Source organism: Sander vitreus, chromosome 10 (assembly GCF_031162955.1).
Source record: "Sander vitreus isolate 19-12246 chromosome 10, sanVit1, whole genome shotgun sequence".
NCBI lineage: Eukaryota > Metazoa > Chordata > Actinopteri > Perciformes > Percidae > Sander > Sander vitreus.
In genome coordinates this window covers 25080792-25152880 of record NC_135864.1, presented here as the reverse complement: position 1 = coordinate 25152880, position 72089 = coordinate 25080792, and the positions used below count along the sequence as shown (strand labels likewise).

The 72089-nt window shown below is 41.4% G+C and overlaps 1 pseudogene; it reads left to right on the top strand.

The window, feature by feature from the left end:
• The first annotated feature begins 53996 nt into the window (after window positions 1-53996).
• On the top strand, window positions 53997-54634 carry LOC144524262 (uncharacterized; annotated as a pseudogene).
• Window positions 54635-72089: the final 17455 nt, after the last annotated feature.

Here is a 72089-nt window from a genome sequence, read left to right as displayed (position 1 = left end):
ATTTTAAACTATAACGCCAGTACACCATGTTAAGTTAATGCAAAATATTAAGAAGTTATGTAAAATGATATTCAAGAACATTTGATATGAAATCATACCCAATAGGTATAGTAAGGAGATAACATAGGCACAGGCTATTGCTAACTAAAAAGCTAGTTAAAAGGGTAGTTCAGAATTTTGGACTTAGGACCTCATTTCCAAGTTAGCCAGTGTGTTATTTATCAGTGGAGACCGTTTTCAACACGTTTCATCCAGTCCTTCCAGTTACAGAGTTCGCTGGTGCTAGGCTAGCGCAAGTCAACAGTATCTGCTAGCCTGCCACTAAAAGCAGTCTTACCCACTCCACAGTACACCCGAGGCAAATAAATTATAACGGCAGACTATTGATGTAAATGTCTGTTGAGAGAATAATGTTCAAAATAAAACTACCCCTGCATTGCGTTGCAATAGTTATACTTTGTTCCCTGTAGTTGGTAGCATAGGCTACAGCAGCGGCGGAGTGATATTACCTAGGCTACTGAGAAAGCCAGTTTCCATGACTTTTTTCATGGTTGATGCACATGTTGTATAACGTTAATGGTCGCCGAATATAACCACAAAATGGCGTTAACTGTTATCTACATCACAAGAGAAATGGACAAATCAGTCATATAAAAAAGTTATTCAGTAAATCGCTTTGGACAAAAGCATCTGCTTTGGCCTGTTAAATAACTGATAGATAATAGATGGACAATAACAAATGTCACCAATAACATCTATATCTAATGGTTGCCCTTTTCATTTTTCTTTCCTCATAGGTTCAAATACTAACGTAGCTGCACTTCAAGCTACACCATGCCTAACAACAAAGGTAAGCCATGTAGCTATAGTATAATTTAGATTAAAGTCGAATATAGAAATCAACACATTGACTGTAAGCGAGAATAACATTATAAATTAACCTTGTTTAATACCTATATTGTCATATTATTATTTCAATGAACAGATAAGAGCAATTCATTTGTGTTTTATTGTATATCTGCATAGACTTTTTCTGTTTTGTTCGGATAGAGAAAACTCAATGGCTCGAGACAAGTTACTTGTGCGTCTTAACATATGTGTACTGACATTGACAAAACACTGTTCTGATTGTGATTACTGTATGCTATTAACAGGTCCAGTGATTTGGATCATGGGCAGCAGTTACATTCGTCGTGGGTAGGAGAGGCCAGAGAGAACATGGGGGCCAATCTTGGCCTAGTGGCCAAGGTTTACTAGTTTGGCTCGGGTGGACTTCGATGGCACGGACTCTTTCCTTTCTTCTACCGGTCCCTTAGAGGAAGAGCAGCCCCGGATGTCCTGCTGATTCACTGCGGCGGGAATGACTTGGGATGCAGGAAGAGCATCGATCTCGTCGCAGCGATGAAGCAGGATCTGCAACATCTCCATCGGCGTTTCCCTCAGATGATCATCGTGCTGTCTGTCACCCAGAGACGTCGGTGGAGATCGGGCCTTCCGGGGAATATTGACAAGTCCTGTAAATGGGTGAACAGTGTCATGGCTACCTTTGTCTTGGGAATGCAGGGGGGTATCGTGCATCACCCGCAAATTTAATTTAACAAGCCTCAACTGTTTCTTAGGGACGAAGTTCATTTAGCCACTAGGGGTAATAATATTTTTTTTAAATAATTTAGCTGAAGGCCAGTAGGGGTGATGCTGGATTAAACCTCTCAACATGTTTTAAACATGAAACAGTTGAAGAATGTTATGGTGCTAATGCTTTTGGGGTTGTGTATGTGCCTTCTGTCTTTAGTTTAATACATTATCACATTGGTAGACAACACTGTTCAATAGTCACTGCTCTTTCTCTTCTCCCCATTCCACTGTTTTTAGTGTTTCTGGGTCTGGGTTTTCTGGGTTTTGGTCTTTTATCACTATACCCGATGTTTTTAAAGATTTTCCAGATGTTTTTGTCCCTTTTTTTTCTCGACGTTTTTGAAGCTCTTTTCAACGTTTCATCAATAATTTTTCTTTAAATGCTATAAAATTGAATAAAACATCCAAATTCAATGAAAGTAGTGAACTGATCATTTATTTAACTTGTGAAGAGCGTTGTATGGAACCATCCACGTTATTTCTTTTTGACAATTTGAAAGAAAACCCAAATTTCTGATATAAAAACTTTTTGAAAATGGGTCAAATTTGACCGGAGAACAACAGGAGGGTTAATATTATTACTTTTTTTTTTTTTTTTATTGTTTTTATTTCTGTTTTTGGCTGACACTGGTTGTACACCAATCAAGTTTCAATAAAGCAAAATGTATTAACCAAATGATTCAATATTTATTATCAAAACACACAGTAGACACTTCAAGTAGACATGCTTTGACAGAAATGAAAAAAGAAGTGGCTAGAATCGACTTTAAAATATACTGTTTGATTGGAATTGTTTGAGTAGCCTAGTCTGTAGTTCTTAGTAACGTTAAACATTTAACCATATAACATTCCAACATAATTGTGAGTTGAATTGTGAGCTTGGTGTTAAAGCATGTAAGTTAGGCTAATAAATCACGGTCAAAACACTTGAACAGAAAGTTTTTCTTTATTTCACATTAGGTTATGTAGGCTAGGACATGTTGTAGATTACTTCCGACCATGATGAAAGGGATCACATTCATCTTCAAGCGTAGATCTCTAAATAAATAAATAACGTTAACCGTGATTGACATTGACATGAGTTTTTTCCATTGCCTGTATAATTTCCCCATCCCCCGTGAATATAGGTATATCTCATTACCCCTACTTAATTATTTAACAACATATACTTTTCTTAAAATACCCTAGTTTTCGTGGATAAATGTTACTTAATATGAATCAATATGAATATGAAGGGTCAATAGACTTAATATGAGTTCACCTTTGGTTACATCTGAAAAGCAAAATAAAATACAATCAAGTGCTGTATGAGGTCCCAAATAATCATAGAAGTATGGTAGACAAAATATTAAAGGGGAGCAAGTTACTTACAGACGTACTAGTTAAACTTATGTAATGATGGTAGTAAGGCCAAGAAAGAACACCATATTTTTTCGTACTTCTCTGGGTTCCTCCTCACGCTGAATAAGATTTTGAGCTTCACGCCATGCAGAGAAAGAGTTCAAAACAATAGGGTTCTTAGGAATATTTAAGAGTGTTTTCTTAGAGGTTAGGAAAGGAAGAGACTTCAGCGGAACATGTTTTAATTGGTGTTGTTCAATAAGAAGCCATCTTGCCACACGTTTGTCCCTGTGTAGCCAGCACCATACTGAGCGAAACTGAGCTGCAAGGTAATAGCCTCTAAAGTTGGGATGATTTAACCCTCCTTTAGAGTATGGAGCCTGAAGAGTTGATAGTTTGACTCTGGGGGGGGGGGGGTTTACCTTTCCAAAGAAAGTAAAGATTTATTTAGGTCATCAACGAAAGGTTTGGGTATTTTAAATGGGATGCATTGGAAAAGATATAAGAATTTGGGCAGGATACACATCTTAATTAAATAAACTCTGCCAATTAGTGATAGCGGAAGGTCCCTCCAGTCAGTGAGCACCCGACCACTTCCATGCACACGAGGTACACCACTGTTTGGAGCCGGACGCTGTGCAGCTGCAGAGGACCTCTCACAGTTGCTCTCCTTGCCGAGAACCTCCTGCCCACCCACCGCTCTGGAAGGAATGGAGAACAAACCATTTCATTACTTGTTTGACCCAACACACACACTTCACAATAAAACTGTAAAAATCTGTTTAACCTTGTTCCTCTGTGGTCTCGGTGTCTCCCTCCTTTTCCGACACAATCCCACACACGCTGGCGTCACCAATTGTGGCACTGATTTTGCCATCTATCGCAAGTGTACAGTGGTGTGAAAAAAGTGTTTGCCCCTTCCTCATTTCCTGTTCCTTTGCATGTTTGTCACACTTAAGTGTTTGGAACATCAAACCAACTTAAACAATAGTCAAGGACAACACAAGTAAACACAAAATGCAATTTGTAAATGAAGGTGTTAATTATTAAAGGTGAAAAAAATCCAAACCATCATGGCCCTGTGTGAAAAAAGTGATTGCCCCTCAAACCTAATAACTGGTTGGGCCACCCTTAGCAGCAACAACTGCAACCAAGCGTTTGCGATAACGTGCAATGAGGCTTTTACAGCGTCCCTGGAGGAATTTTGGCCCACTCATCTTTTGCAGAATTGTCCTAATTCAGTTACATTAGAGGGTTTTTCGAGCATGAACGGCCTTTTTAAGGTCATACCACAACATCTCAATAGGATTCAGGTCAGGACTTTGGCTAGGCCACTCCAAAGTCTTCATTTAGTTTTTCTTCAGCCATTCGGTGGTGGACTTGCTGGTGTGTTTAGGATCATTGTCCTGCTGCAGAACCCAAGTTCGTTTCAGCTTGAGTACACGAACAGATGGTCGAACATTCTCCTTCAGGATCTCTTGGTAGACAGCAGAATTCATAGTTCCTTTTTATCACGGCAAGTCTTCCAGGTCCTGAAGCAGCAAAACAGCCCCAGACCATCACACTACCACCACCATATTTTACAGTTGGTATAATGTTCTTTTTATGAAATGCAGTGTTCCTTCTACGCCAGATATACTTGGACACACACCTTCCAAAGAGTTCCACTTTTTGTCTCATCGGTCCACAGAATGTTGTCCCAAAAGTCTTGGGGATCATCAAGATGTGTTCTGGAGAAATTGAGACAAGCTTTGATGTTCTTTTTGCTCAGCAGTGGTTTTCTCCTTGGAACTCTGCCATGCAGGCCATTTTTGCCCAGTCTTTTCCTGATGGTGGAGGCATGAACGCTGACCTTAACTGAGGCAAGTGAGGCCTGCAGTTCTTTGGACGTTGTTGTGGGGTCTTTGTGACCTCTTGATGAGTCGTCGCTGCGCTCTTGGGGGTAATTTTGAGCGGCCGGCCACTCCTGGGAAGGTTCACCACTGTTCCATGTCTTCGCCATTTGTGGATAATGGCTCTCACTGTGGTTCGCTGGATTCCCAAAGCTTTGGAAATGGCTTTATAACCCTTTCCAGACTGATAGATCTCAATTACTTTCTTTCTCAATTGTTCCTGAATTTCTTTGGGTCTCGGCATAATGTGTAGCTTTTAAGGATCTTCTGGTGGACCTTACTGTGTCAAGCAGCTCCTATTTAAGTGATGCCTTGATTGTGAACAGGTGTGGCAATAATCAGGCCTGGGTGTGGCTAGAGAAATTGAACTCAGGTGTGGACAACCACAGTTATAGTATGTTTTAACAAGGGGGGCAATCACTTTTTTCACACAGGGCCATGATGGTTTGGATTTTTTTTCTCCTTTAATAATAAACACCTTCATTTACAAATTGCATTTTGTGTTTACTTGTGTTGTCCTTGACTTTTGTTTAAATTGGTTTGATGTTCGAAACACTTAAGTGTGACAAACATGCAAAGGAACAGGAAATGAGGAAGGGGGCAAACACTTTTTCACACCACTGTACTTGGGCCCCCACCAGCTGCAGCCACACTGGCGGTGGGAGGACCGTTTCCTCTTTGCCTCCACCTTGACTGAATGAATGAGAACAAATTAAATACATGTTGGTAAAGGAGTAAAATGATTAGCCTACTAATTTACCTTCAGATCAGACCAATTTTTCTTGGGTTCTGACAGCAACATGTTGCCACTCGCATTGCTTTTTTTTATTGGTGATCCCGCTGCTGTGGCCACCAAATAATGTGTTTTTTCGGGCCTCCACTTACCCTACATGTATTTCAATCTCATTGTCTGAGAAGTTGCGCTTTTTCGCTCCATTGTTCCGACCTCTCAATAACCCGAAAAATTCCCTTTGGTCCTACAGCCCACTAGTCCAACGTCCCTTTGGTGGCAATATTACGAATCCCACTATGGTCACGCCAAGACCCGCCCTACGAAGCAGCTCGATTGGTTGGGGTTAAGCATTTGACCTTGAGTGGTTAAGGTTGGGATAGCCGATTGGTCAGGGGATAGGACCTGTACAAATGGGGTTACGTTACCTTGCGTAAGCATGGACGCCTGGCCAATAAATGTTATTGAAGGGCGGGTCTTGACATGGCCATAGTGGAATTCGTAATACGTTAGACTAGTGGGCTGTAGGACCAAAGGGAATTTTTTCGGGTTATTTAGAGGTCGGAACAATGGAGCGTCAGAGAAATGACATGGCACCGTGGCACATGCTGTCGCCCGCTGGCTAACGTTAGCTGTTTTTCATCGGAGGACTGACGTTTTCTTTGTAAACTCGTAAATGTTAATTTGTTTACTAATGGGTGAGCTGGCTGTTGTATGACTGGCTGCGGCTCATAGCTCAGATTGCACGCAACAGGGCATTTAGTCATCTCCCTGTCCCACCCAGTCTCAATCACTAGCATGACACTCGGCCACATAAAAAACAGCCAGTCCCCACATGGATACATCGCCAGTGCACCGAGGGAATTTTCAATCTATGGAATGAGGACTACCGACGAGGAAGGAACCTATTTGGGTACACTGGTTTATGATGAAGACGGCGCAGCATTTCAGACCTTTAAACTGCCTAATCCAGACAAAGGAGTCTTCCGATATGTGAAGCTACAGAGTGACAGCAACTGGGGAAACATGGACTACACCTGCCTGTACAGCTTCAGGGTTCAGGATACAATAGTTTAAGTTGAAGATAAATCAACCGCAAAACACCTGAATTCGCCCGAATTTAGCTTTGTGTAATAATTCATTGGATTGACCATTCTTGCAGGAAGTGAGAACAGCTGGGATGTATCAATCCGTGAGCTCTTTGGGAGTCGGGAGCGGTTTTCAATAGGTGAGGCGCACTTCCCCTGGGGGGCGCCAAAGAGCCACAGGGGAGGCGCAACACGCGAAGAAAAAAATAACTCTGTATGCAGCTCTGTTGATATCAGTAATTGTGCGTGTGTGTATTAGCTTTAATATGCGTCGTTTCCTTGTCCCAAGTCAACAGAAGTCAGCATTAAGGGAGGAGACAGGACCCAGCAAAAAAAAACGTAGGAAATATGATCCCGAGTACTTTAAGTTAGGTTTCACCTGGTCGGAGTCTGAGGCTGCACCTCTGACGCAGTGTGTGGTCTGCAAGGAGGTGCTAGAGACCATGCAAACTTCGGCGTCACATTGAAACTAAGCACAGGATTTTAGTGAACAAGCCACTAAGGCTATGAAAGTCCTAATCCCCTTCACCTCCACCTATTTGTGTGAGTGTGGGTTTTCCGCGCAGACCCTGATTAAAAACAAATTCCGATCAAGGCTGCAGGTGGAGGACGATTGGAGTTTATTTCTCTCTGCAGTGCAGCCCCGCATCGAACACCTCTGCGCATCAAAAGCGCGGCCTCATTGTTCCCACTGATATGGACGATTAAATTGAAACTCAAAGTTGTGACGTCTTGAATGCATCAATTGGCTGGACCATAGGGTCGATGCCGCTCTTGTAGTGCAAATGACTTGAATGGCGCATTTTGTTTGTTGTTTAAATCTGAGGTTTTATGTGGCTGGAATCGTTAAAAAAATGTTATGAAAATATGTGAATCTGTTCTGATAACATGCCTTCAATGCAGATGACTGTTAAATGCAGACGCGGCGTCAGCTGATTTTGCCGGGGCTTTAGCCTCGAATGTTTTGAGTGTAGCCCCGATTGCATTTTGGAAAGTTGACTTTAGTGTCCACTCTCTCTGTAAAAATAGAGGTGAGCAGCGCGCCTTCCGTGGTCTGTGCAGCTTCAGGTTTATAAAGGATGCGCTCTGCTGTGGGCATGCTGCGGCAGATGTGACGCGTTTGTGCTCTGTGTATTTCTGCCGTAGTTTTGATTTTCCACCTCCGATGTAGAGCAGCGTACAGCCACTTCTAAACTTTGCGTCATTCAGAGACCAGACCAGAGTCTCAAACAGGGCTCTGTGTCTGTCAGAAGGTCTGAGATCTACCGTAGCCTATCAGCAGAGCAATCACACAGCAGACTATGGTGCAGGTAGATTATTTTCTGAAATATAGTGACTGTATTCTTGTAATAGCCTATAATCACTTTATTTTTCCCAAAATATCATGACTCCTCCAAATCACAGAGAACACAGATATACTGTATTTTGAATGTGCACAAAGTTTTGAACATGAGCAGAAATCGTGATCAAACATCTGAAATATTACAGTCCAGGGGTTTGTTAATTCATTAAAATGAATTCATGTATCATTGAGGTGAATAATTGTCATATGCACATTTAAGGAGGTTACTTCCCCAACAAAAGACGCAAAACAGGAGGGAAGAGTAAATGATGCCTAGGCTACATGTGTGCTGACTCAGATATAATTAGAAAAGTCGATCTACATACACATATAAATAGTTGAAAGCAATACAGAAAGCCTGAGAGCCTTACTGCAAAGGATTCCATTATGTTTTTATTTTTTGAATTGTCCCCTATTCACTGTTTCCTTTTACATAAAGATATTTTCAGCATAAATTGATTCAGAAAAAGGTAGAAATAGGCGCATAAAAATTCACCAGAATGCAGGAAATTAAGTTTGTAACGCTGTCTTTTTTTTAAAATTTATTTATTTGTTTTTTTATGTAAAGTTAGTACAACATTACGGAGCTAACGTTACGTACCGAGTAAAGTTAGTACAAGGGGGAGTGACGGGCTGCGGCTGGAAATCCTAAGGACGGGAAATAGTTTTAACATGATTTTAAAATCGACATCCACCGAGCCAAAGTGCTTATGTTAACATTAGTTAGCTCGTTCTTGTTTTCTAACTGCGTCGTGAGGTATAGTTAACGTTAGCTTAGCTGGGAGCTTCATGGAGACATCTAATGTTAATGTCAGCTGCCCTACAGCTGTCAGAGTTGGCTTCGACTTCATATATTACTTTCTAAGGTGCTGTATTCTCAGTAACGTGACAATCTGCAAGAAACAAGTTGCTTATAAATCACTAAAATAGTAGTGACAGCACCATTTGGCTTGGTTATTAATGCAGTTAGCATTGTTTGTTACCTAGTTTATGACAAATTGTTTCGGCTGTGCTTTCTAACATGATGTCATTGTGCTAACCGAGCACCGTTAGCCGTTACAACAACAATGCCGCTTTACTACACTTGTTAGATAATGTTTCATTACAGAGTTCTCTGTTGATTTGTGTTTGTCGCTGTGTGCTGTTAGAAGTCCCTCTAGTGGACAGAATGTGTAACAACAACCACATGCTTGTAGTGGCATTGACAATGCATAACCCTGAGCAGTGTAGTACATATTATTTAACAGGCTGCAATTGAGCATTACATATTCGAGTATTAAAAAAAATATCAAATGGAATTCGAATGGTATTATAGAGGAAGATTGACAGCTCTAGTTACTATCACTCACCAGCAACTTACCCTCCCAACTTCACCTCTAAACATACAGCTTTCCTGAAAACCCACAAAGCCAAGGCAAGTGTTTTGAAGTTGACACAGTCCCCTTTTATTTGTCAGTGGACCACTGACTCAACGCCTACATCTTATTCTGTGGTTTCCTCTGTCCCTTTATCTTCTCGTGGCCAACAGATGTGAACCAACTCACCCATGAAGTGCTATCACCAACTGCAAATGAGCAGAATAAACCGGGCTAATCAGGGCTGCAGGGGTGACAGGCCATTAACCCAAAAAAGAAAAAGGAAAAAAAAAAGATATGATGAAAACCTGTCGTTCCATCTCTCACACTTGACCTCTCTTTCATCTAGTCTTTCCCCCCTTTCATTTCGCCACACATCCATCCGTCCTTTCATCTTTCTATCCCTCTGTTGCTGCTAGAAGGAGGGTGCCGGGGGGAGTTTTTATCCAGAATCCACAATCACCTCTGCACCTGAGGGGAGCTGTTATGTCTGTGTGTGTGTGTGTGTGTGTGTGTGTGTGTGTGTGTGTGTGTGTGCTGTTTTCTGTTATTTTACCCTCCATTTAGCTATTTCTTCCCAATTTTTCATCACAGGGGTTTCGCTCAGTAATCAGCCTGCGGTCGGATAAGGCTGTGATAAGCTCAATGGAGAAATCACATAATAGATCTGAAATTTTTTTGGCCGGTTTGGAGGTAATTACCAGATCTTACCTTTTAATTCTTCTGGCAGCTCCCTGTGATCTGTGGAAATGAGGAGGAATGTAGCGTGAACCTGTTTTAATTGGTTTTTAGATGAGTTTCACATGAACTGTGAAATTGTAGTAATCAACAGAAAGGACAGCATCTAGATGGATTTCAGCCAGTGCAGCGCTGCTCATTCTTTTTAAGTCTAAAGGAGAACAGTTTATGTTTGTCTGATAAACAGGTGAACATGTGCAGGGATCTATTTTTTAAAACGTACAATCTACTACGCTACACCAGAGATCTTCAACAGGGGGTCCGCGACCCTTAAGCTTTGGGTACATTGAACACAACAGTGCTGATCCATTTGTCCGTGCAACGCTTCTGTCGCGCCGCGCTCCACTTTATTCCTATGGGTGACGTCAAGCAACTTTAACGCGCCCCGCGAAGCATCCCGGAAGGCGGTGCTGCATTTGAAAAAATGCTGCGCGTCAAGAAGCTGACCGATGCCCATCTTTATGCAAATGAATCCATTGAACGCGACGCGACTATCCAGTAGAAGTAGACGAAAATCTTTCAAACTAACCTTTGTCGATCTGAAATGAAGACAGATTCAGCAACTGTATGGCCTATTTCTCGCTTAAAATGTTTTCAGAAACACGTTTCGGTGAACTATTTTCGTAAAATATGAGATCGTATTCTGTACGAGCCGCCATGACAGTCGGTTGAAATTCTCGAGCAGCCAGACCCACGTGACGCGTTTGTCCAACATGGATGCATTACGTCTTCAGTTTGTTTTGGAGCCGGCACAGCGCTGTGAAACGTCAATCTACTGTGAGCTGTTATCAGAGGACGCAGGTGAGTGAAACAAGAAATAAAAACAGAAACTCTCAAAATGAAACTGCGCTCATTGACAATCATTAAGTGTATACCGATAGTTTAATTTAAAAGAAGTATAGACACTTTATGATCCATTTCTGTGTAAAAGGGCTGCACACACCTCGCATAAACAATATAAAGTCCTATTTTTACGGTTGTAGCGCATAGCATACGCACCACTTACGCGTGCAATGTAGCCGGCTCGTTAGGGGTTCCTCAGAGTTACTGCAGGGGGGGCTTTTTTTTTAAGTGAAAATGTCTGAAAATATACATTAATATGAATCCAACATATTATTAGCAATGGTAAATTGGCCTATCCGTGAAAAAACATTTAATTTACACAACATTGATGATGCTTAATAGGTAAGGTAGCCACTATGGTAGCCATCCACAGATAGTTAAGCTTAAAGGAACACGGCGACTTATTGGGACTTTAGCTTATTCACCGTAACCCCCAGTTAGATAAGTTGATACATACCCTTCTCATCTCCGTGCGTGTTGTAACCCCAGCACTAGCTTAGCCTAGCACAGATCCTGGAGGTAACCGGTTCCAACTAGCCTACTGCTCTGAATAAGTGACAAAATAACGCCAACATGTTCCTGTTTACATGTTATGATTTGTATAGTCACAGGGTGTACAAATAACAAGGTCACTATGCTTTTACTATCTAGCAATTGATGACTCTATTACTCCAACTCTGAGTGAACTCCAGGAGAAATCTCTGCTCCTCACCACAGGGCTTCAGGTGCTGCTAGCAAATCACTCCGCCCAAGTAGCAGAAGTAGCAGTGCTTCGCCTTTCTGAGAATATAGTTCCCAGTTTGTATACGGTTAGAAGATGGCTGTATCTCATTTGACCTTGTTATTTGTACACGCTGTGACTATACAAATCACAACATGTAAATAGGAAAATGTTGACGTTATTTTCTCACTTATTCAGAGCAGTAGGCAAGTTGGAACCGATTACCTCCAGGATCTGTGGTAGGCTAAGCTAGCGCTGGGGGCATCAGACAGAGTTACAACACGCATGGAGATGAGAAGGGTACGTATGGACTTATCTAACTGGGGGTTACGGTGAATAAGCTAAAGTCCCAATAAGTCGGCGTGTGCCTTCCACATTTTTTTTATTAATGCTCGTCCGTTACATTCAAGCCATTGCCAAATGAGTTGCTACTAGTGGTGGGCGGATCAACCCAAATATCGATAATATCGATACCAAAGTTGGTATTGATATTGATCAGTACAAGTGTAATGAGATCGATACTTTAGTTTCAGTTTCTCTCCAGTATGCACCGCTGCGGTTTCATCAAAGAGGCGACCTGGCTGTCTGTGTAAGTGCCGCTGCTTTCAAGTACCGCTCCTGTCACAGCGCGGAGCAGGCACACTTTGCTCCTCCTCCCCCCCCCTCTGGTGATTTGATGTTGTACCTTCACGTGACTCAGCGGCAAACAAGCTGGGTAGTAGGGGGTCACAGCTCTGTCTCTTTCAGCTAAAGGGTCCTTGGCCTAAAAAACATTGAAGATTTCTGCACTACAACTTCAGAGTAAAACATTGTACTATTCATTTCACTACATTTATTTGACGGCTACTAGAAACTACAGCTATAAGGTTTTATTTTTGATCTTTCTATTCATTTATTTTATCAGTTCATTTGTCAGGGACAATACATATAGGCCTTGTTACTAAACTTGGTACTAAAGTGCAACCGATGCAATGTATGTGGGACTTCTAGTCGTAGGCTAAGAGCTCCTGCACACTGCCTGCGTGTCAGCTGCGTGGCGTGTCCGTTTTTATTTCAGCTCCCATGTTAACAGGTTAGAGCTTGCACACTGCCTGTGTGACACGCATCTCTCAGGCCCAGCTCGAGCCACACCGAAAACGCGTGCATGCTAGAAATAGAACCAACGCCTATTTTTCACGCGACACGCAAGCGTGTTGAAAGCGTTTCTATTCAAAATAGAATACAAAAAAGATGTTTATATGTCATTTAATAAATGGAATTTTAATGTTTGAAAGTCTCTAGGTTTTGACGTAAATGCAGATATAAATGTAATTTAAAAAAATAAATAATTATCGAGTTTCAAATATTGCACCTGTCAAAACAGAACGAAATATTCTGTAGCCTATTCTTCCGTCAATACTGCTGACGTTGTCTTTGCTGTAATCAAATCAGTCTATATTTATGTTTAACATGAAGTATACTACTGCTTGAGTGCAGGGGAAATGGGAAACATACATGTTTACAGACCAGGCTAGCAGCAGCAGCGCCACGTCAGACGTTTCTGGTGTGCAAAGACATAGAAAACGCCACGCAGCCGCCACGCAACTGACACACCACGCTCACGCCACACAGGCAGTGTGCAGTGGGTCTAATTTGCTGTCCTTGTCCCTGGTTAGGCTTTTAGAAATGACACAAGGTAAAACACTATAAAATAGAAATAAATACATACAAACTAACATTTTAAGCGGACAAAACAGGCAGTCACAGGGGAATAATTTACAGGAGGGATGGGTTACAACCCCCCAACAATGGCTTGTGCAACCCACCCCAAAAACGTATTATAATTTCCCTAACACAAATAAAGACATTTGCACCATAACTTGATGCAGAAAGGACACCGATTTCTGCAGAAAAACTCACCAGAAGGCAGACAATTAAGTGTTTGATGTTCAAAATTTAAATTTTGCTCAAACCCCCCTCCCCCCAATGTTGAACCCAAAGTAACGCCCTTGAGTAAAAGAAAACATGGACCAGCAGCCACGTACAGTACAAGCATAAAGACGAAAAATACAGCAGACTGAGCAACCTAGATGGTTAAAAGCTGACAATTAAAGCAAACAGTCACAGAAATGCATACAAAAACCAACAGTAAAACCAACACAGACAGGCCGACTTATGTAACTAAGGATAAGAAGTAAAGACATTTACTAAAATAACAAGTCATTTATGTTGTGCATTCTATTTTACAGACTAAAGAAAGCTTTTCAGTTTTATAGCCTATTGTGACCTGTTGCCTCTGTTGAAAGTGTTTGTTCAGTGTGGAGGTGGGCGTCGTCTGCAATCAGCTGCAGGGGAGACAGGTGTGGAGATAGCTCATGAGAGCAGTGCCAGGTGAGTTAATTGACTCAGCTGATTCTTGTTGGTCTAATTACTCTCTCCCTTGATCTGCAGTAGCGTGCTGGAACTTCAGATGTCTGCCACACACCACAGAGAGAAGGAAGTGGCGCTGGGACATTGTGTTTATTGGGTCCCTGTTAAAATTGTTATTAATGGGGGCGCCTGGGTAGCTCACCTGGTAGAGAGCGCGCACATATAGAGAGGCTCAGTCCTCAACGCAGCAGCCACAGGTTCGATTCAGACCTGCGGCCCTTTGCTTCATGTCATTCCCCCTCTCTCTCCCCTTTCATGTCTAAGCTGTCCTGTCACAAATAAAGACCTACAATGGCAAACAAGTTATCTTTTTTTTTTATTTATTTTTTTATTAGTGAATAATATGCCGTGGCTATGGTTTATGCAAAGGGTAGTCTCGCTATGCAGCTAGCAGCTAGCAGGGCGAGCTAGCTAGCGGCAGGATAGAGACCGGCTGGTGAATTTAAACAATGTCTGAGTTGAAAACGCATTTTGTGTCTGTTAAGAGGCACAAATGCACTCTAAAACTTGCCCCGACAACTGCCGTTTTAGCTCAGTGGAAGCTCATAGAGGTAGCTGTAGCTACTCCGTGTTGACCGCATCGATTCGGCTCGTTTTTTTTTCTATCGACTGTACTTGCATATTTATATTAACGTAAAAATTGGTCAGAATTCTCCTTTTACGTATTGTTTGAGCACTGGTATCGTAAAAAAAATCCAAACGATACCCAACCCCCCTTCACTGTGAATGTTCCCACTTGGTGAGCAGTTACACAGAGCCAACCCGCCAAGCATCTCCATGAAATCTGCTCCTCGGTGTGAACCGGGTGTTTTGTCAATATTAGATGGTTGGGGGGTGCTGGCCTTGGCATCATAGCGGGAATTACTCCTAGCTCTGGCACAGCTTTTATTGAATTGTTTACCCTGAGCAAGAGAGAGAGAGGGTTGGAGGCATGACTGTGTGGGTGTTTGATGCCCTCCATCTTTCTCTGTCAGCGTGGCTTCTCCTCTGTATCTAATCCTGCCAGGGTACCAGCTGCTCCCAGAATGGCATCTCCTAAGGCACAAGACACTACCTCTCAAACTACCCCCCTCTCAGCCAGCCATCCACCCGCCTGCTCTCTCGTGGGTGTCCCCGTGGCCAGGCTGCGGCCACTGAAGCCAAGTTCACACTGTTGGAATGATTGCAGTGACAGCGGTGTTTTTCTGCCCGTCCGCAGGGACTCGTTCTTATCTGCTCTGATTCACTGAGCCGCCGCCATCGACTGGACATCTGACAGGCTGACAGTCAAACAGGCAGATTGACTGACTGATTTAAATGGACAGCTCACAAGAGGACAGAACACGCGATACAGCATTCTTTACAGTGTCTTAAGCCGTGTAAATTGGAATCCCTTCATCTTTCTATGAAAAAGTAAAGTAATATCCCTAAAGTCACTTGACACTAGGGTTTAAAAATACACGTCCAAACTATTTCCTATTACCAGAGAAATATAAAAATGGGAAAAAAAAACTAATAACATTCTAGGCGTAAACCAAATGTAGGTCAGCGCAAATTCTTTCAGGAAGACCTAACGAATAATCAGTCTCTCCTAGCGCGAATCAGGTGCTCTCCTTCTGATAATCCAATCAGGAACGGCCAAAGATTCCATAGGCCAATCACAGCGTCACAACACTGTTTTAAAAGCACTTTCTCTCCCTGTGCTATCAGCTGTCATTTCAGAAAGGTGTTGTCAGTCGGACGGCTGTATGGCGCTCGTTCCCTTGCTGTTTTGTACCGTGCTCTGCTGTCTCGCTATGTCGGATCTCGAGTCTGATCCCGCATCGGACCCAGGTCCGGATCTCTTCTCATTGCCGGCGGCAAATCCAGCTTCTTTGGACGGCGTCCACAGGAGCTCTCGCCTGGCCTCTCTGCCCGTTCCCCTTTCGGCCGGCACGGCGTCAGAAAGGATCATCCTGCAGCTTCGGGATCGAGGTATCCGGGCTTATCTTCTCCGGAGCTCCGCGAGCTGGCTGCTCAGGTCGGATGCATCTCGCCGGTTCCCCCGCCTCCTGCTCCCGAGGCGGCTTGCGGTCGGATGCGGTCTGCGAAGGCGGATGCCCCTCCTCGTGCTCCGCCGAAGAGGCGCGGTGCGGGTTCCCTGCGGCCACGCCGAGTGGGTCATCTGACACGGCTCTGATTCTCGGTTCTCTTCAATCCCTGGCCGGCTCTCTTCAGTCCATGGACGCAAGGCTGCAGTCCATCGAACGCTCGCCCGCTTTCCTCGGGTCCTCAACCGCCGCCACCACTGTGGCCTCCATGTCTCTGCCGGCGCACGGTTTTTCTCAGCCGGCCCCTACAGCCCCCGGAAAAGTAGACTTCTCCCTGGCCACCTCTGCTCCGGCCCCGTTCATTGGTAGGCCATATATTCCCGCTGCTGCCAACATTTCTGGGTGCTTGTGGGCGAAATTCCTGCATTCCTTGCTTCGTGCATTTTCAACCACGTTTCCGAGGCCTTGTGCTGGATCCTGCTTAACAGGGTGAGGGTGCCCTCGGTGCAGGAGCGAGATGGAGAGACGGAGGACACTGTGTCCAGTAAGTGTCCCTAGATGACGGGTGCGGCTCCGATTTGCGTTTCTGGTCTCACCTTTTGGAGCATTGGAATGGGGTTTCCTTCTGTTATGAGTTGGTGCATTCTTCTGACTCTCTGCGGTTTTTCACCGACGCTGCCCCTTCCGCGGGTTTTGGGGGATTTTTTCAGGACCAGTGGTTCGGAGGCCACTGGCCTCCCAATTTTTCCCAGTCCGATTCTTCAGCCGTGCATGAGATCTACCCCATTGCCATAGCCCGCCGCGTCTGGGGGCATCACTGGAAGCGCAAACGCATCTCAGTCATGTGTGATAACCAAGCAGTTGTCAGTATAATCAATAGAGGGCGCTCATCGTGTAGCAAAATCATGCCGTTCATGAGAAGCATCACATGGTCCGCGGTTATGAATAATTTCATCATCACCGCCCGTCATGTCCACAGGCATATTAACAATGTAGCTGATGCGCTGTCTCGTTTTCATTTTCAGACCTTTAGAAGCCTCTGCCCATCAGCCAGCCCCGTCCCGGTAGAGCTTCCCTCTCTCCAAGAGCTAGCGCTGCATTAAGTCTAAACCCCTTGCAACATTATCTAGATTCTTCTAGGATTTACATGAGGAAAGGTCTAGCGGCTTCCACTCTTAAAACCTATGATTTTGCCTGGCAACCACGGCGGCCAATCAAGGAATGTCTCGGGCCTCGCTGTAAAGGCTGGGTCGGTGGTCTTCTTCGGCTTACTCTGCATACATTCGTCCTGACGTTGACGTCGTCCTCACTAATCAACGATCCCTAAAGCCATAATCCGGTAAGCTTGGTATAACCTGTGGCGGTGTTTTTATTGGGCCACGGGTGGCATGTCTCACATCCATGAGCAATCCCGTTCATCACCGGCGGAGATGCCGCGTATGCCGCTCCTATGTGCCATACCGGCCTGAGTTGCCGTACCGGCGGAGATGCCGTGTTTTACCGGCCTGAGTCGCCGATGACCGAAATACGGGCAGTATTTCGCATGCTGTTTCGGTACGGATCACTGTTTTTGCTTGTTTCAGATCCGTGCCACACAGAGGTAAGCCAAATATTTTATAAATAAAATCGTATTTAATTTTCGTCTGTACTATTTCCTTCATGTTCCAATTTCAGTCACGTTTTGGGGGTTACATCATGGTTCCCTACCCCTATATTAACTGTATTAATACAAATGTATTAATATAACGATGGAGTTCAGTCTCCAATACTATGTTCAAATTATGCTCTTGTTCAATAAAACATTTTGCATATCTGCAAACAGTCTCTCCTGATTGAAATAGGCTCGTATGTACAAAATATATGTATCACTACAGAAATACGTAAGTTATGTCCTCCCATGTAGATGCAATTCTCAACAGAGTCGGCAGGGATGCTAAACTCAGCGGAAGTAACTGCCTTTTGCCCCACCAAATTCATCTATTGTAGGCTCAGTACACCTGCGCTGTTCTTAAAATAAGCAAGCGCGCTTGATTTGCCTTTTGCACAGCGCGCCATGTAGGTCGCTGGGTTGGTATTGGTTTTGATGCACAAAAATACAGAAATGTTCTGTTAACTTTCAGTGATCATTGACTTTATTACTATATCTTATATTGCCTGGCTATCATAGACAATTAGCACCAGCCTCTGAACGCAAACAGAATAGAGCGAATTCTTATGTTCATTCTAACGTTGATTCATGTTCTTTTGCCTTTGATATTTATTAATACCACCGAATACTAACTAAAGCAGTAAGATTGTGCAATCATAGGTTTATGCAGCAAAATCAGCAGTGTAAATTCAATACCACTAGTTAAACACTTTGAAAGTGGCTATATTGTTCCACACTAACATGACGTAGTATTAAGAGAGACAATGGTAGAGAGTAGTATGAAAGAAATGCCGCTTAAGGTTGGTTGGGGCGGGATAGATGGGTCAATCAACACAGGAGTTTCACCCAGGAGACCGGAGTTCATGTCCCGTTTTTGTCCCGTGTGTCAGTAGCTATGTTTCCATCCACACGTTTTTATGCAAATGAAGTGATTATTGAAAGAAAAATGGCTTATGGAAACAGTAAAATTCGATTGAATTTTATGAATATCGACTAAAAGTTTATACGTTCGGTCTCATCGGATTTTCTCTTGATCGATATGCGGCTTATGCGATAAACGCTGATGGAAATGTTATTTGCCAAATAAATAATGAGTTGCGATAAAGTTTAAGGTCATTTTATGGTTGCAACGACCGTCTACTACAGCCTGTAGTACGATTGATGGCCAGCCCTTTCTATTGACAAAATCCCTGCAGCCTTCAGCAGGGGGTCTAATTGTGAGACGTGAGTGCGAAAATGAATGGAAACACCATAAAATGTCTCAAATCATGTCGATATACCAATTTGACCGCAAAACAGCATGTGACGTCATTACGCACAGGTTTTTATTCGCTTTAAAGCCGTTGGATGGAACACACACTTTCACCGGCTTTATTCGCTTGAATCTTTTTTTACCGAACTTCAGATAATGCGATTGACAAGTGGATGCAAACTAAGCTACTGAAACGTTCATTTTATAACCCCACCCACGATCTTTTCCTAAACCCGACTGTCCCGGTCTTGTCCCGCTTGTAACGGAAACGTACCTTTTTAGTAAGCCCACCCACGATCTTTTCTTAAACCTAACACAATCTTTTCCTAAACCTAACTGTCCCGTTCTTGTGCCGCATGTCAGTTAAACGTACGTCCCGACCCAGAGCGTCAAAAGTGAAGCTAATAGTCCTGACAAAGCACCTTCAGATAAAACGCGTTTTAGATCTAACGCTAAAGGAGACTTTTAGTGTCAATAACAACGGCCATTTTATGTGATGGGAGTGAGGATGTGTTGTTATAATCCCTAATGCTACACATGGTACAATAGTATTACTTTTAAAATCATATTATATCCCTACAGTGCTTTACTGTTACAAAGAAGAAAATCAACATGAATACAAAAGGTTTGTGGTTCAAATGAATTTGTATTTTCAAGCCCACCACATGCAATACAGCATTGGCTTTACAATAACATTTCTTAACAATTGGCAAGATCCATCTTGTCAGGCTTCAAGAAACGCTTCAGTTATACTGGCGCGCGACACCGAGCGCGGGTGCTACGAGCACGCACGGAGACGTTTATGCTCAACGCATTGTTCGTTGCAGTATTCTCCGAAACACCAGAGGGCTTAGAACAAAACAATCTGTGAATAAGCAAGAAGTAGTAGAGAAGAAGAGAGCAGAAGTAAAGGAAAGCCATCCATTTTATTTTCTATCCTAAATTGCAACACTGTTTTCCTATCTGTGTGACCAGACCTTGAGACAAACCTTTCCGCCCATCCTGACTCTCTTATCTTACTACGTCATCTATGTAAATGGAGCGATTGTTAGAGAATATGTATATCCTTGTGTGTCTCATTAAACCTTTCAGAACATTGTGAACTGAACCCTGCTTCGTGCCGCTTTGTTCGAGATCTCGCCACTGCTTTCAGAATCTACTCACAGAGGTCAAGCCAGTAGATGATAGGATTCTAACCAAAAAACAATCCTGATCGGATTGTTTGACAACATCCCCCGAATCACACCGAGTCTACCGGACTATAGGTGTGAAAGCGATATAAGATACAATCAAGTATTTTGTGCTTTTGAATTCAGCAAAACAAACACTTACGTACACTCAAACAAGGATGTAGAGTAGACTATATCACAGTGCCTGCTGCTGGCTGTAAGTGACAGCACAGACAGGCAGAGTAAAGAGTGCCAGATCGAGAATGGCATCATGTTTGTCTGCCCTCCAACCGCGCGCAGTGACTGGATGCTGCTGGATGTCGCCTCTGTCGCTTTGATCGCCATCACTGCTGACGCCTGTCAGTGTCCTCTTTGAGGGGAGTTCACAAGTAGAATCAATATGCTGCTGCTCAGGGGCGCCGGCTGGGTGGGAGAGAGAGGAGGAAGAATGGATGGGATGGGGGGGGGGGAGATCTTGGCTGATGTATTGGTTTAGCATTGGGATTTAATGAACACTGTGGTGCACCAAGAAAAAACTGTTCTATTCCAATATTATCACAGGCAAAAACAGTATTTTGAGCTGCTTAATAAAAGAAAAACTCCAAGTCAGTCTGAAGAGGAATAAATTAATTTATTTTTATGATTTGATTTGATGAGCAGATGGAGGGAGGGCATGTGTGGCATGTATTATTAGTGTGTTTGCACTCTGTGTGTGTCCTGTCTTGGAATGAATGCTCTTACATTTGAGTGTTTCTCCGCACCCTGTTTAGAACGGTTAAGTATTTCCCCCCTTTGTTATTCTCTTGTTTTGTCTCCCCTCATCATTTTCTCTCTTTGTTGTTGGCTCATTCTCTTTTTACCCCCTCTTGCTTTCTCTCCAACCCATCTCCTAAAACTCAGATTAAAGGAATGATGCAAACTCCTCAACTCTTTTTTTTTTATATTATTATTTTTTTTTCATGCTTGATCATTTCCGAGCGCGTCAACTTGCCAGCAGCCCCGGGGAAGTCGCGAGAGCGTCTTTTTATAGCCGGTGTAAAAACAAGCACCACCAAATATGTTTTTAATATCCACGTGCAATACAAAATGTGGCATTTAAGCTGTGCGAACATTCCACCCTGGAGTATTAGGTCACTGTGTGTCATCAAAGATGTTCCACCAGTGTTAGCTTTAAAAAAGTCCAACGTGTTCTTGTCTTGCAGAACTCAAACCGGTGCAATGCTCCAAGATGTTTACCCCTTCCCTTTTTAAAACCGCATAAACAGTTTATTACTAGTGTTGTGTTTCTATCATAAACACCTGGCTTTTATGTCTTAATGATGTGTGTACGCACATTGTACACATTACATCACATAAGTGGCATTCTGGCAAGCTTTTTGTGCCTTCCTCCTTGTTTTGCTGGCAGACGCAGCATTAGGCTTGTGTGTATGTTTGTTTGAGAGTGTGTATTTGTGAGTGTGTGAGGACAGATGCTACAGACCAATTAGAGTGCGTGCACATGCCGAGGGGCTAAATGCCATTTGACGCAGGGAGGGGTGACACTAAGAGAGAAGTGAAATGCTCCAGCAGTTGAGACGATTTGCAACAAATCCACTCTTCCACATCTTTCATGTAAATATTGCTACAATATCAAAGCTTGCATTGTCACAAAGGACAGCAGCAGTGGTGGAATGTAAGTAAGTACATTTACACAAGTACTGTACTTAAAGCTATAGTGCGTAGCTTCTGCCGGCCCCTTGAGGAATTCCAAGTAATGACAACAAAACTGTCGGCGCGTCCACATGATACAAGCCTTCCGTGATCGCGCACCGTCCCCCCATCCCCCCCTCCTCCACACAGTTGCTGGTAGCCAAGGAGGACCGAGGAGGCAACACAGTCTCACTCCCTACTCGTCAAATGTATGACGCATGGTCAAGTAACCCTGTAACGGCAGGGGGGTACCCGTCGCGTTATTTTTCGACGGGTGGGTCCGTCAGATAGACATTCATGTTCATCCCTCAGCGTCAGATATTGACGAAAGAAAAAACACGCCCCCTTAACTCGAAATCTGTGACAGTTTTATTATTGGTATTTTTAGCCTAATAACAGCTGTTTTAATCAACATTATTCACCAGATATCATGGTTTATATGTATTTCTTTTAATGTTATTATTTCGGTCTATTTCGGCCAGGGAAGCTGGATTGCTTGTTTATTTATTTATATTTTTTAAACTATAACGCTACATCTATCAACATTTATTTAGATGTTATCATAGTATAAATTTTTTTATTTTAATATTATTTCGGTCTTATTACCGGTGAAATATTACAGTATACTGTAATACAGAACATTACGATATGATCCGAGCTGGGCGCATTCAAAGCCGATATCCCACAATGCAATGTGGGCATTCATTCACAGAATCGGACAGCGATCAGCGGGTTTTTAACAACAGTATCACTTCAGTATACATATATACAGTCAGTGTTTTAGTCACCAGCAGCAACACGTTGCTCAGCTTTGTTCCAGTAAGTTATACACCGTGATAACGTTTAAAAACTTCCACGGAAGTGACGTAGTAATTACCGCTCTTCGTCTATGAAAGAATGTTGCACGTGAGAATTTACACAATAAAATACCAATAATGAAAAAATAGTGTTTTATGCTAAGCACTTTGATTTGCCTTATATATACTATATAAAAAACCTACAGTTTAGTGTTTACAACTACAGCCTAATGGCTTGTTTGACTAATTTACATTTGTTTTATCTTGTAGGCCTACTAACAATAAACTATAGAGAATACAAAGAGAAGCATTTTTTATTTTATTTTCCATACATACTTATTTAAAACTGCAATTTTCTAATTTTGCAGTTGATGACTATTAATAGCAAATACTAAAGGGAAAAAAACATGAGCATATTTATGTGTGGGACATAGTTTGATTTAATATCACACTGCATTATTAGTTGTTTTAAATAAATGACTTTTTTGAAATATCAATTTATGGTAGGCCTAACATATTAATTATTATATTCAGAAGATGATACTCATATCAATCACTATGGTTACAGCTTGTAGCCATCCTAACCTGTGTAGCCTTTACTGAGACTACCTTTTCAAAATTAAGAAGGGACTAGTTTTAGGAAGCATTTTCAGGAAATTAAAAAGATAATCAGATTGTTGCCGAGGTTTTTCTTCACAGAGTAAGATGTACTGTATAGCTTTGTATATACAACATATGTTTTGGCATTTTTGACACACTTCTACCTCAGCCTATATACTGCACACAGACAAAACTCACACATCGCATTCAACCATTTCACAAGCTGAGGAAAGGGTCGTGACATGGGTCAGAGGCTGTCAGAGGTCATAAATGATGAAGCAATCCATCGGCTCTGCTCCTATAGACACCTTGGTGTTTATGTGGACAACACCTTTGGCTGGAAGGCCCGTGCTCAAAGTGTGTGTTATCATTTAGCGCAGACACTCACGGTGAATCAGAGGGTTTATGTTATACAAGGCTGCATTACAGAGCATATTAATATGACTGTCATGAAGGTTGTGAAGAGGAATAGAAACCATTCTCTCCAGGCAAGCACAGATAATATGGTCTGATCTATCTTTATTCTCCATGCCAAGTATGAGCTCTTATCCTCTGGCAGAAGATATGGGTAAATTAACATTTCTAAACTATAGGCCTAATTTGGACCCACCTCAATTAAAACTTTAAATAATGTTGCTTGAGGCTGCAGGGGAATAGCTTCATGATATATTATATGGTTGTGTGTTGCTCTTGTCACTATTTGTGAAAGATGAACAACAGAGTGTGGCTGATAATGTGCTTCAGTCTGACTACATATCACTTTGTTTATGTTGTTTTTTTATTGTAAGTCATCATCTGTATGATAAAACAACATGTCAAGTGTTATGTGTGAAGCATTTGAACTGAAGGCAGATATCCCTCTGGGGACAATAAAGTATCGTCTGCAACATGGTCTCCATGATGTGTAAAAATTAAAACGTTGTCGTAGGACTACATCAAACACATCGTTGGAAAGGTCTCAACCTCGACAGTAATATATGTCAGTCTGAAGAGGATACATTACTCCTGCTTTGAAATATTGACCTCTGAACCTTGAACCCAGTCCATCTTTGAAGGCTGAAGGTGCTACACACATAGGACCAGCTGTTATAGAAAGCTCTGGACCTCAGCTCTCATGTAGATATGGTCACCAAAGTTTACCCACTGTAAGCACTGTCAAATATGGTAATAAGCTATTTTCACCTATTTAACGATTATATTTTTAATAAATCTGATGACACCAGTGTGTTCCCCATCCCAAAAAACCCCAGGGTGTATCCAAAATTATACACTACCAACTTCTAATTATGAGAAATATACCAATATATTTATAAAACTACAACTCCCATAAGAGACGCCACAGAAGCTGTTACAAAGCTGGTGTATTTGTAGTTCTTCCGGGGTGGGTGGGGCGACATGTTCGACTCCTGTGTTTCTGCTGTCTGCCGTGGCTGCTGGCTTCATTCTATTTCAGATTGCCGCCGCCCGCCGGCCGGCCGAGCACACAATACATGATTTTTTATTATTATTAATATCTTCATTGTTTAAATCCTCAAATACAATGTTAGACAAAAACATCAATATTACGATTATTTTGTGTTTTCATCTTCTTATCCGCTGAGCGGGACGTACTGCGTCACTTCCGGAGTCTTCAGCTGATTGTTTTAAACGTTATCACGGTGTATAACTTACTGGAACAAAGCTGAGCAACGTGTTGCTGCTGGTGACTAAAACACTGACTGTATATATGTATACTGAAGTGATACTGTTGTTAAAAACCCGCTGATCACTGTCTGATTCTGTGAATGAATGCCCGCATTCCATTGTGGGATATCGGCTTTGAATGCGCCCAGCTCGGATCATATCGTAATGTTCTGTATTACAGCATACTGTAACATTTCAATAAGACGGAAATATTACTAAAATAAAAAAATGTATACTATGATAACATCTAAATAAATGTTGATAGATGTAGCGTTATAGTTTAAAAAATATAAACAAACAAGCAATCCAGCTTCCCTGGCCGAAATAGACCGAAATAATAACATTAAAAGAAATACATATAAACCATGATATCTGGTGAATAATGTTGATTAAAACAGCTGTTATTGGGCTAAAAATATCAATAATAAAACTGTTACCGATTTCGAGTTAAGGGGGCGTGTTTTTTCTTTCGTCAATATCTGACGGTGAGGGATTAACATGTCTATCTGACGGACCCCCTCGTCGAAAAATAACGCGACGGGTACCCCCCTGCCGTTGAAAATTATCGCCAGGGTTACTTGACCATGCGTCATACATTTGACGAGTAGGGAGTGAGACTGTGTTGGAGGAGGACATGGAGGATTAAAAACAAAAAACATGATGGATGGACTCTTCAGAAGAGGTCATTATTTTCAGTTGAGTTTCTGCGCGGGAAAGTCACCGGACGCCACAATCTTCTGAACATATCCATACTGAGAAATACAGAGTTTCATTGTCCATCCAAAGTCTTGGAAGTCCTCCAACTGCTGGTCACCTAACATTGTCTTTTACAAAAACTTAACTATACTTTTACATGTAGAACCCTTGACAGCAGAAATACATTCACTCAACTTTGCAATTGTATTAGTTTGTGCGTTAGTACTAGACGCCGAAACTATGAGCCACGGCTGCTGTCCTTTAACATGTAGCTTTCTGTTAGCACTGAAGTCCAGTGTATTTCATTACTTTCAGCGTTGACACGAGGATACCCATCCATTAAATTCTTATACTTTGCCATCATATCACTTACTGAGAACTTTTTGCTTATGTTAACCAATGTCGATCTTGGCTCGCTCCTGCACACTGTCATCCTCAAAATGCTTGCTGAAACACATTGTATGTTATTATGACAAAATAAATCCACGGCAGACAAAAGATATGAGATGAGACTCACAGACAGGCAATGAGAGAGCGAGAAAGAGAGAGATGTTTGTTATAGCAGAGTGAGCTCTGGCCTGAGGGTGGGTGGAGATTAAAAATTCCTCGTCCTGAGCCTTCTATGATTTGGGGAGATTTAAGTATCAATTTGAGAGCCTTCAGATCAGCTTTGGCACGCCTTTCAAAACAGGGTTGGAGGAGAGATAGCGAGGGAGATAGAGAGGCTTCTGTAGAAACTTCTACTTAGCATCAGATTTGGTTAAATCACACGAGGCAGCTAGGACATTACAGAGAGGACAATGAAGACGGAAAAACACAACAGAGGAGAGCGGTGACTGACAATGTGTTGGCACTCTGTATAAAGGGATGTTAGGGAGTTAGACCTTGTTAGCACAGGTATTTAAAATCTTGCAGGGCTCCGTTTGTCTATATGAACTGGCTATGAGGTGGGCTCCGCTCATTTTTAGTCTTTGCCAATTTTCCATCTGTCGTAATTACATTTGGACTGCTTATATTATTTGGTATATGTTTAATCCGTTTGACCCTTAATTGAAAAAATATTAGAAGTTCTTTGCCTAGTAGTCGTGACTTGTTTTACTGATGCAGATTAATGAACACTCATATACATAAATACAATGCACTAAAATGTGGTGTTAATTATACATGTTGCACGTGTTTTAACAGGCATTTGTGCACAAGTGGTGGCCGGGTGCTAATTTTAAAGTGAAACAAGTTCTTACCTTATCATATACTGTCAATGAAATGTACACATGCAGATGGTGCCTACCATACACTAGCAGACGCTGAACAGACTTTGAAAAGACTAAAGTCTGACACCATCTCATATCTAACGTTAAAGACTGTCATAATATATAAAGACTGGGGATCTTGCAGGGTCACACATTGCAAGACTACAACTGGATTCGTTTTGAAAAATTTAACCAACCAAGCTAGCTAGCTACCACTAGCGTTAGCCGGTAACTTCAAAGTTAGCAGATGAATGTCTCCAGTTCCCGGAGGTCTGCATTTATCAGACAGTATATAATGCCCCAACAGATCCCGTTGCTCTGGACGGAGACCAGTGAAGGATATTAGAAGCATTTTTCCAGTGAGTGCTGAGCGTTACTGCGCAGCCTCCAACTGAGAGAGACGACGTAAATGTGACGTGAGCAACCTATCTGAAAGTTGTAAGTCTTCTGGTAGCTGTGCGAAGAGAAATCTCAATCATTCCCAATCTTGCAGAAATGGAGAGCGTAGGAATATGTAAGGAGATATCATGGACACAGGCTAATTATTGCTAACTAAAATGCTAGTTAACATTAGTAATTAAACTTAAACAGCTAACGTAAGTTGAAACTGCCTGCAAGCTTCTCCTGTACTGTACGGTAATTCCTCTACTATGCGACAGTAAGTCGCGTGGTTATGACACAATCGTTAGCCTATTTTAATAAAAACGTCTGCTACGGAGCCATAACGTGAGATACAAGGTAATGGAGCCTTTTATACATTGTCGTGTTTCTTTAGAAATAAACAATGGACAAAAAAAGTCTTTAAACGCTTCAGATGTAAAGTTATTTGCTGTCAAAGTGACGTCAAAATGAATGGCAGTCAATGGAATGCTAACGTCAAAAATCATAACGTTGCATCAAAATGGCGCCATAGGAGGTTCGAGTTCTAAAGCGAAGCTTACCCTCTTGGCATTTATTCGCCGGTAAAACTGCCGTTGGATGACTCGCTTCAGAAGGGTTGAACATCTGTGATTTTTCCTCTTTAGCGTTTAGCTTAGCTCTGCGCCATAGCAACCATAAACAACACTGGCTCTAGCTGTTTGCTGCTTCCTGTTTGGTGCTGGAGGGAGCGCACCCATTTGGTTGTTGACAATGTTCACTTTATTTGACTTCACAATCAAGACTTAAAGCCTACGATAATATCAAACATGTTTGATTTTGTTGGGAAAAAGACTGACTGGGACTGAGTTTTATGACCATCTTACACCAAACTATTGAGACCACAGGAAGATTATTTTTTGGGCATTTACACCTTTAATGATAGGAAAGCAATGAAAGGGGGAGAGAGAGGGGGAAGACATGCAGGAAATCTTTTAGGTGCAATACTCTTGTGTGTGAGAAAGAAGGGCTTGCATTTGCTGAATTGTGTGTGTGTGTGTGTGTGTGTGTGTGTGTGTGTGTGTGTGTGTGTGTGTGTCATAGCCTGCGGTTCTCTGACAGGAATGGCTGTCAGCTTGACTCGAGGAAGGGAGTTCTCGCCAAAAACACAGGGCTTCACAGTCACAGCAGAGTTCACCACCTGAGGGCAATTTCACATCTCTGTCTCTCATTTCTTTCTCCTGCCATCATTTATTTTCTCGTCCTTTCCCTCTGACTTTCAATCACTTCTTCATCTTCTTCCTCCGTCTCTCTCCTTTGCCTGTGTCCCCATTTCTCCCCCCTATCTCCCTCTCTAATGAGGTACTATGGGGGGGGGGGGAAGCATATGCTCAATTAGCAGTTGAAGCTTGGCAGAAGGGAACGAGACGCTACCAATTTCCTGTTTTCTCGTGTCTCCACTACATAAGCGTGCACAAGACTCCAGATAAACATTGCCATCTTTGTGCTGTTTGAAAATCTTAGAATACCAGCTGATGCATTTGTATGTATGTGTGGACCATAAGATACTTCAATTTCTGTATTAGAGTGATTAATGCTATCAAATATATTTGCATGTTTGCTTTCCGAAAGCAAAGCAACGGCAAAGAAAAGCGAAACAAGAAAAAGTAATAGCAAAATAGTGAAAAAGACAGACACCCTGGTTGTCTTTGTCTCAGGAGTTGAAACTCAGGCATTGCAGCTGGTGTGGAGGTAATCAGATCTACCTCTCACTTACCATCACCAATGTTGGAATGTAACTAAATACATTTTCTTAAGTACTGTACTTAAAGCTGCATTAATAAATATCGTCTGATGGACAGAAACACGACTCCAAATGAGTGCTAATGTTGCTCTGTGTCTGCTGGATGTATTATTACGGAAATGTTTGCGTTAGCGTTACTATGTCATACACGTGTGATTTTCACGTTGATGTGGAGTTCTTCCTCCAAGTGGTCAAAAAACAAAATCAGTAATGATGGCCAAATGAAGCTTCATGAAGCTTTGTGAGCTATTTTATGACATTATCACAAGCGTAGAAAGTGATTGCTGGAAAGACTGGATTGAAAAGAATGAATTCTCTAATTCTCTATTCTCTACATATTCTAGGTTACTCTACGGTTTTTATTTTAGATCGATCTAAACAGGATCATGCAAACAACAACCTCCTGCGGCCATTACGGGGATATACAGGTGCTGGTCATATAATTAGAATATCATGAAAAAGTTGATTTATTTCAGTAATTCCATTCAAAAAGTGAAACTTGTATAATGTATACATTCATTCCACACAGACTGATATATTTCAAGTGTTTATTTCTTTTAATTTTGATGATTAGAACTGACAACTAATGAAAACCCCAAATTCAGTATCTCAGAAAATTAGAATATTGTGACAAGGTTCAATATTGAAGACCCCTGGTGCCACACTCTAATCAGCTAATGAACTCAAAACACCTGCAAAGGCCTTTAAATGGTCCCTCAGTCTAGTTCTGTAGGCTACACAATCACGGGGAAGACTGCTGACTTAACAGCTGTCCAAAAGACGACCATTGACACCTTGCACAAGGAGGGCAAGACACAAAAGGTCATTGCTAAAGAGGCTGGCTGTTCACAGAGCTTTTTGTCCAAGCACATTAATAATCAGTGTAAAGTTTCCACAGTCAGTGATGGTTTGGGGTGCCATGTCATCTGCTGTCCACTGTCAACGCAGCCGTCTACCAGGACGTTTTGTTGTTCATGCTTCCTGCTGCTGACCAACTTTATGGAGATGCAGATTTCATTTTCCAACAGGACTTGGCACCTGCACACAGTGCCAAAGCTACCAGTACCTGGTTTAAGGACCATGGTATCCCTGTTCGTAATTGGCCAGCAAACTCACCTGACCTTAACCCTATAGAAAATCTATGGGGTATTGTGAAGAGGATGATGCGATACGCCAGACCCAACAATGCAGAAGAGCTGAAGGCCACTATCAGAGCAACCTGGGCTCTCATAACACCTGAGCAGTGCCACAGACTGATCGACTCCATGGGATTTTCATTAGTTGTCAGTTATAATCATCACAATTAAAAGAAATGAACATTTGAAATATATCACTCTGTGTGTGATGAATGAATATAATATACAAATTTCACTTTTTGAATGGAATTACTGACATAAATCAACTTTTTCATGATATTCTAATTATATGACCAGCACCTGTACTGTCGCCACCTCTAGTTATTAACCCGTTTTGGACCGGACGTCACGTAACGTGATGACGTCATCGCGAGCTTAGAACATAATGGCGCGAAAGACAGAAGTCTTAGCATTCTGCTGCAAGAAGAATGAATAGTCTTGCTATTACGGTTTTTATTTTAGATCGATCTAAACAGGATCATGTTAACAACAACCTCCTGCGGCCTTTACGGGGATATACACTGTCGCCAACTTTAGTTACTAGCCCATTTTGGACTGGACATCACGTATGGTGATGACGTCATCGCTAGCATAAAACGTGATGGCGCAGAAGACAAAAGACTTAGTTTTCTGTTCAAAAAATGAATGCTCTAGCTGTTATAGTTGTTATTTTTAGACCGATTTAAACAGGATCATGTTAACAACGATCTCCCACGCCCCTCTAGCGGCCGCCAGTGGGAGCTCCCTTCTCTAAGGGTTAAACGCAACAATAACATTTTAATACCTTAAAAGTTGTTATGGCATGCATGTTAGCAAACAGTTGCCTATTAATACCTCCAGCAGAAAATGACTGACAATAGCATTATCTAGCTGCTAACTGTTGTCTGTCTGCTGTTTGGGGCTGAGCAGCAAGTGAGCAGTTTTGTCAACGTTTGTCAGAGCTTTTTCACTGGAATCAGCTGCCTGCTGTTGCTGGAAACGAGCAGTGATGGCGAGATGAAGCCTTCCGGCAAATTGGTTCGCAAAAGGGTTCATTTCTCAAGGCTTCATTTGCTCACAATACCACCTGTCGGTCAAAGAGTGTAAAACAGGCAGACATATTACAGATGATCTATGGGATCTGCGATACACTGTATCAGATGGTTTCTGACTTAGAAATAACGATGAAGAAAAAAATCGATTTCCACATAATCTATTAAATATACTGTGTATTTTCATTTGGTATAATACTGTATAATCAACATAACTGTATAATAAATGAGAGGAATGTGGCTATCAAACGTTTGTAAATGAATCCTTTTGGTCATAATATAATTATAGCAGGAGGGCCAATATTAGTTTTCTTAAACTGGAAAGTTGCAGTGGTTTAACCGGGCAGATGGCAGTGAATGAGCTTGTGTAGATGATGGATGTGTAAAAAAAACGCGTAGATTCAAACCACTTCATAAACCAGACACGTGGTATGGATGGGCAGCGGATGTCATCAATGACGTCATTTGTCTAAAACGATGGAAGGCTTGATAACGCGCTTCGCGTGAAAACTTCCGGGATTTCTCAACGAACGCTTCGAAGCCTTGGCACAGAACGTAACATCGCTAGAAACAGAGTTCACGAAGGTGGTGAGACTGAACATTACAGCACAATTTTGAGCCGTGAAAAACAAAACGAAGAGCAAAAAGGAGCCAAAATGTTTCATTGGGCTAAGCAGAACTGTGGGTTCGTCACTACAAGTGACTCTTTTGATATTACATATAGGCATTTGATTCATTGTTTATACCGGGGTCCTCAACGTTTTTTAGGCCAAGGACCCCCTCAGCTAAAAAAGAGACGGAGTAGGGACCCCTTTCTATATATAATGTATAAAATTGAGCTGGATATAAACATTGGGCCTACAATAATGTATAGGGCAGCCTAGAGCCTTTAGATATACCTTTTTATGGTGGATACAATACTAAGCTATTAAAATAATAATTGGTGACATATTCATATATTTATACATAATGTCAAAATGTGGAACGGTGAATCCTTAAGCTTAAATGTATCTGGATGGCTACCTTACCTATAGGCCAGTAAGCCTATCATCAATGTTGTGTAAATTTAAAAAAAACATTGATCTTTACAAATAATATGTTGGCGTGTGTGTGTGTGTGTGTGTGTGTGTGTGTGTATGTGTGTATATATATATTAGGGCTGTCAAAATAATGCGTTAATTTAGATTAATTAATCTGAGAACAAATAACGCGTTAAAAAAAATAACGGAGATTAATCCATTCCATATTGACGTTTGACCCGGAGCCGTTCTAGCCACCATTGGACTGTAAAATGATTAATTAATTAACTGGAACATTTACTTGTAAAAATCTTCTTCCTGCCAACCCTGGCTACCGAAATCTGGTGCCACTGATATGTCTGCGCTTCTCTCTGCTGCTCTGAAACAGACGTTACAGGAAACACAAACACCGCTGCACGTGACGCTAGTTAACACTAAACTCGACAGCAGCTAACGTTAGCCTACCGCTAGCTAGTAGCTGGATTAAACACGGTTAAAATGCTGACAGCTAACGCTAAACGGTGTAAAGTTTGACTGTGTTTTACTGTAGAGGATTCAACACCGGGATGTAACAATCTGCAGCTGCTGTCGGAGAAACAACACAGCCGGTGCGTTCAATGAAATTGGTAAACTACAGCCTCGTGGTACATTTGAAGTTATTGTAAATGTCCCTTTCCCATCTGATGGTTCAACAGCAATTTACTACTAAAGTTAGTTATTGTTATTGTTATACATTATTATTAAATCATTTCATTTTGACCATATGGCCTTAGCAATAAACAAGCCGTTCTTTAATGTCTGTTGTTTAAACTGTTGTTTAGTACCCTTTTTTTTTCTTTTCTTTTTTTCGGTTCAGGCACCGTTAATTATGTATGCAATTAATTTTGATTAATTAATCACAGAGTATGTAATTAATTAGATTACATTTTTTAATCGATTGACAGCCCATATATATATATATAAAAAACATTCAAACAATAATTTGGTTGCCCCCCTGCAGCAACTCTGAGGACACCCTGTTGAAGATCTCTTTAGAGGTACTTGTATTTTCATTTTATTGTAATTTATATTTTAATCTATTTACATTTCAGAGGGAAATGTACTTTTTACTCCACTACAAACAGTTGTAGTTACTATTCACAATGTAGAATAACATTTCACACGTTTACGCATCAGTAATAATAATCCAATTATATAACACACAGCAGAAGTTAGATTTTGAATGTGTAATTTTTAACTTGTATTTTTACAATGCTGTATTACTTCTTTTACCCAAGTAGACTATCTGAATAAATCTTTTACCAGTGGTCCCTGCATGGGAATTCATATTTTTCTTTTTCCTCCACAGAAAGGTCAAAGGTCAGGGTGAGCAACAGCAGCCGCCCTTGAGCTGGCAGGAATCCAGGGTCTTATTCAAGGATGATTTATTTGACTCATGATACCATTCTGGGGTAGAAACTACTGCAATAGCTATAATACATTCAGTATGTCAAAAATACATGCCATATATATATATATATATATATGTGTATATATATATATACATATGAATTCAAGTGAGCAAATGGGGCAAGGAGCGAACATGGTGACAGATGGAAAGACAAACTACCCTCCTATCAAATCCCAGATAAACAGTTAGCCAGTGTCCCCAGTAGAGGAGCAGAGGACCCATATGTTGGTGGAAGGGGAGAGTGTGTGGGGGTGGTGGTTGTTGGAGGGGGGCACTAGTCTCACATTGCCAGACCTTCCTCCACAGCACTGTGGAGGAATGTCTGGCGAGTCCACACAGCATTCCTGGATGGGAGAAAAACGTGCTCTGGTTTATTGGCATTTCTTTAAACCAATCACAATCGTCTTGGGCGGTGCTTAGTGCCAGACGCAAAATAGCCTCTGGAAGGAACTTGTTTTGGTGGTTCAAAAGTTGTTTTAGTCGTGCAACAGAAAACTCAGATTGGACAGATAGTCTAGCTAGCTGTCTGGATTTACCCTGCAGAGATCTGAGGAGCAGTTAACCATAGTTCTCATAAATCCACCGGAGTTTAGAATGCCAACACAAAGGAAGAGGAAGGTAACGGACATCCAGCCGAAAAGGAGGGACATCCGGCGGAACTTCCGGCGGTAATGGAGCAATCCCGGAAGTGGAACTTTGTGGATATAGACTACTCTAGACTAGAGGGAGGAGTAGCCATAGAGCTAAACAGTGTGGTTCCCGAGGTAAGAATCCCATTCACTTTCTCCATAAGAGAATTATCAGCCATAATGCCCTTATTTTACTAAAATACATTAATTTAGTTATGGATTCTTAACATCTGAAGTAGCATTTAAGTGTTTTTCAGTTACATGGTTGTTGTTGTTTAATAAATCAGACACTGATGGTGCAGCGCTGTGATGTACCTCTTCACAGGTTTGGTACAGGCTTGTTGGGGACCCAATTGTTCAGGTGGTGGTGCCCACCAAACTGCGTGATGTGGTTTTGAAAGGGTCTCATGACCAAGTGGGACATCTTGGGGTGCGTAAAATGTTCCACTGTATTTTACAGTATTGTTTTTGGCGTCGGTTGAAACGGGATGTTGCTACTTACATCAGGGCGCGTCATGTTTGTCAACTCACCGGGAGGCCGTACTTCTCCCCTGCTGTGTCTGAGACCTGCTCCTTTGCATACGCTGTAGCAGACATTTTGTCCCGCGGCGAGTGGGCTAATTGTCTATGCTAACCTTGGGGTTTCCATCAGAATAAAAATATGAAAAGCCATTTTGGGTCGTCTTTCCACTTTTCCAACCATCACAACTCTAGCTTTCGTTGAAAAATTGAAAATATGTTGGCTCTATACACGCTCAAAGTATTGCTTTTTTAAATGGAGTCTGGTGGGTTTAGTGCTAGCGACTTCAGAGCTGTTTCTGGTTAAACAGAAAGGTCTCAAAGGGGTTTTAAAGGTCTGTCTCTCAAGGGATTCTTTCCATAATGTTGTCAGACACTTAGAATATTAATCTGTCAGTGGCAAAACAAGCACATTTGTGAAGGTAAATACAAGTTGGACAATTAACTTACATTGTAGCTTGTTTCACCGCTGCCAAATGCAGCGATCTCCATATCCAGGTTGAAAAAAACGATAGTTACCCTTTAAGCTAGGCTAACCACATCCTGACTGTAGCTCCAGAATATAAACACACAGACATCAGATTGCAATCTATCTCACGCTCAGAAAGAAAGCTAATAAAGATGTTAAAGTATTCCTTCAATGGAACATGGCTAGCAGTTCCCCCCTGCTTCCAGTAGTTGTGCAAGCTAGACTAAATACATCCTGAATACACAACTCACCTCTATCTATATATATATATATATATATATATATATATATATATATATATATATATATATATATATATATATATATACTGGCCATACAGAGATTACAGATGTGCTTCTAAGAATCTGGCTTGAGGGTACATTTCCATTTTTTCATTTGTATAGGGGTTGAAGAGACCTATACACATATTCAAGGTTATAAAATCATTTTCTGATGTGCAAAGCAAACCAGCTTGCCTCAGTTTTAGTTGAGCTGAGCTTGTGTAAATGTAGTTAAACAATTCCACTTGGTACCACTACTTTCCATCCATGCAGACAGTACTGCACTGATAAATATCTAATGACCCATCTAAAATCCTTCCTCCTCTTTCTCCTCTGACCAGCAGATCATGTGTCTTATGGAATGTGGAGTTTCTTTTTTCCCTTTTCCCCCTTCACCCAGCAAATAAACACATGAAATCTGAGGTCTAGGGCTCTGCAGACTGTTCCAATTGGGGTGTGTGTGTGTGTGTGTGTGTGTGTGTGTGTGTTGGGGTAGTGGGATTGCTGAGGAGGTGGGATGGGGTGGGGTTGGCTGGATTGCTTGGAGTGGGGGTGTGCTAGGGAAAGATAGAGAACAGCTGTGACCTATTTTTTCCTCTCTTTCAATCATTCTCCTCTCTCCCCCACCACTCTGAGCTCAGAACTTTGCAGAGTGAAGCTCCGACCTCCACATGGCTCTGTACAGTCGCCACCACCAGCAGAAAAGTCATTAAAAGGGTCCTGACAGACCTTCAACCCTCAACAGAAACACACACACACACACACACACACACACACACACACACACCCCTCTACTGCCATTCATAGGCCGTCTTTGTCTTACAGCCACATACACATCTGGATTTGCTAGAGCTCCACAGTGGAAGGAATGTGTGTGTGTGTGTTTATTTACACAGAATAGTCATATTTTGGCATTTGTACTCTAACAGGCATGCTATTACACTTAAATACAGCCTGTGTGTGTGTGTGTGTGTGTGTGTGTGTGTGTTTTACTCTCTGCTCAGTGTTATTGTAACTGCTCTGAAAGCCAAACTGACATACCGTAATTCCTCTGATAGTGGCCGGGGCGTGGTCAACACGGACAAATTAAGGCCGGGGAAAAATTAGTGTGGATAATCTCCTTAGTGCCTTTCATATAATATTAAGTAAAAATAAAATTCAAGTTCATCGTAATGTACATTTCTACCAATTTAATTTAACAGATTCAACAATATATTCATGTTTTTTCCCACACTTAGTTTTTCTGGATTATGGTACTAGCCAAGTGTAGTTTGTAGTAACATTCAGGTGCCAATAGATGGCTGGTAGAGGCAGTAGGTACATTGGACGTAACACAGGTCTCATTTAGTGTTAGTGACGGACTTTTCTTACTTTTACTTATTGAAAACGAACTTGAGGAGCATGGCACCCAGACAAAAATTTGATTTAAAATTTAAACAAAGAGTTTTAAAGTATGCGGAGGAAAACTCGGGTGAAAAAGCTGCAAGATATTTTGACATTGACCCCAGGAGAATCTGATACTGGAAGAAACAGAAGGATGAGCTGACAAGATTAGCTAACAAGAGCAGAGCAAGGCTAGCTGGAGGTGGGAGGAAAAAAAGTTAACCTGGAGCTAGAAACAAAGCTAGCTAGCTACCGTCTGTAACGTTAATCAGATACTGGTGTGCCGCTGCAAACCAGCAATGTGTTTTACTAAACTACTGTATGCTCTTATTGTAATCTACCAGCAATACCGTAGTACCTGTATGTGAAATAAATACCCGGTACGTTTACAGGGTTCAAACTGACACAATGGTATGGGGTGCCGAATGTAAAAGTTCGGTTACAATTTTTTAGCTGATAAATTTTCAACATTTAGCTCACTTTCCTCACATTTAGCGCATTTTCCTCACATTTGAGACAGAAATTATATATATATATATATATATATATATATATATATATATAAATAAATGTTAAATGTAAATGTTATATCTAAATCTAAATGTTAAATCTAAATCTAAATGTTAAATTTATATCTAAATGTTATATCTAAATCTAAATGTTAAATCTAAATCTAAATGTTAAATTTATATCTAAATGTTATATCTAAATCTAAATGTTAAATCTAAATGTTAAATTGATATCTAAATGTTAAATATATATATATATATATAAATATTATATCTAAATCTAAATCTTAAATATATATCTAAATGTTAAATCTAAATGTTATATCTAAATGTGTCGCCAAGTGTAAAGCTAAATATTTAGAAAATATTCAAATCCCCAAGCAAACCACGCCCACTGCAGTGGCTTCAAATCGCGCTGCACCCAGTGATGCCCCAGCAAGGGGTATCTCTGCTGTAGCCAGTGGGTACTTGGAAAGATTGTGGAGCAGCTTAACTAATCAAAATAATAATTGAATTATGATTGATTTAAAACAATATATCAGCTAAAACAGCTCAACACATATGTTAAAACATATAGCGAAGTAATCAATGGTAGAAAAAAATAGCTAAAAGTGGCCTACTGATTTAGCTAACAGTTTAAATGATTAGCTAAAAGTAATGGATGACTTTTGAAACATTAACCACACACTGACCAAACCAACCTAAATGTTTACAGTTCAATTGCATGAAAATGTAAGAATATTCACTTTAATATGATAAATAGTGTGAACACATTGGGAATTGATAGGGCGGGGAATGTGAGTTTATATGACAGGGCTGTGGGGGAACCTCAGACCAGAAGGATTGGAAAGCACTGATCTACAGTATTTTATATTAATGAACGACCGGTATATTACAGACATGCCTTAATAGTTGTGTTAATCACAATACCGTTGTTTGAATTACATATCTCCGTGTGTGACTAACGTCATCCTTCCCAAGCAATCTAACATTAGCCCAGCATGGATAAAGTCCAGCTATGCATCCAACATATTAATCCGAACACAACTAAAATGTCACAATCCAGCCACTTGTAAGAAGTTTGTAATACTGGTTACATAGCTAGTTATCGTGTTTTATTAACTTTAATTCTGTTTGCCAAGGCTATATTTTATTGGCTTGCAACGTAGCTATCCGTTGCTAACGCTAACGTTAGCTAGCTAATTTATGTCAAAAACTTGACGAGTCTTACAACACCTCTCTGGTCTCTAGTGAAATCGTATCTTGGCAGTAGTTAGCTAACATTTCTGCTTTTTGAGATAAATTAGCGTTAGCAACGGATAGCTCCTTCGCAAGCTAATATAGCAACATAATTCAGGTTAATAAAATACGGTAATGTAACCAAAGTATTGAAAACTACTTAGATGTGGCTATAGTGTGACAGGCCTACTGCTGTTCAGTCTCGCGTTGCGAGACCTAGCTAGCTAGCTAACTTAGCTAGTTACAGTGCTGCGAGGCCTGTTCAGATGACATGTCGGCTGCAGTGTGTGAGCTAGATTGCTTGTGAAGGATGAGTCAAACTAACGTTAAACACACAAGGAGATATGAGTCAAACAAAACAACGGCATTATAGTACACACAAATATTAAGACATTTCTGTGATATAAGTCAATAATACAAAATACTGACCGAAATGTGTTTTAACTGAAAATTGCGGTGCAGCGCGATTTGAAGCCACTGCAGTGGGCGTGGTTTCCTTGGGGATTTGAATATTTTCTAAATATTTAGCTTTACACTTGGACACATTTCGATATAACATTTAACATTTAGATTTAGAGATAACATTTAGATTTAACATTTCGATATATAGTTAACATTTAGATTTAACATTTAGATTTAGATTTAACATTTAGATTTAGATATATATATATATAATTTCTGTCTCAAATGTGAGGAAAATGCGCTAAATGTGAGGAAAGTGAGCTAAATGTTGAAAATTGATCAGCTAAAAAATTGTAACCAAACTTTTACATTCGGCACCCCATACAATGGTGGTGTTTGATTAATTTGGTCCCAAACGGCTTTGTCGTCCTTCTGGCTGTTGTTGTATATGGTGATATTTTTGCAAATGTTTCTTAAAAAAATGAATGATCTCTGTCGACTGGAACGCTATATCTTTTCATTTAAAACAGTTTATTTAAAACAATTATACTTATCAAACAGATGGAATTAGAAATAAAGGCCTGCCTCTAACAAAAGCCTGCTTCAAATACAAGCCTGGTACTTTCTGCAGTTCAGGTAAATAAAGGCCCCGGTTTTTATTTGAGGAATTACGGTATAACATAATACATAAAAAGAAAATAGAACTCGTAGGTCATCGCCACCATTAGTGTTCATCTCCAGTATAACAGTTTTAGAAGTGCAGTAGCTTACTGTAATATAATACACTCAGGGATTTTTCTGCTGCAATCTTATTTGTTCTGGTATAAACAGTAGCTTATAGTGGCTAATGTGCAGCACACTTTAGATACAGTATATTGCTGTGTATATTAAATTACTGCGTTAGTTTTCTGACTTTATGAATCTTTTATACATAACTACATTACACTACATTTTAGTGTTTACTACTATCCTGTAATTGTCACAGTGGCTGCTGTTGAGGAAAAGCTAGGCTTGCTTTCAATTAGGCCAGGGTCATCTCTGGTTTTTCAGTGTTCACTTGAATAACACTCTGGGGGGAAACACACTGAACACTTGTAATTATTTGGTGTATTAGTCATTTTGAATATCAGCACAAGTATTGGCTGCATACATCTCCACACTCAAGTATCAGTGTTATAGTAGCACTGCCATGCTGAAGACCATATCACATGAATCCAGAGAAACAGTCTGAGGCTTGGGCCTGGGGCAGTGATAGTGGGGTGTTATCCAGCCTGACACCCAATCAGGAGCCTCCTTGTTGGGACAAAAGGCAAAAATCTCCCTTTATCCCAACTGCTGAGATAAGAATAGCACCCAATAATCTTGGAGGGGTTTGGTGAGAGGAAATCAAAACCCCAGCTCTGATCCCCTGGGAGTAACACACACACACACACACACACACACACACACACACACACACACACACACACACACACACACGGGGTGACACAAGCAAGCATATGTGTCATATAGCATGCTCAGTGTTTGCACACCACCGCCACCCTCCTGCCTTAGCACTCCCAGTGGGTGAGGGATGGGTGGAGGGTGAGCAGTGTGCCGAGGGTGTTAAACTGATCCAGGAATAAACACAGTAGCTGTTAGAGTTGTATTAGATAGAAATGCCTCTGGCTCGCACCTCTCACTCCCCAGGGCCATGACAGATCTGTGTGGATGTGTGTGTAAGCAAAATGCACACATATGTATGTATGTGTGTGTGTGTGTGTGTGTGTGTGTGTGTGTGTGTGTGTGTGTGTGTGTGTGGCAGTCATGTTGGCTGTGAAGTGTGAGCACAGTGTCCAAGGACACAGCAGAAAGCCAGCCTCAGGGATCGACAAACAGAGCGAAGCTCAGGCCAACTGAGCACCACTGAACGGAGCCAATAGGATTAAAGCAGCAGTATGACCTTCACAGATGACTGCTAACAGAGAAAAGAGTGGCCGGTTTACTGTTGTTTCCATTCAGTCTCAACACTCAGGGCACAGAGATGGGTGACACAGCCTCTGTGACTGTAGAGCTGCTGAGGCTTTATGGCAACTATCTGCGTCCCTGTTAACGGGATGAACTATACATAGAGGGTGAGCTTACAATCACTGTGTTAGCGTAAAATAAGGCACCTGTACTTTTAGTCTTCAAGTGAGTGAGCCATGACTGTGGAACTGAAGTGTTATGGGTGAGAGGATCCAGACTCTGAAATAAACTTTCAGGGTTTCCCCCAGCGTATTGCAAGCCTGGTGAAGTTTCACCCCCCCCCCCCCCACCAGGCCTAAGCCACTGGCAATTCTTTTTTAATGTATGTTAAGAAGTTTTTAAAACTACAGTTACAGTGGGGCGGCTCAGTTGAAAACTTAGACGTAGTCATATTTTCAAATCTCCACTTAGCTTTTAGCACTGATTTAATATGTGGCCCTATGTAATCTGTCATATAGCTTTTTTAAATTCAAAAGTTTCCATCCATGATTATGTTATCACACAAGCTATTGGGCTCTATATTAGTGCTGCCATCAGTCTGTGACTGGCCCCAGCCTGGCTCTCATGGAAAAAACACTTGCCTCTGGGCTAAATAACTTTCCTGGGGGAAACCCTGACTTTCTCTTGTAAACTGTACTTGTACTTGTGTTACTTGTAATCTAAGTAATCAAGGTAAATAATTTAGAACAATAACAAAGGAGGAGTTCCCAATTAAACTAATTCTCATAAATTGGGTTTGTATGCTATCGTACAACCGCTGGCCAGTCATGTGACAACCAGTCATATGACAGTTAAGGTTAGCAGTCTTTACAGTTAAATTTAGCCGAGAAAAGGTGACTGTGAGCAGGGTACAGAGCACCAGGAGGTGACGGTCGTTTTAGCGGCCGTTGCAGTTGAGTTCAGCTGACAATAGGTGACCGCCATGCGGCAACGACAGTTAAAACGGCGGTCCTCTTAAGTAGTACTCCCGTGACACCTGGCTTTCCTGGGTGAAAGTCTTGTATTTTCTAGTGATGGCCAAATCAAGATTCATGAATATTTGTGAACAATTTTCTTTAGTTTCTAAAATCAATAGATGGCACTCTCTGTTCAACAAAGGGTTGACAGCACGCTGAATTGCCATTCCTTGAGCCTTTTTCTTTAAACCAAGTGCGCCATCTAGTGGGCTCAGAAAATAAATCAAATAGTTCATGAGGCTTCATTTGGCCATCACCACTGTTTTCCCTTAACTTCTTCCAGGAGACAAACTCCACTCTCCCGCTTGTAAGCCCCGTGTTTTAGGACCCAGCAATCCACCCCGTCCACCCGCTCTTATGCTGGGTTTCCACCAGCAGCGTTTTTCAACTGCGGAGTTGTGTCACCACAACATGATGCCGACGGTGTACACGTTTTGCAGACAATTAGTTGTTGATGTTGATACATTTTCTATCAGTTTATATCCGGCCTAATTCAACTGTTTGGTAAGTTTTCTACTCCAGTCACACACTTTGCCGTTTAGTTTATTTTGAATGTTATATTGCTAGCAACCAGCTAGTTGTCATTGCTACAATGCTAACGTTACTACAATGCCACTACCATTAAAACAAATGCATATAAAAACTCACCAGGTATACCAACTACCTAGACAACCCTCTGTCGAGCTAGTTGTTAGCATCCCTGTAGTCATACAGAGACGTTTCATAAACCAGGCTATAGGAAAATCACGATCTTTTGATCACGTAGCTTGTGTGTATACATGGCAGAATACATTGGAGGCACGTTCGCGAGTCTGCCCTCTCATTTGCTACCGCTCTGTAAAAGCTGACTCAGAGTCAACTTTGGGAGAGCAGTAAACATCCGGGCACCTTCGCCGTCGTCAGTGGACTTCGTTCATAACGCGTTTTTATTGGGCATTAATTGAATAGCTTCGCTCTGTCAATATTTCAGTAGCCTACTGCTGCTCTCCTCCACTCACTTCCAGTCAAGCCAGACAGCCATGGCCACATGAGAACACATTCACTCAGAAATATCGGTGATTCTTTGCGAGAGTTAAGTTCTGCCAATAAAGTCATTACATTTTTTCCGTCGGCGCTTAGAGAGAAGACTACATATCATAGTTGCATTTATAGGAGGCTAAAAAATATCATTCAGTCTAAAAATGTGAACTTCAAAGATTCAGCTCCTGAATTGGGACACAGCTTGTGTACTGCTGATAAATGTTGGCTCTAGCTTCATCATTAATTGTTTAGTCAGCTGTGCAAGATGCAATGGGTATTACAATGGGTATAAATGGATTCTGAACCATGACCTTCACTCATGAGAGAGGAAGTTAAATGTTGGCCCTGGAAACAGTAGTGTAACTGCATTTTATATATTGTGTAGTTTGTAGTTAGGCTGGCTGGTTAGTCATTTGAGTTATATATCTACACCCAATATCTGCTCAGCAGCTTTTTGCGAAAAAACACTGCATGGTGTCAACAGTTAACTTCATTTAATATTTTATGTGCCGTTTTCTTTTGCGGGGAGCAAATGTTCCACCAAAACAAGTTCCTTCCTGAGACTATTTAGCAGAGCCACCGTCGCTGCGTCCGGAGTTTAGCACCGCCCAAGACGATTGTGATTGTTTGTTTTTTTTCCTCCTATCCCAGAATGCATCTGTGGTGTAGCCAAAGTGTAAACCTAAACTTTGTCAGGGATTAAACAGTTACTTTAGAGTTGTTCATCTGAGTTTAAATCTAAATGTTGTAATTAGAAGAGTCATCTTGGATTAACAAACCTTAGACTATTGCTAATATTACTTTCATTTGATCCTTGTTGGTGCAAACCAGTCTTAATTCCAGTCTTAATTTCTGTGTAACAAGTACACAATTTAGGATTCTACATGGTGTCAGAAGTGTGTGGAATCAGATGGATAAGTGGGACCATATGTTCACCATGTTCCCCCAACACACTGGCTGTCAAAATGGCTGAGTAGTGTGCGGCTCCAGGGCTTCTGATCTCCTGCTGCAAGTGTGCGTTCAAATCCCACAAGCAGTGTTGGAAGCTGTTTCGTTGTCAAATTCCCTGTGATACGAAACTTTTTGGACACCCAGTAGTTTACTTTTGATCCTGTATGTAAACACGCTCAGATATTCTTATTAGAGCAACGCTATTTACTCAATTAGAGCAGACGAAGCCGAAGCAGAGAAGCAGCGAGGACGTGCCGGTTTGCTGTCTGTGTTTGTGCAGCTGCCTGGGCAACACGCAGAGCGCTCCGGCACTGGGAACCTCAAAGCCCACGCAAGCCCCCGCTGATGAAATCAAACAGATGTTGAGAGTCCGCTAACACTTGATGAAACAGTTGGAAGTTTTTCAGGAGACTGGGGGACTCTTGGCCTCCTCACCACGCACCTGCTTCTGGTACTGTAGACGGCTCGAGAGATGTTCAGATATTCATTAAGGAGAGCATGACGCTGCACAACAACCCCAGAAAGTGGACACCTCAACCCCAGACTCATCAAAGACACCTGGCACTGCATTCATTTTAAAGGCAAAGACATTTTTTCTTTTTGAAGAGGAACCAAAAAAATGTACCTGCTCACACTCTGAAATAATTATTGCCATCAGAGTATTTGCAGGGTGCGATTTGTGAAAAAAAGCAGAGGGGGTGATGTTATTTGATCATGCACAAATCAAAAACAAAACAAAACATGCAAGAATTAAATTAAATTTTATTGCTAGTATCAAATCATAACAACCGTTATCTCAAGCGACTTTCCAGATAAAGTAGGTCTAGACCATACTCTTACTCTTACAAAGACCCAACAATTGAGCAAGCATTTGGTGCAACAGTGGCGAGGAAAAACTTCGGACAGACCCAGGCCCTTTGTGGGCGGCATCAGACACTGATACACAGATAGAAAAATATGATTCATAATGATAGTGGTTTGAACAATGAACAGTGGCAGTTATACCACTATACCAATAAAGATAGTGGAACTATAACTGGAAATAATAGTTGTAGCAGTTCAGGGCGGGGCGTATCAGGGCAAAGTAGTACATAGCAGGAGCGTAGCGGGGCGTTGCAAGGCGTAGCCACTCGGCCAGCCCATTTCTCCGACGCTCCATTGTTCCGACCTCTCAATAACCCAAAAAATTCCCTTTGGTCCTACAGCCCACTAGTCCGACGTCCCGCTGGTGGTGAAATTACGAATCCCACTATGGCCATGCCAAGACCCGCCCTACGAAGCAGCTCGATTGGTTGGGGTTAGGCATTTGACCTCGAGTGGTTAAGGTTGGGATAGCCGATTGGTCAGGGGATAGGACCTGTACAAATGGGGTTACGTTACCTTGCGTAAGCATGGACGCCTGGCCAATAAATGCTATTGAAGGGCGGGTCTTGGCGTGGCCATAGTGGGATTCGTGGACGCCACACTAGTAGGACCAAAGGGAATTTTTCGGGTTATTGAGAGGTCGGAACAATGGAGAGTCAGAGAAATGACATGGCACCACATTTTGTCCCCACCGGGGATAAAAAGAATCCATCAGAGGCAGGGATATGTAGATCAGAAAGGGGGAAATCCCACGCATTACCCCCTGGCAAATCACACCCTGTGTATTTGATGTTGATGTGTTCATTTGCATAAAAAACAACAACATTCAAAGGGAACGAGATTCAGAACAGATCCTTCTGCACCTTATGCCTTTTTTTTGCTCCATTTTATTTTCACCTTTATACAGACTTTTGACAGTCACTACATTACTGAGCTAGTTTTAGCCTTTTCAACACAAATAACATCTGTAAATGGAGAGAATAATGTCCATGTTGAACCACAGTCTGAGCCTTAGTAATGGCAAGAAATATTCACAGTGCAAAACAAACAAATAACAAAAAGGTATTATTGATTGATTTTGACACATAAGATTGTTTTTTCTTATTTATACTTGGGATGGTACAGTTCCTATTATGCTTTGGGTGATGCAAGAAATACTGTTAAAAAAGTTGTTCAGACAAAAAACATCCAATGTTGTTATTCTTTTTAGAGTTAAGAATATGCTCCTTATGACAAATGTATACTCTGATTGTTAAAGGGGAAACTTTTTATGACTTTAACATAAATGTCCCTGGTGTGTCTAGAGACCCCTAACGTATCAGAAAAGACCTTCCTCTTTTGTTTTCTCCTACTCCATCAGGAAAAGTTTGTAACGAGTGAGTCAGATTCAACAGCCCGTTCTCCCAACTCGTAAAATACTAATGCTTGGTCAGTGGCTCTCAGTGTCAGATACTGACGCAAAAATCCCCCTTTAGCGTCTGTATGGAACGGAATGAAAAGTAAATGTAAAGATTTGTGCCGTAATGTGTAAAAATTGCACAAAAGGATGAAAATATAATGTTGAACTACAAAACAATAACAACTGGGGACTATATGAAGCAGAAACAATAATGGGAACACATTTGTAATAAATCATTCTTACAATAAGGCTCACATACTCTTTATGGAGCATTTGACCACATCCCACAGCCTTCTTTAGCAATTAAATGTCCTCAGAAAAGAAAGGGATTTATCGAGGAAATACTTGTCAACTCCATCCTTCGTTGCAGCGTTAGTTGAATAGTTATGGGGTTTAGGTACCCAGCCCTACTACCGGGACACGAACTCCGCGCCACGGCTTTAACATCCCACGATGGCGGACCTGTCAACACGGCAGGAGCTAAGGAGCTACTTGTTCTGATGTTGGCTGCAAGAACCAACAGAAAAGCCTTTAAAGCACAAAACGTTCAAGGTATATACAGTACAAGCGTATAGAGAAGGACTTTGAACACTGGTCCAATCTCCCAAATTCACTTCAAGCCCGTATATCAATAGATAAAATGGATGTACTACCTCGTGGTAATTTTTGCTCATCTATGATTCCTCTTACTCCTCCTATTGGCTACTGGGAAAAACTTCACTCATTCATATCTAAATACATATGGAAAGGAAAGAGGCCTTGTTTAAAACTCACAACTCTTCAACGAGACAAAGCACAGGGAGGGCTGGCTCTCCCAGATTTTAAGATGGACTTTTGGTCCTTTGTGTTACGCCCTCTATCTATTTGGTTCAATCCTGGTTCTTCAGTCTCTTGGAGACCAATTGAGGAAAGTGTGTCGCTGCCTCACAGACTGCAGGACCTAGTGTATTCCAACATACCATTGGGCCCTATAATTTTCATTTCTACCCACAACTTTCCTTACTGTAATGAAACATGTGCGCACAGATCCTAAATGGCACAATCACTCTACAATTTTTCACTTCTTAAGGGCAATATACCTTTTCATTCCCACATTGGAAGAATAGGGGAGTTTATGTTTTAAAAGACCTGTATTGTGACCATGGCTTAAGAGCCTTTAACGATTTACAGGGTACACTTTCTGGTTTTAGTTTCGGATTGTCTTACATTGCATGTGTGTGTGTTAAGGGACAGGGGGGCTGAAGAAAAATAAAAGAAAGGGCTAAAACTGTGATGTGTAATGTTGTAATCTTGTGCCTTTCTCGATAAAAAAGTCGTACATCTGGGGATGTACAACACATCAACAACATAAATATATGCACTCATGGAATACAAACTGCACCCTGAAGCCGGTGTGGTGCTGATAATGTGCAAAAGGAAGAGAGATTGTAAAGACAACCTTCAAAGGTAATCTGTTGCCTTTAATTCCAACACTGATCTGTTATCTCTATCTTAGCGGCGGTGCTGCTTCAAAGTGTGCCCACACGCATTAAAGTGTATGTTTCTCCTAGCATTACTTACTGCTTTGTTGTTCTATGTGGCTGTTTGAAGCCTTTTTATTTATTTAGGTAAATAAAGCTGGCAAAATGTCTTGCATATTAAATGTCTGCATTGTTTTAAGCCTCGGGACAAATTCCTGAAGATAACTACAGGCCACGAGGGAGCTCGCTTGACATGCAATACTTTTTATTTAACCAGGAAGAGACTCATTGAGATTAAAAATCTCTTTTTCAAGAGTGTCCTGGCCAAGACAGGCAGCAGTACAACCACACATACATACAAACACAAAATACACAAAAACATTAAACCATAAAACAACTGAAACAGCAAATCCCTCAAAGTCAACCAGAATCCTAAACACATCAGGCAAAACATCTGCAGGCAGATGTGGCTGCCTCCACGTCAATCAACATCCTCTTAAAAGCGAACAATGAGACCAGCTCAGTAAGTTTCATGGATTTCTGTAACTTGTTCCATGTAGAGGGAGCAGCAAACTTAAATGCTTTTTTCCCCCCAGCTCAGTTCTAACCTTTGGAACAGACGGAAGAAATGAAAGAAGAAGAAATGTTTGCCTGTGGAGCATTTTTGTATTTAGTGGTAGAATGCGACTGTTCATGTGTGATTATCTAGTGAAAATTCAAACTGCACACATTTCACGTAAGGGAAACAAATAATGTTGACTTCAAACAAACTTTGCTTTGGGCACTGAGAACATAATCACCTGAGATGTTCAGGGTTGTCTTTAAATTACGACGCTCACTGTCTTTTCAAAGGAGAAAATACAGCCTTGCATTAAACTCCTATCCTTTTAGACAGCCTGGTGCATTTAGAATAAAACCCTGTGATAGGGTATCACCTCTGGCCTTACTGGGATGTATTTGAAGGCTTGAACTGAATGCATTCCAGCACTGAATGCATTGTCCACAGGCAATGAAAGAGCCTTAACATGAATGGGTGGTCCCATAGCTCCCCTAATGAATGTTATAATAAAAATTATACTAGTAAAAACTGATCTTTAAAAGCTATAATGTGCAACTATTTTATATTAATGGATGTCATTCAAGCCATTGTAAACAGTATATTCTGTTAGCATTTTCCGAATGAGGGCTTTTTTTTTTTGGAATTTAGCATTTTCTGATTAAGATGTGTGATATGTCGGTATTATTCGGGTTTTAGAAGCATTCTTTGGACGTGTACAGCACATTTGGAATGTGCGTCTCAATTGGGGTTTTACCGAAGTTTATGGCCAATTTACGGCCTCTTGCCTGTTTACGGCATACGGTCATCTCTGTGCGTCGCTATGGTTGTTGTGCACAAACCGACCAGCCAACAGTTTGCAAGGCTGCGGTAGAGACGCAAAAAGAAGAGCCCACATCTCTGGTCGGAAGGAGAAAAACAGCTACTTTGAAACATTATGAAAGACTTGGGTATCAACAGGTTTTTGGATATGAGCCGACCTTTTCAAGAAGCTGGTTGAAGTAATAAAAGAGGGAGGCTGTGTTCCAACAAGTTTCCACAGCCCTACGTTCCCACATTTCTAAGATTTTTCTTAAAATTAGGGCCTATGTTTCCACAGTTCCTTTTTCATAAATTTGTATCAGATTTTATCCCCCTAACCCTAAAAAATGTTGTGGGAGGATAGGGCTTAAATTGAAGGGAAATGTAGGAACACAAGATCTAGGGCTGTGGGAACATAGGGCCTAATTTTAAGAAAAATCTTAGAAATGTGGGAACATAGGGCTGTGGGACCATTGGGCTGTGGGAACATAGGGCTGACCCCGCCACCGCTGGAAAACTATTTTGCACGGCTGCATGTAAACGGGAATATTTGTGGAATATTCACTTTCATTGGTCATGTAAACAGCTTAGTCGGAGTATTGTCTTTTTCGTTAAAAAGAGAGCAAAAAACTGAATATTATGTGCATGTAAACGTAGTCAGTGATCTCATTCTCTCAGTCACTGGGGAGCTCACTGGCATCGAGAACACATCCTTATCAAACACCTCCACTGGCTCCTTCTGATGCAAAGGAGTAGTCAATCTACAATGGGCTCCTTTTACACGTCTGAGCTCCTTACACCGATCATCTTATTCTTTTGATCGCTACGCAAAAATGGATGATTATCGGTGAGGGTTGAAATGGAGATCAACTGAAGAAGTGAGAGCTTTGCCTGCTGTCTCCGCTCTGGTACAACACAAACTGGGAGCAGTTCAAACACCTCTGTGAATCATCGGATCAGTCTCAGAACCACAATCTGGTTTATTGCAACGTTTTCATACAACTAGGGATTTCCTGATCAGCTTTTTTGACCCCCTGATCCAATCGTTTAAATTTTGAATATCTGCCGATACTGAGTCCCGATCTGATACTTGTATTTGCTCAGATAATAGAGCGGCACAGTTTTTTTGTTTACAAAAATAACAAAGTAACTAAAACATGTCTTAAGCTTAATACATTTAACTTAGTGCAGCAAGTGAGTCTTTTCTCTCAACACCATAACAGTTCTCTTTAGGATCCCCGCAAACACCCAACCAAAGAATAAACAACCCCAACGAAAACTATACTTAGTGATGCCTCTTCCGCTTAATAATCAATCTCTGATTTTCTTCTCGTGTTTACCGATGTCTCCAGGGAATAAGGGCCTGAAAGAGTGGTTTCCTGGTGGAATCACGGAATAAGTGTGAATTACAGTAATCCGCTTCTGTAAAAAATGGATGACTAAGCCCTATAGCATTGTTAGCAAACTAACTTAGTAGCCCACACAAACAGAGGTAAAAAACGAACTTAGCGCTATGAAAACTGCATATCAAAACAACATTTTCAGCATGTTATGTTACATTTTGTTTGCACAGACGTTACAGACTATGTACCATGGCAACATGTATTTGGAAAACCTGATAGCATTGTTAGCTAGCTAACTTAGTAGCCCACAAAAACAGAGGTAAACAACGAACTTATATTTACCTTCGTTTCGAAATTCAACTCGGTGTCCCGGTGCTTGACATGGGTACCAGCCAGGACAGAAAATGCTAACAAGCAGGCACCTTTTTGCCACCTGGATCATAGCTTCTTGGTGCCAGATTTTTGCGGAGACGAACAAATTTGTCCAGCAGGCTTTTCCACTGCTTCATGCACTCAGTGACATCCTGTCCAACATTTTGGGAAATGTTTGTCCATAAATTGTTCTGGCAATCTTTGTAGTGCGCGGAAGATGAGTTGTAAAGATGGTCGTACTTACGTACTTCTTCGATGAAACGCTCCTCAACTTGATCCATCGTTGTCCTTTTCACTCCAGGCAAAACAATGGCGGTATAGAGGGAGGGGAAAACCGGAAAAGCTACAAGCCGGAAATGATGAGTCCTTGCGGGCTGCGTCGCCTCGACGTGTAGTTACATTTTTCGAGAGGTGCACGTCAGGCTATGCCGTAGGGTCCGGCGTTGACGCAGAGTGGTCTGCGGGGGTATGCCGTCGATTCTACGCACGACCACAAAACGGCCTTAAGAAAGACGGAACTAACAACAAAGATGGGATGGTAGTTAAAACAGAGAGCTCAACACACAGGGTGAAAAGAGGAGCTGCAGCAATGTGTAGTACAACAAAAATAGTGTTTTTTGAAAATCAAACCATGTAAACCTATTCTGGTACAACCTCTAAATACAATTATGAACCTGAAAATAAGCATAGCCTATTATGAGCACTTTAAAATACCTACATAAACTCTGCACCCAGTACACACACACACACACACACACACACACACACACACACACACACATACAGTGTTGTGAGTGTTTATTTGCATAATGTTTCTGAATGGGTTATTTGAATACGAGATGGCCAACACACCAAAGAAATAGCTTTTTCTGCTGTTTGGTGACCTCACTGATGGTGAGCTGCGAGGCTTTCTGCTACAATAAGATTCCCTTCTCGCCCTGTTTGCATAGAAGTGAGTTTGTTTAGAGAGCTCACAGTGTGCACATGGCAATGCAAGTCAAACAATTAAATAATGTCAGCAGGTAGTGAGGTATCTGCTGACACTCACAACGCTGTGTGTGTGTGTGTGTGTGTGTGTGTGTGTGTGTGTGTGTGTACTGGGTGCAGAGCCGGATTAAATGGAAAGATTACACTAGGCATACTGCATTTTGATTGTGTAAATGTAATGAAGGCCATCAGAGCATTGACTGAGACCAACCTGTTCTCACTCCCAACTCGTAAAATACTGACGCATGGTCAGTGGCTCTCAGTGTCGGATACCGATGCAAAAATCTCCCTTTATCGTCTGTAGCAGCAGCTCGACCGTGGCGCTGTAAGATGACGTAGTATTAAGAGAGACAACGGTAGAGTAGTATGAAAGACTGAAAATCATCGTAGGAAGGTTGGTTGGGAGGGTGGATGCATAGGCGTCAATTTCGGTGGGGACGGTGGGGACGCGTACCTACCAAATTTCGTCATGAGTCATTTTGTACCCACCACTTTTTTTGAAAACCTCCATAACATATAATTCTTGAGCGACAGATGCCAAAAAATCCACAACAATCTCTCGCTCTGCTGCTGCGCTGGCTGCACGCTCTCTGTTCACAACACTGTGATCTGTTGGGACATTCTGCTTAACGTGAAAAAGCTTAATGTGGTTTAATGTACCTAAACAATGATCAATGATCACCAAATTTCTTATGGCCATATCTTGTAATGAACACTTAAGTCTGTCAAAAAAACTAAACTGAAATCCAACGATTATAGAAGTTATCTCACATTAACGTTGTCTTCTTCATTGGTGCCTATGGCGAGGAAAAAGCTTGTACCTAAACAATGATCAATGATTACCAAATTTCTCTCTCATATTGCTCCTCATAACCACTGAAAACTGTCAAAAAAATCGAACCAGAAATGTGGTGATGATTGATCGATGTTTAGGTACATAAACCACGTTAAGCCTTTTCACGTTAGGACTTATAAAGCCCATGAGAATCGTGGGGAGTCAACCCAGAGCCGCTCCGCTGCCCTGCTGAAAATGTGAAGCAGAAACGCTTAATGTCAGATAACGTCCATAATAATTGGACTTTGGGATAGATTTTTTCATAGACAGTTTTCAGTGGTAATGAGGAGCAATATGAGAGGGAAATTTGGTAATCATTGATCATTGTTTACGTACATTAAACCATGTTTTTATTCATTAATAAGCTGCAGGACAGCGTCTTTCAAAACACGACCTGCGCGAAAGAGAAAAAAAAAAAATTAATGTGTCCCAGGACTTCTGGAAATGTACTTCCGAATGCGTCTCTGTCCCCAGCACATTTCAAACCAAACTGACGCCCATGGGTGGATGAATCAAACAACACAGGACTTTCACCCAGGAAACCAGGGTTCACGTCCTGTTCTTGTCCTGTGTGTCACTGTAATGCACATCTTGTAACTCCACCCACCATCTTTTCCTAAACCTAACTGTCCCGTTCTTGTGCCGCATGTCAGTTAAACGTACGTCCCGACCCAGAGCGTCAAAAAGGGACGCCAATAGTGACACAAAGTTCAGAGGACTCAAAAAAAACACAACTCTGCTGCTGTGGTAGACGTAAAGGAGTTTATTGTACAGAGTACAATCACAGGCGAAGGTATCCAAAAACATGAGGCAAAAGACGTGGTGGGATGAACAAGCTAAGGTCAGAGTGATCACTGGGAATAACGCTAGAAGTAGAGACACACAATGTACTACACTGAACTGGCAAATTACACAGGACATGAGGTGAGTATTTACAGTGCATATGGAAAGTATTCACAGCGCTTTACTTTCCCACATTTCGTTATGTTACAGCCTTATTCCAAAATGGATTCAATTCATTTTTTCCCTGAAGATTCTACACATAATACCCCATAATGACAACTTAAAAAAAGTTTGTTTGAGATTTTTGCAAATTTATTAAAAATACTAAAACGACGAAATCACTTGTACATAAGTATTCACAGCCTTTGCGATCAAGCTCAAAATTGAGTTCAGGTGCATTCTGTTTCCACTGATCATCCTTGAGATGTTTCTACAGCTTAATTGGAGTCCACCAGTGGGAAATTCAGTTGATTGGACATGATTTGGAAAGGCACACACCTGTCTATATAAGGTCCCACAGTTAACAGTGCATGTCAGACCACGAAGCATGAAGTCGAAGGAATTGTCTGTAGATGTCCGAGACAGGATTGTCTCGAGGCACAGATCTGGGGAAGGGTACAGAAAAATGTCTGCTGCTTTAAAAGGTCCCAAGGAGCACAGTGGCCTCCATCATCCGTAAATGGAAGAAGTTTGGAACCACCAGGACTCTTCCTAGAGCTGGCCGTTCCTCTAAACTGAGTGATCGGGGGAGAAGGCCTTTAGTTAGGGAGGTGACCAATAACCCGATGGTCACTCTGACAGAGCTCCAGGGTTCCTCTGTGGAGAGAGGAGAACCTTCCAGAAGGACGACCATCGCTGCAGCACTCCACCAATCAGGCCTGTATGGTAGAGTGGCCAGACGGAATCTACTCCTTAGTAAAAGGCACATGGCAGCCCGCCTGGAGTTTGCCAAAAGGCACCTGAAAGAGTCTCAGACCATGAGAAACTAAATTATCTGGTCTGATGAGACAAAGCTTGAACTCTTTGGCGTGAATGCCAAGCGTTATGTTTGGAAGACACCAGGCACCGCTCATCTCCTGGCCAATACCATCCCTACAGTGAAGCATGGTGGTGGCAGCATCATGCTGTGGGGATGTTTTTCAGCTGCAGGAACTGGGAGACTAGTCAGGATTGAGGGAAAGATGAATGCAGCAATGTACAGAGACATCCTGGAAGAAAACCTGCTCCAGAGCACTCTTGACCTCAGACTGGGGCGATGGTTCATCTTTCAACAGGACAACGACCCTAAGCACACAGCCAAGATATCGAAGGAGTGGCTTAGGACAACTCTGTGAATGTCCTAGAGTGGCCCAGCCAGAGCCCAGACTTGAATCCCATTGAACATCTCTGAGGGATCTGAAAATGGCTGTGCACCGATGCTCCCCAGATGGTTCTGTAAAGAGGACTGTGCGAAACTGGCCAAAGATAGGTATGCCGAGCTTGTGGCTTCATATTCCAAAAGACTTGAGGCTGTAATTGCTGCCAAAGGTGCCACAACAAAGTATTGAGCAAAGGCTCAATACTTTTTTTTTTCATGTTCTCATTATTGGGTATGATGTGTAGAATTGAGGAAAAAAAATTAATTGAATCCATTTTGGAATAAGGCTGTAACAACGAAATGTGGAAAAAGTGAAGCGCTGTGAATACTCTCCGTAGGCACTGTATGCACTGGGGTAGGGGAGACAATTAGACACGGTGACACACATTAGGGATGGGCAGGTAATCACACAAGCGGGACACACATATTGGCTGCTGTTTTTCGTAACGTTTGCATGAGCTGCCAGTGATATGTTTTGTCCAGGCAAATGCACAGGCAAATGCAGACAATGTAGACTGAAACTCTCCTACTGAAAAACAAATCCTCTGAGCAGGATACAGACTATGTTTAAATGCTGCTCACCACTGGACATAACCCCAAATAAATGTTAAATTCAATTAAAAGTTATCAATTGATTTATCAGAATAACTGTAGCTTTAAAACAGGGAGAGAACTATCGAAGCATTTCAATCTTGAAACGTATGCTTGCTGGCGTGAACCAAATGATTGTTTAAAGGTCCCATGGCATGAAAATTTCACTTAGTTTTTTTTAACATTAATACGAGTTGGTCGCCTGAAAGCTACCAAACTGGTGTCAAATGTGTGGAAATGGACAGAATTAAAGTAGAAATCATTTGTAGCTCATGGGCTAAACAAATTAAAGCACCATTGTTGTCCCACAACTCCTGCATTCAGCTAAAGTGTATTGCTGATTTCAATTGAACAGATGTAAAAAAAAGTAATGATTAATACTGAAAAAATGTTTAAAACATTATTCCATAGACCGAAAAAAAGAGAAAAAGACAACTAAAAAAAGAAGTCCAATCACATCATCCCAATAGAACAGAATAAATCTTTATTGTCCACCAGGGTGGACATTTTTCTTTGGCTCACCAGACATACAAGACAGATAAACATACAGACATCTCAGACATGACAGTTGAGTATAAAAAATAATATGAAAAAAAAAAAAAATCATGATAAAACAGAATAAATATGCTTAAATTCATTAAAATAGCAGCTCAATTTGATGTTGTCACTTGGTTTGGTTGAGGATACTGATAGCATTTGGAATAAAAGGATTTTTTAAAAACCCTAAACAGAGATGAAAGGTTAAAACACTTTCAATATGTGTGGTGTATACTAGCTCAGTAATCTGAGCACTAACGCCCAGACAGCTCAGTCTTCTAAGGAGACTGAGTCGTTGTGAGCATTTCTTAAAGATCTAGTCTGTGTTATCTGAAAAACTCAGATGGTTGTCAAGAACTGTACCTAGGTACTTAAAAGTTCCCACAGTTTCAACTGCAAGGCCATTTAATAAAACTGGCTCTGGTGTTACGTCTTGTTTTTTGCAAAAGAGTAACTCGTTTGTCTTTGCCACATTGATCTCTAGCTCGCTATCATTGCACCATGCTTCAAGGGCCATTATGTGTGCTAGATAGGAGGGGATCAGTTGTTTGTAAGAGGCCAACTAAGGCCATGTTTTCAGCATATTTTATCAATTTAAAGGTGCTATTATTTATAATATATATGAATAGAGAGAAAAGCAAAGGGGAAAGAACGCTGCCTTGTGGGCAGCCTGTACTGATGGTATGCACTCCTGACAAAATGCCATTTACACATACCCTCAGAGGGCGACATGAGAGAAAGTCTCTGATCCAGAGAATCAGACCCTTATCTATGTTAATATTGGCTAGTCTTTGCAGGAGAATGTGTAGCTTTATAGAATGAAAAGCTGCACTAAAATCTATGAATAGGACTCTAGCATGCCCTTTAGAGGGTGAAAGCTGTTTTGAAATCAAAAGGACCAGCACAGCGTCATCAGTCCCTCTGTCACTTCTATAAGCGAACTGCAGCCGATCTAACATGCTGGTCACTTGAGAAGTCAGGAGATCTACCAGAACTCTCTCCTTTGTTTTACACAATATGGAGGTGATGGCTATGGGACGGAAGTCTTCAGGCTTACTTGCACCAGGCTTCTTAGGTACGGGCCTTATTAAAGAAAACTTCCAAGATGTGGGTACACCAGCAACTAGGACGTAGTTAAAACACCTTTTAATTGTGGGGCACAATCTTTAAGTAAGCGGGCTTTCAGGCCGTCTGGGCCAGTGGCCTTATTCGGCTTTAGTTTGGTGAGGCTTCTGGCAACAGCATCTTCTGTAATAAATATAGGTGAACCTATAGGGAGATTTTTACAATCATCCTCAATGTCCACCTGAAGACTAGTTAAATGGAGTGGAAAAGAAAAGGGGAATGTGACCCAGCTGCCACTGCTGCACACTGTGCAGCACGAGGTGAATAAAATGATGAAGAAGGATGAAGGTACGAAAGGAGCCGAGGATGAGTGTTTGCCCGGGGCGCTTCGATTAAATGGGGGGGGCGGTGTCTTGAGACAGACCCCATTGACCCCCGGGGCCTCTGTACTGTCAGGAGCGTTTAGCCCGGATTGGCTGCAGCTCTCCCCTGGGGTTTTCATCAGAGCCACGGGACGGGCTTCTGTGGGACAGAACTGACAGCACACCTGCTGACACAACAACATAATTCCTACAGAGAGATTCTGGATCTGTCTAATCTACAAACTGGGTTTGTTGCTATAGCTATGTTATAGTTTGGGCTATCATTCCTATAGTAGGTAATAGACCTTTTTCACGGCAGACATGTCATAGTAGGAAAAGCACAGGTGTATTCAAAACCATTAATGATGGCTGCATTCCACTTAGGAGAGGCCCTGGTATTGTGCATGTTGACTCACTGAAATAGCTTACTGGGACACTTGATGGAATTGAGCCATCGTTAAGGTTATCAATTTCAGCTGTGCTTTTCCTACTACGACAAGTCAAAAATGTCTGCCGTGAAAAAGGTCTATGAGAACACTGCTTACAGAATGATTTGCTGAAGTACTGTATGTGGGAACTAGACACGGCTTTAGAATGGAGAGGATGGTGCAATGACATGAGCAGTTTATACATATTATTAGGGGTCCAAGCCTGACGCTGTAGGAACCGCGGAACGGCTGAAATTCCATGCTTTTTGGTCTAAACGGTTTTTTTTCTTCATCCAAGTCATACATCTGTAAACTGACTAAAACACACTGCTGTAAACACATCTAGGTGAGATACAGACAACAAAAGAACAGAGCCACATCGCTACCTCAGAATAATAAGGTTCTATCTGCGTTTAGATCAGTTTTGAGATATTGAGGTTTAAAGTTTTAGCATTGCAAATAGCAAAACTGACAAATGGAGCACATTTCTTTATAGCACCAGAGTTGCATACACCATGAATGTATTCTACATCTGAGATACCAAAACAACAGCAATGATGAACAATGATTATCAAATAATTTTAACAATTTACTTATACATACTGTTGGACTATTCAATTTATATAATAAAAAGTGTCTTTTTATTGGTTAATATGTTAAATCTTCATGCATTCATGCTCTTACTGCTATAACACAATATTTTTCCAGAGCGTCATTTTTCCTTTCATCGTTCTTATTTAAGATAACAGTAATTAAATGTAAATTAATGATTTTAAAAAATGCATGGTCTGATGCATGTCAGGTCCTTCAGTTTATCAGTCTTTTCAGTAGAAAAGCAAAACGAGTTGAATGAATATTTATTTAAAATTAGTATTTATTTTGATATCTTAACTCATTTTTAAACGATTTAAATGTAAAACGCATCATACAACATTACACATAGCAATACTGCCTCTCATTCAGATAAAACTGATCAGAAATGTTTTGCTAATGAACAAGGTATTTCAAACCCAAATTAAAATGGAGCTCATTTGAGATGCTGTTACTTGCAAGATACTTGCATACTCACTACCAGATACTCACTACCAAATAGGCTATTTATAGTGTGCTAATGTTAATTTAGTAGCCTCCATTTAATTTAGCCATCATTTTGAGCCAAGCCCTAACCTACAGTGGAATTTTGTTTAGGTAATATCTTTCTTTCTCATGCTTTTGGATTCTGCTGAAGACAACTTTTAAAAATAGCTAATGTTAGCTAACGTTAAGTAGCATTAGCTAAAGTTAGCTAGCGTTAGCTAGCAGTAACTAGTCTTAGAATATGATACATCAAGTTGGAAATTATGTTTGGCAAGGAAATGGATATGACTGAATTTCCATTTTGCATTATAGCGTTTGGATTTTGCTGAGGACAACTTTTAGATTTAGGTCATGTTAGCTAATGCTAGCTATGCGTTTAAATGTCAATTTCACCTGCCTTTTAATTGTAGGGAGACCAGCCAGTCAGCATATGTCCCAAGTAGCGGTGAGTAGCTGATTTTGCTTAACCACAGAAAGTAAATGCATGGTTTCTTGTGTTCTTCGTCAATATAGGTGCCGTAAAATAGTAACGTTATAGAAGTCATTAATGATGCAAATTACCGAATGTTACATGTCGGTTTGGGTTGTCGTTTTGAAGCTAAGTTAGATAACGTCAAAGTTAACTTTCACCAATGGCGGTTAGCATCAACACCTTATGTTCTCAGGGATTATTCACTTTTTAGTGCATAACGTAAAGTAAGTGTTCACATTTGTTTGTATGTAAATGTTATAAAACATTTTTGTAAACTCTCCTTGCATTAGCTGGGAATCGTCACAAAGTTGAAAACGTGTCTTTCTGAACTCACAAACATGATATGTGAGACAGCCAAGCTACCAACACGATGCAACACACCATGATGTTTTGCCAGACGTCGACTAGCTAATTAGTGATATCACCTGTTTAAGTGCACAAGTGGAATCAAAATGGCAGGACTACATGGCACATTTTCATTTTATTTTTCCACATCTGTTGTATACTACAGTATATAAACAAAACGAATAGTAACTGAAATTACTGAGAAATAGCATGCTTCTGCACCATCGGTACTTTTTTTGCTTCTAACATAAATACTGAATTACTTAAGTGTCTTGTTTTAGCCACTTTCACTTAAGTACGTTTTTGAATGCCGGTCTTTAACCTGTAGTGAAGTATTTTCGTAGTCATTATTACTTCTTCTACATAAGTAAGGCCTCATTTACACTACCTGGTGCAAGTGGCCATTTTACCTGTAAGCAAAGACAATTTAAGTTTGCAGGCTGTATACATTAATTTGAATTGAAGTTCATGTACTATAATTCAAACCTGATGCATTTTATATCCTTTTTAGATGCATCATTCAATCATTCCATGTGATGGAAAGCCTGCAGTGGAACGCTGCACAACATGCTGCAGTCAGTTCCACTGCCCCCAAAGTGGACCTGCCTGATGTTCTGTACATGGGGGAGGGGAACCAGGCTGAGGCTGCTCTGCAGTATGGGAGGGTGTGGAAAGATCAAGTGGATGACCATAAAAAAGGAATCAATCCTGGAGCCCTTTAAAATTCACATTTTACAGCACTGAGGACATGTGGAAATTCTGTGAGGAAATAATGGACAAAATAAATAATTTGGCCTATTGTGAATGTCACACAGATGATGATGATTCGAAAATAAAGGGCTACAGAACATTTGATCATGTTGTGTTTTTTATGTTTTTCTCATTGATCACTTAATAATTCACTTGGATTATACTGTAGATATCAAGAGTTAGGGTTGTATCTAGTGGTACTTAGGTGTTCCAGCAGCACACAAACATAATTAGCACAGACATAGAACCAAAAATGAAATGTATGGTGGTTAAGAATAAAAATACAGAATAATACAACAAAAAAACAAATTGAAAAAAATGCATAGATAAAAAAGCAGTGCAATGAAGTCAAAGTTAAATGATAATGAAAAGGCAGCGAAGTACTGTATGGTACACAATAAAATGTATAGGCTTATGACATCTTATGAGATGTTGGCTTATGAATATGAGTAATAACTTAAAAGAAAATGTGTGCACTGACCAATGTTATTCCAGCCCTACATTGTTTTCATTGATCAACTATTTGACCTTCTCTTTTCAAGATCCTCAGCTTTATAGTAGGCTACAAAGACAATTGAGCCCCGAGTCATAGCACAGTTTGTTTTCCATAATGACTAAGTTGTAAAGTTATGCAGTGCAGTGTATATTATTCTACATATATGGCAATCATTAATGAGAAGTGTTTTGAAAAAGACAAAGGCTAATGCTTCAATTGTCCAAATCAAAAGCTTTATTTTTTTCTTTGAATTAATACAGGTTATGGATGGATTTTTGTCCTAGATTTGGACAGAATAAATCAAAATGCCCATGTTGGGGCTTATGCGCAACATAAAAGGAAAACACAGAATAAAAATGACAAACAAAACAAGTTTACTATATAAATAAAAACGATATATACTATAGACAAGGAATTGATAGATTTTACGTCATATTGTTTACAAATTAATGCATTTGTGAGGAAAGCGATTCAACCGGAAGTGCATTCGCGATTTTATTTTGAAATGTATCCCGTGCATTTCCTGTCCTGACAGTGGAGGTGGCTTGAGAGTGGAGCCTGCGGCGGTAGCGACCTCACAGTGGAGGCCTGCAGCCAGGACCTCTTGGAAAAAGGGCAAACAAAGTGCACTGGCAAACTTTTTTATATAGAAATATTAGAAAAGTGTAAAACTGAACTGTGCAAAATACAAAAACACACACAAACACACATATGAATGACACAAATCTATTTACATGAACGGAAGAACCTGAGTCATATTCAAGTAAAATGGATCAATCACACAAACTTGAAATAATTATTTACAAATTGTTCAGGGTGTGCCATGCATTGTAACAGTCCCTGTTTATTGTGAAACAAAGACACACATCACGGGAGGAGCATTTCACTGTGGTCCTCTCATGGCAGTGGACACACCTCCTCTGACCTACGGTGCCATCTTGGGAAAAATATACAGGTTTGTGTGAGGCACCTGGGAGAGCAGGAGGGGGTGGCTGTGGAGGGGCTGTGGTGGTAGACCCAACCGCTTTCAGCTCCATCACCAGGCTCTCGCGAAAGGCCTTCTGTGACATCTCCTTACACAAGATGAAGGCATTGACGATGTCTATGAAATGGAACAGGAAAGACCGGTACCACTTCTTGGTCTTAGGATGGTGTAGTAGCCAATCAGGGCATCGGACATGTCCATTACAAATAGCCATTACATTACACTGATATTGATGCATTGACATTATATCAAAATTCAATTCAAAGAGTTGAAGTCATGAAAACAGTGTACATACTTGTTGTAGTCCTTGATGACTGGTTGGATGGAGAGATCCTGCACAGACCACTGCCCATCTGCCTCCTTGATCCTCCCCTAGACCGTGTCCTCTCCATGTGCTGCATGGATTGTGGAGCACATCAGCACATCTCTGGTGTCCCTCCATTGAAAGAACACCACGGGCCCCTCGCGGATCCAGCGGATGGAGCCCCAGGGAGCCTGCCTCTCAAGCCTGCCTGGCCTGTTTTTGGGGAACCCAATTTGCTGTTGGCGAATGGTACCACAGGCCCAGATCTTCTTTGCCAGCTGGTCGCAAAAGAGTTCTGGGCTGGTGTAAAAGTTATCCACAAATAACTTATACCCGGTACCCATCACCTTTGTATTTACGAGACGTATTACGGTGTCGATACTGAGCCCCTTCACAATTGGTGACCCTTTTCCTTCATACACAAAGAAGTCCCAGGTGTAACCGTTGGTGGAATCCGCCAGCACAAACAGTTTATAACCCCACTTCACAGGCTTATTTTTCATGTACTGGCGGAGTCCACTGCGGGCTTTGGATGTGACCATCCTCTCGTCAATGGCAGTACACCGGCGGGGTTTGTAATTTGCCATGCAACCTGACTAATCTCCGTCAAAACCGTCCACGGTACACTGTTCCATGACAGGTTAATACAGTTTATACATGCTTTTTGAATCACATAGTTCAGAAAGATGTTCCCCTAAAAACAAGTGGGTTTAGTGATAGCGATTTCAGGGACGTTTCTGGTTAAACAAAAAGGATCTTACTCTTTAACAAAAAGGTACTCCATCTACAAAACTAGATTCATGTTTCTGTTTCGGCGCATCTAATGACAGAGATATAGTGTTCGCCGACATCAGGTCGAGGGTGGCTAGCAGTGCCGTTTGATGAGGCATCAGTATTAAATGGAGACAGTTTCATAACTGGTTAAAAACGTCTTGTAGGCGCGTTAAATAGTAGTCCACTTCCATGTTTTGGTTTACAGTTGTTTTTTACACCTGATGTGAACTGTATGGGTGTACACATGTACTGTACTCCAGACCAACTTTTTAAGTGGACTTGGGCATAGATCGTGTTCACACTAATCAAACGAACTGGACTTTGGGGGCAAGTGTACTCAAATCCGGGCCCTTGCTGCATAATATTCCATTATATTTTTATATTTTGAATTGTCACTTGTATTTTACTCCACATATATTTTTCCACCATAAATTGGTGTGGTAGCGTTTCGGCAACTGTCGAAAGACAAGGCGTCAAGTTGCCTGCTTCTCATTTGCATAAAGTTGAATTCAGGCTACTTTATGCCAATCGGGGTTCTGCTCGATTTGCCGCCTCTCAAAAACATCAGAAAATCTCATAAACTGACCGTTGTCAATGTAAAATGAAGACAGATTCAGCAACTTAAATTGGTGCATAAAAATGTATCAGGATGCGGAGGAAATTTCCTGGGAGATGACTTGCAGATCCTCACTTAATATCCTCCCCCCCTCAAAAAAAAGCCCCCTTGAAAAACGTGAATTAACACTAGTCATGTGTGCCCAACCAACATCTCCTACTGCCCTCCCTTTCAAAGCAGTCTAGAACTGGGGTTGCGTCCTAACATAAGTGAAGTGGGTTGTTTCTGTGTGAAGTTAGGTCAGTTGGGCAAGTGTCACCAGCCCAAGCATGACCCTTAACATGGTTCTCACTCCCAGGGAAAAAATACTGATGCTTGGTCAGTGTCTCTCTTCTCAGATACCGATGCAAAAAACACCGTTTAGCATCTGTATGGAACATATCGGGCAGAGCAGCAGCTCGGCCGCGGCGCTGTAAGATGACGTAGTATTAAGAGAGACAACGGTAGAGAGTAGTGTGAAAGACTGAAAAACTGCGTTGGTTGGGTTGGTGGATGGGTCAAACAGCACAGGACTTTCACCCAGGAGACCGGGGTTCATGTCCCCCAATCTTCTGGTAATGTATCACAGTGTCTAACAGCTGAATACTGAATCTTGTTATTGTATTTCTGCCAAATCACACAGTGTGAAAAAAAGGTTATTCACTATTTTGTTCTTCTGCAAAGCAGCTGTGCAGCGTTTTTTAAACATCAAAATCAAAGTTCAGATTTAATGCAATGTCCTGCAATGTTTTCTGTACACAAATATTAACTTTCTGTTTTGAATTCCCTTTACCAATCCCCATGAAACCACAGTCCATTAAAAGTGAGAACACTACGAATTGTGTTCACAGATATTGTGGAATGACACAGGTGCTCCCTGGAGAAAAGAGGTGACATTGAAGTCTTTTTTGTTTCTTTTTGACCTTACTTAGTGTGAACCGGAAACCCATTTGTTCATCAGCAAACATTAGGTAGCTGGATGCAGAAGGTGTTGTTCACTCAGGAGTCAAAAGCCATCTCCGTGCACACAAGTGTTTTTAGCTCCAGTAGAAGAACTAATCTCCGTTTAAACTAACACGCCCAAACCTCACATCTCATCAACATTGTCGTATACTGGGCATAAACAGGAAGCATGTATACTCCGCCTGTTGCTGGTAGTTGCCATGGTTACGTTAGCTTAGTCTCAGAGAACGAGACGTCGTGACCGATAAGACCCAATCAGACGGAGAAATGTTGGTGCCGGTGTCGGTGTTGCCAAAGGTCTCCGTTTGCGGCCGTTGAGACTGCAGATTCCAAACCAAAACGGGTCAGAAGTGTTTCCAAATGTCGCCGGTTTTGGGGCTCGGAAACACCAGAGCAGGGGGAATGAGAGGGGGAAACGTAGCAAAAGATTAATTTTTAAACCAAAACGTAGCAAGGTAAATGTAGCCTTACAGTTTTTAGCAGTGATCCAGAATGAAAATCTGCGGAATTTAGTGGTTTTTTTTTGCTTGGGGTGGAAATGTGTTAACATTATTAGTTTTAATTTTTTTTTTTTTTAAAATCTGCGGTCAATCTGCAGAGGTGTCGTTGGAATTCTGTGGCTGCATAACCTGTGGCCCTCATGAGCAAACATGAAGAAACTGGAAGCTATATGCTTCATCTGTTTACAAGGGTACATGCTGTAGCTAGATGCAAACTGTGCGAGCAAACATGAAGTAGTTGGTTGCAGAGCATGTTATTTGCTCATATTTCAACCTGAAGAAGTCATACTTGAACAAAGTCCTTGGAATTTGTGCACACATTTGTGCAAAATGCGTCATTAGTGTCACAATGTTGTTTTATTTTACTCAGTCCGCCCCTTGGTCCCTGTCTCCAGCAGCTTCTCACTTCCCCAGCTTTGTCATTTTCCTACATCCATCAGATGCCCTCAGACTTTAGCACCTGCCCATGCCTGACCTGCTTACCTGTTTGCACTTCCCCTCATCAGCCCTGCAATATGTAACCGGCCCATTTCCACTCATTTCTGTCAGATTTTCAATGATGCGTATGCCCTTGCCTTCCAGCCTTTCCTTGAATGAAAACATGTTGTTTGCTCACGAAATAGTCTACATCGACGACAATTCATTTAGGGGATTGCTCCGGTGGTGCCGGAAGATTCGCTGGATGTCCCTCAATTTTCTTTTTGTGTTGGCATTCTATGGATTTACGAGGACTATGGTTAACTGCTCCTCAGATCTCTGCAGGGTAAATCCAGACAGCTAGCTAGACTATCTGTCCAATCTGAGTTTTCTGTTGCACGACTAAAACTACTTTGGAACGGGCACGTTCAACCAAAACAAGTTCCTTCCAGAGGCTATTTTGCAGTGGCACCATTAATGCGTCTGGCGCCCAAGACGATTATGATTGGTTTAAAGAAATGCAAAGCATGTTGTTTGCTCATGAACATACCTAAAGAACCTGGAAGCAAAATGCCGTATGAGTTCATGAGCGTAACTGAAGTTATATGCAAGACACATTGTTTGCTCATAAGGAAACGCTAAGTAGCTGAAAGCACAACATGCGTTTTGCTTATGAGCAAACATGACAAAGCTGAATGCAAAATACACTGTTCATTCACAAGAACCAAACTTAAAGACGCTGGATGTGAAACACATCCTTTGCTCCAAAGGAACTCTAGATATCGTGTGTGTGTCTATTTGTCCTGCGCTGTAGCAAATATGGAAGACATATTTTGGTAACGCTTTACAATAAGCTACACAGCATTTTGAGTAGGTACCAGGGAACAAATGAGGAACGATTGAGGAACTAATGGCTAGTGAGACATTTGTTAATGAGTAACTCCTAATCAAATGTTATAGCTAATGTAGATTAGTTAATTGAGAAAACAAGTGAGGAACGAATCAGGAACGACTTCATCATTAATTCATAATTAATGAAAAATAAATTATGAATGAATTATTAATAAGTACTTCCCTAATAATTCCTAATGGAGGTCTATACAGAAGATAATGAGTTATTAGAGAACAGCACAAGGGAAAGAAAAAGGGTAATTGTAAGATAAAGGAATGAGGCACGTCATTGTGTCTGGGGCTTTGAGCCGCCCAAGACGATTGTGATTGGTTTAAAGAAATGCAAATAAACCCGAGCAAGTTTTTCTCCCATCCCCTAATGCAGTGTGGACTAGCCAGAGGAAGGTCTGGCAATGCGTGACTAGTTCTTTAATAACTCATCAGTATCTACTATACAGCCCTTCATTAGGTAATGATTAGGGAAGTACGATTACGATTCATCAATTATCAAGACGTTGCTGATTTCTGTCTTCAGTTGTTTCTTAATGAACTAATCATAAGCTACTCTATACAATTTGAATAGGAATTGCTCATTAACCCACTTGCAGTTAAAGTACGTGTCCACAGGCTATATAAGTCTATATAAGCAGCGGGGCAATGCATTCTGGCAGCATTGCAGCATCTTCCGAAAAGACGGGGTGTCGCGTTGTCTGCTCCTCGTTTGCATAAAATCTTTTAAACTGTCAGTTGACGATCTAAAATGAAGACAGCTCTAGCTTAGATTTCTCGCCTAAAATGTTGTTAGAAACACATTTCAGTGAACTATTTTCGTAGAAATTAGAGAAAGGAGCAGCCAGGTCTGTTTTTGAAATTCAAAGCAGACAGCCTACTAGTGGCGAGCCCATCATGCGTCCAATGCTGGGAAGCGGGGCAATCTCTTCTGTCAAAAAAACGCCACTGTGGATACGTACCATTAGTTCCTAATTTGTTCCTTGGTAACTACTCAAAATGTTGTGTACCTTATTGTAAAGTGTAACCCATAATTTAATTTGGGGTGTCTGTGGCTCAGGTGGTAGAGCGGTTGTCTAGCAATCGGAAGGTTGGTGGTTCAATCCCTGGCCCTGCAGTTCCATCTCAAAGTGTCCTTGGGCAAGACACTGAACCCTGAATTTCTCCTGATGCTCGGAATGTAAATGTGTGTGAATGTTTATCTGATGAGCAGGTGGCACCTTGTACAGCAGCCTCGGCCACCAGTGTATGAATGTGTGTGAATGGTTCCTGTACTATGTAAAAGCACTTTGAGTAGTTGTTAAGACTAGGAAAGTGCTATATCAATACAGTCCATTTACACTTACATTTGTACAGGGTTAACTCAATGTTCACTATTCTGATTTGTAACTCCTCCATGTCTTCTGACATACATTATTTCCGGCCAACAAGTTAAGCCACATTTCATACAAAATCTATAAACTGTAAAGTAAAATCTGGAGCTTTACTCAAGTCAAATGTAGTCAATGTTTCTGTGTGGAGATGGAAGGCAGGAGATGAATAATAAGACTCAAGGAAAGGAACTGAGGGCAAGAGAGAGAGGTAGAGAGGGTGAACTATGTGGTTAACAGGAATGCCAGCGAAACAACAATATTTTAAGTCATAGTCGTCTTTACTTCAAGTAGATGGAGTGCGTCTTGATAAGCCCCGAGCGCTGCTCAAAAGCACAAGGAAGCCTAGAAAGCCTGCTTTGAGCGTGCCTCAGAGAAGCGAAAAGCGTAATCTACTTTCCCTCGCTCTCCCTCACCCTGAAGCATAACAAAGAGCCTGGGAAAAGTGTTTGTGATGCTAATTCTGCAGGAATAAATATGCAACACAATTTTCAGACGCTTTAAGAGAGAGAGAAAGATGAAGAGGAGTGGATGGATGATGGAAACAGAAACTGTGCTTCAAGGGGCTGCCAGGAGGGAGTAGAGAAATCCGTTAACATGGGCCCCATATCCAGTGTACGTGGGAAACTGGAAATTAGATCATGTTGCTGATGACATGGGAGAAAAGGTTGAATAGAATGAAGAGCAGCAAATCTCGGGTGTTTTCAGCTGCTGACCTGGCGTAGCTTAGTCCTGCTTTACCTGCGTGAGATGGATGACTTGTTTTTACTGGTAACTTTGCACGTGAAAATCCAACTCGTTCTTACTCCCAACCCGTACCAGGCTTTTTCAGCCAAGTGCTCCATGGCTGCAACACAACAATGTCCTGGCCGCTATGGAAACAAAACCTTGCGCATGTTAAATTTGGAACCGATGAATGGATCTGAAACCAAACTTTCCAAACGATTCCGATAAAGAAACAATTTTATTGTAATTGTAACTTTTGAAACGATTCCAAGGTTGAACCAGTTCTTAATGCCCATTCCTACCCTTTAGCGTCTGTATGGAACGCACCGGGCAAAGCAAAGCAACTTCTGCTGCTGTAAGATGACGTAGTATTAAGAGAGACAGCGGTAGAGAGTAGTATAAAAGACCAAATATCTGCATAAGTAGGTTGGTTGGGGTGGTGGATGGGTCAAACAACACAGGACTTTCAACCGAGACTGGGGTTCATGTCCCGTTCTTGTGCCGCATGTCAGTTAAACGTACGTCCCGACCCAGAGCGTCAAAAAGTGACACCAAGAGTCCCGACCATGCGTGTCTTAATATGACGCCAAAGGCCTAGACGCGTGTCCTGAGAGCCGAGAGTTCTGACCAAACGCGTCTAAATATGATGCTTAAAGGAGACTTTTTGCGTCAATAAAAAAAACGCCAAAGGCACCTGACCAAGCGTCACTTTTGGACGCGATGGGAGTGAAAATGTGTTACAAAATCAACATGATGCTTCTTATGCTCAGAAATACTGATGCAGTCGTCAGTCAGTGTGCCCAGTTGTCTTTGAATAAAATCATTATTACTAATTATTAATTACACACACAAACACATTAAATATGCACGTATAAAAAATGGCGCAAGTTTGGAAGCGATCCTCATTTGGAATCCTATCAAAACACTATCAAGACATTTGGGCGTGACTCTGGCTTCTTTATCTCAGAGGAAAGAAAAGGAATGGAAAGGAAAAATGACAAATGGATCTAAACTGGAACCAGCTTCGAGGGCAGAAGGGAAAAAAAAAAAAATTGGATTTAAACCTAATTTGAATAACCCAGATCTAAGATGATGTACTGCGGAGCATAGAGAGGTGATAGCCCAATCCATCAATCGAGGGGGGTTAAAGTGGAAGGAACAGGGCAAAGAGATGAAAGGAGGAGGGAGACGGGATCAAGATGAGAGGGGAGTCGAGAGGGGAGTAGAGGTGAGCTGAGAGAGGATCCAGTCGGAAGATGAGAGGAGAAGGATGTGGGTGAAGGAGATAGCGGCTCCGCCGGCAGGAAGATTAAAGCCACTTCCGTACAGCGTTGGCCCCATTAATGTTTAACAAAACGCCCGGGCGCGGAAAGATCATCTCCCCCCCCCCCTCCTGTGATCCCTTTCAACCCCTCTGAGGGGCCACACAAGGCAAACGTGGTGACAAGACACCGCAGCTGAAATATTTACAAAAGGCAATCATTTGTTTATATCCCTGACATGAATAATTGTGAGGAATGTTTTATTCATGCCGTATTGTTTATTGCCTCCGATCTGGGGAGAATAGGCCGCCTTTTGAACGTCAACTGAGACAGCCAATTATGGAAGTATGATCCTTTTTGTGCTGCAGCGTGTTTGAGAGTGAGCCTTTTGTGGCTTGTCTTTCAAAGAAACAAGGAGCCCTCGTTTCTGCTGCCGGAGGTGGGGGGAGGTGGGTTGGTTAGCGTCACCGTCTCTCCTAATTGGCTGACACCGGGCCTTCGTGATAGGTGGGGAGTGCTGGGGAAGAGGAGGTGGAGAAGAAGAAAAAAGACAGACGTGGAGGTAGGGGAGAGAAGCCCAGAGGTATACGGAGAGGTGGTAAAGACAGCGTGTAATGCGTGTTTACCGAGCCGTGCTGATCACAAGTGGCATTCGATTTAACCGTGTTGACAGGCAAAAACCATATAGAGCAAACATGCTCATTTATGTTGGAGTTAGTTCGGAGGAGTCCTAGCTGAGTCGAGCTGCGTTTAAAGTGCTCATATTATGCTCATTTTCAGGTTCATAATTGTATTTAGAGGTTGTACCAGAACAGGTTTCAAAAAACACCAGTAGTTGTACTACAAATTGCTGCAGCTCTTCTTTTCACCCTGTGTGTTGAGCTTTCTGTTTTAGCTACAGAGTGAGATATCTCACCCTGTTCCATCTTTGTTGGGAGTCGCACATGCGCAGTAGCTAGGTAAGCACTGCTAGCTTGTCAGTTGCAGAGAATGAGGGCGTGCCATGCTAGCAGCTAGGCGAGCATTATAACGTTTGTTACAAAGTGACGCACGTTTGTCACGGAAGTAAAGCCTGGACTACAATAGAGCTGTTTGGAGCAGTTTGTGAACAGCGTTTTCTGATGGAGATGGTAAGTCCCTTTGGGGTTGACTTTGGGCTTTTTCACTTTGTAAACCTATTACATGCACAAAAATATATATAACACAATAAAGGAAAGGAAAAAAACCAAAAAGCATAACATGAGGACTTTAAAACAGTTTGGCACAAGAGATTCAAAACTCAGCAGCTGAGCAAAGTGATAATTAGATACAGATCCCCAAATTCTCAGCTTTAATGAAACATTGGTCCTTAAAAGATCGGTCTACCCAAATCACAAGAAAAGCACATCTTATCACTTTTTCCCAAAAATCTTGTTCGTGCTGCTTAAAACAGTGAACGATTTGTGCTCGGCTGTTTTAAACTTCAGTATTTATTTTGTACCAGACTAAATAAATGTGTCCTTAGCACCACGTAGCATAAATAGGAGTAAGACTTTGGTAAACTCATTTCAAGAACCGAAACAATTCGTACAACACATCATAAGTTAAGGTTTGTTTTGAGGACTTTCAAAAAGCCAAAATCAACGTTTCAGCTTTAGCACCAAATTATCTTTACACATTGCTCTAGAAAAAATCGGATCAGATCGGAACTCGGTATCCGCCGATACGCAAGTTCAGGCGTCGGATTCGGGAAGCAAAAATAAATGGAATCGGACCATCTCTAATTTCAACGCTTCTAATGCAGAGTGGGATATTTGCTTTCTTATACTTATGAAATCCCAGCAGATCAAACTTGGATAATGTACTGTAGGCTTAGTCACGGACACCAGCTGACACCAGTGCACATATGAACAAGCTTTGATTCACACAGGTACCTCTTCATTCACTTAATAATAAATCTGAAAGCCTTTGAGCACACCCACCGGCATCATACATATAAAATGGCTTAGCTTGTTTGAAGTGAGAACAGCTGTGGAGGCTGCTTCACAACATTAGCTCTGGTGACTCTTGAAGGTTTTACCATGTCGGGGAGGAAATTGCACTTTACTAAAAGCCTTTCCGTTCATAAGTCAAGGAAGTATAACGAGACGCCTAAAGATTCCACTGCTGTGTATCCTAAACTATGGAAGCCTATTTCTGCCATGAAAATTAAAAAAGAAACATGACAAGTTTGGCATGATAAAAAGAAACAATTTTGATGTATTGTATAATTCACAAAGTCAAAATGACGAGATTAATTCAAAACTCTTTTCACAGTAAATATGATATGCTCAGTCAAAATATTGAAATAAAGTTTTGGGTAACACTTTATAATAATGGTACATG